This window comes from Electrona antarctica (assembly GCF_951216825.1).
Source record: "Electrona antarctica genome assembly, chromosome: 7".
NCBI lineage: Eukaryota > Metazoa > Chordata > Actinopteri > Myctophiformes > Myctophidae > Electrona > Electrona antarctica.
Window position 1 is genome coordinate 51,807,308 of NC_136812.1, and position 72,089 is coordinate 51,879,396.

The 72,089-nt window shown below is 40.5% G+C and overlaps 2 long non-coding RNA genes across 2 annotated transcripts; one reads left to right on the forward strand and one right to left on the reverse strand.

Moving 5' to 3' along the window:
• Positions 1-15,343: 15,343 nt before the first annotated feature.
• On the reverse strand, positions 15,344-54,227 carry LOC306925981. Its single transcript, XR_013790331.1, has 5 exons — positions 54,139-54,227; positions 18,248-18,282; positions 17,695-17,743; positions 17,202-17,280; positions 15,344-16,510 (listed from the first exon to the last, which is right to left on the reverse strand). It is a non-coding gene; the product is annotated as an uncharacterized lncRNA (long non-coding RNA).
• A 9,413-nt stretch (positions 54,228-63,640) lies between these two features.
• On the forward strand, positions 63,641-67,645 carry LOC306926596. The gene is made up of 3 exons (XR_013790408.1): positions 63,641-63,729; positions 65,522-65,576; positions 67,512-67,645. It is a non-coding gene; the product is annotated as an uncharacterized lncRNA (long non-coding RNA).
• Positions 67,646-72,089: the final 4,444 nt, after the last annotated feature.

Here is a 72,089-nt window from a genome sequence, read left to right on the forward strand (position 1 = left end):
TCACTGGAGGTGCTGGAACTGGCAAATCACACCTGATAAGGTGCGTCTACGGTGAGGGAACAAGAATTCTCCGTCGACTCCCCAGACTGTTTGAAGACACTGATCCATCTACGCCCACAGTGCTGCTGTCTGCGTTCACTGGAACTGCAGCATACAACATCTCAGGGAACACTCTGCACTCCCTGTTGAAGTTGCCAAGAAGCCTCAAACCCCCCTACACAGGCTTGGGAAATAGATTGGATGACATGCGAGCGAAGCTGGGGAATGCGCAGATCATCGTCATTGATGAGGTGTCGATGATTTCCAAAGACTTGTTTGCCTTCGTCCACTGGAGACTGCAAGAGATTAAAGGCAGCAAGATGCCATTCGGAGGCATGTCTGTGCTTGCAGTAGGTGACTTTCACCAGCTCCCTCCAACGTCACAAGGGAAACCGCTCTGCGTGCTCGAGGAATGCAAACCGGACCTTTTGCACGAACACTTTCAGATGATCACGTTGACGGAGATCATGCGACAGAAAGATGATGTGCCCTACGCAGAACTTCTCAATCGGCTGAGAGTCAAAGGGAAGAAGGATCCGCTGAGTGTTGCAGACAAAGATCTTCTTGCTCAGAGAGTGACTGAGCGTCACCTTTGTCCCAAGGATGTTGTGCACATCTTCGCAACCAACAAAGAAGTTGCGGCACACAACAACAAGTCCTTGTCTGAGCTCCACACCCACATCGTTGACATACCTGCAGAAGACTACAGGAGAGATGAGCGGAATCACCAGATGACTCGTCTTAACAGAGCCTGTACAGGACAGCAAAAGGACCTTCTTGACAATTTGCAAGTTGCGGAAGGCGCCCCTGTCATGATCATCAGGAACATAGATGTGGAAGATGGCCTTGTCAACGGGACATTTGGCAAGATCGATAGTGTCGAGTATCTGGTGAAGCAGGACGGCACTACGGTAGCCAAGCTTTGGCTTCTGCTAGACAAGCCTGATGCCGGGCTGAAATATCGCAGAACTACACCTGGCGCTAAGCAAGTGCACATCATAAGGGTGGAGGAATACCTGAGTGACCAGAAAGTGATTCGCAGGCAATTTCCCATCAAGTTGGCATATGCTTGCACAGCTCACAAAGTCCAAGGCATGACTACGCAATCCGCCGTGGTTTCCCTGAAACGGATCTTCCAACCAGGCATGGCCTACGTTGCCCTCAGTAGGACAACGTCATTGCAAGGATTGCACATCATCGACTTTGATGAGAAGAAAATCTACGCTGATCCGGATATCACAGCCGCCCTGGAATCCATGAAGACCGCCTCACTGGACAGTGTCATGCCACTGTTGCATTTTCGAGAGAGGATGGGCCAAGCGCAAACGCTGACGATTGTCCATCACAACACGCAAAGCTTACGGGCTCACATTCAGGACATCAGGCAACATCACGAATTTCCACTTGCAGATGTCCTGTGCTTGACAGAAACTCATCTCACTGGCTCTGTTGTGGATGACGGTCTGCAATTGGATGGGTACACCATGTTCAGCCGCAACAGACACGTGTCATACGCAAGCAACCCTGACCGTGCAGAACAGAACGGCGGAGGTGTGGCTGTGTATGTGAAGGACCATTTCCAGGCTAGTGAAAGGCGGAACATTTTCAATGTGACAAACATGGAGTTTGTGGTCGTCAAGATCGAGTCCCCTGTCAAGCTTCTGATCGCTGCGGTGTACAGACCACCAGGTTACGGTGACCCGTTCCTGGACAACCTGAAGGCCCTCCTGGACGGCTTAGAAATTATGGACCACCATCCCATCGTACTCTGTGGAGATTTTAATGAAGATCTACTTCAAGGGCCCACTTTTGGTGGGCCCATAAGCAGGCTGCTAGACTCCAGAGGATATGCACAACTCATCAAGGAGGCGACCACAGACAAGAACACGCTGTTGGATCACATGTACATCTCCAGACCACAGCAATGTCTACAGTCTGGAGTGCTGCGTACTTACTACAGCTACCACAATCCTGTGTATTGCGTATTATCCTCCGAACATGAGTAGTGAAGCCACACGATTCTCTGGTGTCCGATGAGAAAATATGATTGATTGATTGATTGGTGGGGGGGATTCAAGTTCAGCTCCATTCATTTGTTTGATTTCCCTGGAGGAGCTGCGTTGGGTCCCCAAGTCGGCTCCGTGGCCGTACCTTGAGTTGGCTGTGTGGCTGTGACCATTTCTTGTGTTGTCCTTGTGTTGGGTCCCCAAGTCGGCTCAGTGGCCGTACCTTGAGTTGGCTGTGTGGCCGTGACCGTCTCTTGTGTTGTCCTTGCGTTGGGTCCCCAAGTCGGCTCAGTGGCTGTACCTTGAGTTGGCTGTGTGGCCGTGACCATTTCTTGTGTTGTCCTTGTGTTGGGTCCCCAAGTCGGCTCAGTGGCCGTACCTTGAGTTGGCTGTGTGGCCGTGACCGTCTCTTGTGTTGTCCTTGCGTAGGGTCCCCAAGTCGGCTCAGTGGCCGTACCTTGAGTTGGCTGTGTGGCCGTGACCGTCTCTTGTGTTGTCCTTGCGTCCGTGTTTGAGGGATTCCGATTTTACAGGGGCCAGTTTCGAATTGCAGCCGTCCGTAGGTGCCCTTTGAGAGCGGTTTTGAAGGAGTCAAGGGATTCGCATGTCTTAATGACTGTTGGTAGGGCGTACCACATTTTGGTGGCATAGGAGCGAGAATAATAATAATAACCACCGCAACACGTTTCATCTGACACGCTCCACAGACATGTTTTCGCACCGGTTATGTTCTTCATAGCCAGACGGTGACCATGCTCTGGTGTCCGATGAGAAAATATAATAATGATAACCACCGCAACACGTTTCATCTGACACGCTCCACAGACATGTTTTCGCACCGGTTATGTTCTTCATAGCCAGACGGTGACCATGCTCTGGTGTCCGATGAGAAAATATAATGATAACCACCGCAACACGTTTCATCTGACACGCTCCACAGACATGTTTTCGCACCGGTTATGTTCTTCATAGCCAGACGGTGACCATGCTCTGGTGTCCGATGAGAAAATATAATAATGATAACCACCGCAACACGTTTCATCTGACACGCTCCACAGACATGTTTTCGCACCGGTTATGTTCTTCATAGCCAGACGGTGACCATGCTCTGGTGTCCGATGAGAAAATATAATAATAATAACCACCGCAACACGTTTCATCTGACACGCTCCACAGACATGTTTTCGCACCGGTTATGTTCTTCATAGCCAGACGGTGACCATGCTCTGGTGTCCGATGAGAAAATATAATGATAACCACCGCAACACGTTTCATCTGACACGCTCCACAGACATGTTTTTGCACCGGTTATGTTCTTCATAGCCAGACGGTGACCATGCTCTGGTGTCCGATGAGAAAATATAATGATAACCACCGCAACACGTTTCATCTGACACGCTCCACAGACATGTTTTCGCACCGGTTATGTTCTTCATAGCCAGACGGTGACCATGCTCTGGTGTCCGATGAGAAAATATAATAGTAATAATAATCTTTATTTATAGTAGTGGGATAATGTGGTCCTGGTGTTTGTTACAATTCTGGCTGCTGCATTTTTGATTAGTTGTAGATGGTCTATACAGGGTCCTCCAATGAGAGGAAAGGTCTGACTCTTGCAATGTTTCTTAGGTGGTAAAAAGATATTTTTGTGACATTACTAATGTGCTTTTCAAGGTTTAACGGTTTTTCACAGTTTAACCTGTGAGGACAAGTTTCCGAATGTATTATTATTATTATTATTGACCTTTTGATGGTAAATGTAAGATTTGAGAGTATAATTCTTATTACTGCCTTATTTTGTCGTTAACACTTTTCTGTTTTTCATCGGTAAATAGTAACTAAATAATTTGTTTCTTCATGCGAATACCATTGCATTCATGTTGATTGTGAACCATTTGTGTTTGGAAAAAACTAACACTTCTTTCTCTGTTTTTCAGAAGCTGCTGAGTGATGCTACAGCACTGACAGATGTTTGAATCTTTCTGCCTTTAACCTTTTCTACTTTTCAGGATTTTTTTTAGATGTCATAATGTTTTACTCACCATTTGTTTTTAGGGCTGTAACACTATTGGACTAAAGTAGTTTAGGAGATTAATAATCATAACATGGTTAAAATAATTCTAAACTTTAAATGTATTAATAAAATAAATTACCTTTAATAGGCTTAAGTGCTTAATTATACTAATACATTTTCTCAATATAGTTGCAACCCTATAGTTTTTACCTATCTTTCAGAAAGTTAGATTTATTAGCTTGTTTGTAGAATATATTTTCCAGGAGCGTGCTTGATCGCCTTTTTAACAAAGGGGTCGGTGCAAGAATTTTTCCCTGTGCACTCCTAAATTGGCTGAAATAGGAGGCAGGTTTTTTGCTTCACTCTGGAAAATGTTTAATTTAGTAAAAGGTTAGAATATAACTTTTGATAATAGTAGTAACATTAACCATTATAACGTCAATAACATAATATATCGATAATAAAACAAACGGTTTACTGGCATTATTATACTTACCATTATATATAACCTTTAAATACAACCATATATATATATATATATATATATATATATATATATATAAAATAGTGTTGCTTTCAATAAAGGTACAAATAATACATTTTTGTTAATAAACTGTTTAAACTATATCTGCTGTGCTTTGTCTCTACTTATTTTTACTATGTGTTTGAAATGTGAATCTATATTTTTACTATGTGTTTGAAATGTGAATCTATATGTTTGGTAATTATTTTGTCTAAATATTTACAATGAATACAGATGTGTTTTGGGTTCTTTTGAAATTACTATTCACAATCGGAAGGGTTCATCAAAACTGAAGCTGGACAAAAATGTTAACTTTGGAATAAATGCTATGTCATTATTGCATAAGCCCATACACATATATACACACAAAGTATAACCCTATACAAAATGAATTACAAGGTAATTCATATATTCTTAAGATGGAAAAATAAAGTACTTAATCTTTTAGTCATACATTACTACAGGTATTTTCTCACTGGTAATGGCTGACATGCTTTTATTGTGAGTATGTTACCAGATGTGTGCATATTTTGGTTCATGCTACGAACAGAAGACATGGTACAAGATAACTTCTGATATGTTAACCAATTACTATATAAACAGGGTACAGTCTTATTTACCCACAACACTAATTCACATGAGAACAATAAGGTTCGAAATTTGTATTTTGAGACCTACAAAAAACATCTGGTCATTTTTGAGTAAACATGTTCATTGATTGCTTTTTCAAACAACATTACTGCATTCAGTGCATTGGTCCATATAAGAATCACTATTTGACACTGAAACGGTCGAGGACAGTTGCTGAATGCTGGAACAAGACAAATCCTTTACTATGTGTGAAATGGTGGAGCTCTTCTTAATGTGGTCAATTTAGGCAGAACAATGAGCGACAATACCAGTAGATCTTGGACACTGTCTGTGTCTGTCCGTATGACAACCTTGTAAAGTCATTTTGTGTATTAAATACATTTCAATAAAAGAAGAAATCACACCGATTTGAAATAAACATCAATAGGAGAGCAATCCCCCTGCCCATGCATCTGACAGTGCAGATGAACTACCTCCAGCACTGAGGTGCGGCTGGAGATGGAGGAGGTGATTGGATGCTGACTGAAAGGACAATGACAAGATGACAGGCAAGAAGCAGGGATATTTGATACAATGGTGGAACCCAATCGCTGATTGGATGGCTACAGATTGGGTAGTAGAATTTGATTTGTTAGTATAGTGCTCACTTACATTTATAAATGACAGGATTTTGACAGCATGGGAAAACAGAAGTGGTGCAACATGAAAGCATGATTAAGAAATTACTGGGAGGGTCCTATATTGGGGATTGAGGCAACCACACTCTGCAATTTTTTAAAATTGCGACCTTTCTAGTTAGTGTGGTTGCCCTAACAGGGCAACCAGACTATTGTAATCGTAACACTTTATTAGTGTGGTTGCCCTAACAGGGCAACCAGACTATTGTAATCGTAACACTTTATTTCTTTTTACTGGAGTAACCTTTTTTTTGACGCACTACTCCACCCACTGTTTTGACTGTACGCACTTGAGCCATATCTCAAATTGACCGGCTTCATCGGGAAGGATGTGCTTGTATTTTTTTAAGAGAAATGTTGTATAGTTTAATTGATATGAATTTATTAGTGAATAGAATTTCCCCATTGACATGAATGGGAAAATGCGATTTTTCGCATTTTCTCACATTCAAGTATTTTTTCCTCAGAGACTGTAAGCACTATAGTTACAAAACTTGGAGGGTAGGTTCATAATAATTACTAAAATTAATCAACGTATAATGTTATCGGTCGGCCTCATGGTGGCGCTATAACAGCCCACTTTACGTTTTGGCTTATAACTCTTGAACCGTAGGTCGTAAAATCAAAATTATTTTTTCCCTGGCTTCCTTGGGTCATGACGCATCTCCCCATATAGGCCACGCCCATTTGCGTCATGATAGATTTTCCGCCATTTTGAATTTTCTCCAAAACACACTTTTGGCTCCTCCTCCTACAGATTTTGTCCAAATCTCACAAAAATCCCATCCGATTACAACACCAACTGCAGAATTTTGGTAGTGCGTGTCGTTCGGCCGTAATCGTCGTCCGAAGATAGTAGGAGGGGCCTATTTTACAAAAAATGCCATAAATCACGAACAGAATGTCCCATCCATCCCAAATTGTAATCACATGTCGCGGGTGGTTCAATCAACCAAGTTCCAAAAGCAATTCTATTTTCATCCATAGGGGGCGCCGCAAATGCCAAAAAGTGTCACCGTATGGTGCAAAAACATTATTTTTGGGGGATAAATCCCCTCCGAATTACTTACACATGATCGCAGGGGTGACGTGACATTGTAATTGGCTGGCAATATCAGTGGGAGGGGCATATGTAAGCCACTGCGGCAACCACACTTTGCAATTTTTTAAAATTGCGACCTTTCTAGTTTCATTTACTGGAGTAACCCTAAACTTTGTATCACTACTCCTCCCACAGTTTTGACTGTACGCACTTGAGCCATATGTCAAATTGACCGGCTTCATCGGGAATGGTGTGCTTGTATTTTTTTAAGAGAAATGTTATATAGTTTAATTGATATGAATTTATTAGTGATTTAAATTTCCCCATTGACATGAATGGGAAAGTGCGAAAAATAACATTCAAGTATTTTTTCCTCGGAGATTGTAAGGGCTATAGTTACAAAACTTGGAGGGGAGGTTCATAATAATTACTAAAATTAATTAACTTATAATGTTATCGGTCGGCCTCATGGTGGCGCTATAACAGCCCACTTTACGTTTTGGCTTATAACTCTTGAACCGTAGGTCGTAAAATCAAAATATTTTTTCCCTAGATTTCTTGGGTCATGTCGCATCTCCCCATATAGGCCACGCCCATTTGCGTCATGATAGATTTTCCGCCATTTTGAATTTGATCCAAAACACACTTTTTGCTTTTCTTCCTACAGATTTTGTCCAAATCTCACAAAAATCTGTACACATGATCTCCGGACCTTTCCGATGAAAACTCGAACGGCGGAATTTTGATAGTGCATATCGTTCGGCCGTAATCGTCGTCCGAAGTTAGCAGGAGGGGCCTACTTTACAAAAAACGCCACAAATCACGAACGGAATGTCCAATCCATCCCAAATTTGAATCACATGTCGCGGGTGGTTGAATCAACCAAGTACCAAAAGCAATTAGATTTTCATCCATAGGGGGCGCTGCAAATGCGAGAAATGTAACCGTTTGTCGCAAAAACATGATTTTTGGGGTATAATTCCCCTCCGAATTACTTATGCATGATCGCAGGGGTGACGTGACATTGTAATTGGCTGGCAATATCAGTGGGAGGGGCATATGTAAGCCACTGCGGCAACCACACTTTGCAATTTTTTAAAATTGCGACCTTTCTAGTTTCATTTACTGGAGTAACCCTAAACTTTGTATCACTACTCCTCCCACAGTTTTGACTGTACGCACTTGAGCCATATGTCAAATTGACCGGCTTCATCGGGAATGGTGTGCTTGTATTTTTTTAAGAGAAATGTTATATAGTTTAATTGATATGAATTTATTAGTGATTTAAATTTCCCCATTGACATGAATGGGAAAGTGCGAAAAATAACATTCAAGTATTTTTTCCTCGGAGACTGTAAGGGCTATAGTTACAAAAGGGTAGGTTCATAATAATTACTAAAATTAATTAACTTATAATGTTATCGGTCGGCCTCATGGTGGCGCTATAACAGCCCACTTTACGTTTTGGCTTATAACTCTTGAACCGTAGGTCGTAAAATCACAATTATTTTTCCCTGGCTTCCTTGGGTCATGACGCATCTCCCCATATAGGCCACGCCCATTTGCGTCATGATAGATTTTCCGCCATTTTGAATTTTGTCCAAAACACACTTTTTGCTTTTCCTCCTACAGATTTTGTCTAAATCTCACAAAAATCTGTACACGTGATCTCTGGACCTTTCCGATGAAAACTCGAACGGCGGAATTTTGATAGTGCGTATCGTTCGGCTGTAATCGGCTTCCGAAGTTAGTAGGAGGGGCCTATTTTACAAAAAATGCCATAAATCACGAACAGAATGTCCGATCCATCCCAAATTGTAATCACATGTCGCGGGTGGTTCAATCAACCAAAAGCCAAAAGCAATTACATTTTCATCCATAGGGGGCGCCGCAAATGCCAAAAATGTAACCGTATGGTGCAAAAAACGTTTTTGGGGGATAAATCCCCTACTTACACATGATCGCAGGGGTGACGTGACATTGTAATTGGCTGGCAATATCAGTGGGAGGGGCATATGTAAGCCACTGCGGCAACCACACTTTGCAATTTTTTAAAATTGCGACCTTTCTAGTTATTCTTTCTATAGTAACCCTAAATTTCAAACTACTACTCCTCCCACAGTTTTGACTGTACGCACTTGAGCCATATGTCAAATTGACCGGCTTCATCGGGAATCGATAGCTTGTATTTTGTTAAGAGAAATGTTGTATAGTTTAATTGATATGAATTTATTAGTGATTTAAATTTCCCCATTGACATGAATGGGAAAGTGCGAAAAATAACATTCAAGTATTTTTTCCTCAGAGACTGTAAGGGCTATAGTTACAAAACTTGGAGGGGAGGTTCATAATAATTACTAAAATTAATTAACTTATAATGTTATCGGTCGGCCTCATGGTGGCGCTATAACAGCCCACTTTACGTTTTGGCTTATAACTCTTGAACCGTAGGTCGTACAATCAAAATTATTTTTTCCCTGGATTCCTTGGGTCATGACGCATCTCCCCATATAGGCCACGCCCATTTGCGTCATGATAGATTTTCCGCCATTTTGAATTTTCTCCAAAACACACTTTTGGCTCCTCCTCCTACATATGTCGTCCAAATCTCACAAAAATCGGCACACATGATCTCGGGACCCATCCGATTAAAACACCAACTGCAGAATTTTGGTAGTGCGTATCGTTCGGCCGTAATCGTCGTCCGGAGTTAGTGGGAGGGGCCTATATCACAAAAAATGCCATAAATCACGAACGAAATGTCCGATCCATCCCAAATTTGAATCACATGTCGCGGGTGGTTCAATGAACCAAGTACCAAAAGCAATTCTATTTTCATTCATAGGGGGCGCCGCAAATGCGAGAAATGTAACCGTTTGTCGCAAAAACATGATTTTTGGGGGGATAAATCCCCTCCGAATTACTTACGCATGATCGCAGGGGTGACGCGACATTGCAATTGGCTGGCAATATCAGTGGGAGGGGCATATGTAAGCCACTGCGGCAACCACACTTTGCAATTTTTTAAAATTGCGACCTTTCTAGTTAGTGTGGTTGCCCTAAAGGGCAACCAGACTATTGTAATTGTAACACTTTATTATTATTATTCTTTCTATAGTAACCCTAAATTTCAAACTACTACTCCTCCCACAATTTTGACTGTACGCACTTGAGCCCTATGTCAAATTGACCGGAAAAATCGGGAATCGATAGCTTGTACTTTGTTAAGAGAAATGTTCTATAGTTTAATTGATATGAATTTATTAGTGATTTAAATTTCCCCATTGACATGAATGGGAAAGTGCGAAAAATCACATTCAAGTATTTTTTCCTCAGAGACTGTAAGGGCTATAGTTACAAAACTTGGAGGGATAATTCGTAATACTTACTAAAATTAATTAACTTATAATGTTATCGGTCGGCCTCATGGTGGCGCTATAACAGCCCACTTTACGTTTTGGCTTATAATTCTTGAACCGTAGGTCGTAAAATCAAAATTATTTTTTCCCTGGATTCCTTGGGTCATGACGCATCTCCCCATATAGGCCACGCCCATTTGCGTCATGATAGATTTTCCGCCATTTTGAATTTTCTCCAAAACACACTTTTTGCTCCTCCTCCTACAGATTTTGTCCAAATATCACAAAAATCGGCACACATGATCTCCGGACCCATCCGATTAAAACACCAACTGCAGAATTTTGGTAGTGCGTATCGTTCGGCCGTAATCGTCGTCCGAAGATAGTAGGAGGGGCCTATTTCACAAAAAATGCCATAAATCACGAACGGAATGTCCAATCCATCCCAAATTTGAATCACATGTCGCGGGTGGTTGAATCAACCAAGTACCAAAAGCAATTCCATTTTCATCCATAGGGGGCGCCGCAAATGCGAGAAATGTAACCGTTTGTCGCAAAAACATGATTTTTGGGGGACAATTCCCCTCCGAATTACTTACGCATGATCGCAGGGGTGACGTGACATTGTAATTGGCTGGCAATATCAGTGGGAGGGGCATATGTAAGCCACTGCGGCAACCACACTTTGCAATTTTTTAAAATTGCGACCTTTCTAGTTATTCTTTCTATAGTAACCCTAAATTTCAAACTACTACTCCTCCCACAGTTTTGACTCTACGCACTTGAGCCATATGTCAAATTGACCGGAAAAATCGGGAATCGATAGCTTGTACTTTGTTAAGAGAAATGTTCTATAGTTTAATTGATATGAATTTATTAGTGATTTAAATTTCCCCATTGACATGAATGGGAAAGTGCGAAAAATCACATTCAAGTATTTTTTCCTCAGAGACTGTAAGGGCTATAGTTACAAAACTTGGAGGGATAATTCGTAATACTTACTAAAATTAATTAACTTATAATGTTATCGGTCGGCCTCATGGTGGCGCTATAACAGCCCACTTTACGTTTTGGCTTATAACTCTTGAACCGTAGGTCGTACAATCAAAATTATTTTTTCCCTGGATTCCTTGGGTCATGACGCATCTCCCCATATAGGCCACGCCCATTTGCGTCATGATAGATTTTCCGCCATTTTGAATTTTCTCCAAAACACACTTTTGGCTCCTCCTCCTACATATGTCGTCCAAATCTCACAAAAATCGGCACACATGATCTCGGGACCCATCCGATTAAAACACCAACTGCAGAATTTTGGTAGTGCGTATCGTTCGGCCGTAATCGTCGTCCGGAGTTAGTGGGAGGGGCCTATATCACAAAAAATGCCATAAATCACGAACGAAATGTCCGATCCATCCCAAATTTGAATCACATGTCGCGGGTGGTTCAATGAACCAAGTACCAAAAGCAATTCTATTTTCATTCATAGGGGGCGCCGCAAATGCGAGAAATGTAACCGTTTGTCGCAAAAACATGATTTTTGGGGGGATAAATCCCCTCCGAATTACTTACGCATGATCGCAGGGGTGACGCGACATTGCAATTGGCTGGCAATATCAGTGGGAGGGGCATATGTAAGCCACTGCGGCAACCACACTTTGCAATTTTTTTAAATTGCGACCTTTCTAGTTATTCTTTCTATAGTAACCCTAAATTTCAAACTACTACTCCTCCCACAGTTTTGACTCTACGCACTTGAGCCATATGTCAAATTGACCGGAAAAATCGGGAATCGATAGCTTGTACTTTGTTAAGAGAAATGTTCTATAGTTTAATTGATATGAATTTATTAGTGATTTAAATTTCCCCATTGACATGAATGGGAAAGTGCGAAAAATCACATTCAAGTATTTTTTCCTCAGAGACTGTAAGGGCTATAGTTACAAAACTTGGAGGGATAATTCGTAATACTTACTAAAATTAATTAACTTATAATGTTATCGGTCGGCCTCATGGTGGCGCTATAACAGCCCACTTTACGTTTTGGCTTATAACTCTTGAACCGTAGGTCGTAAAATCAAAATTATTTTTCCCCTGGATTTCTTGGGTTATGACGCATCTCCCCATATAGGCCACTCCCATTTGCGTCATGATAGATTTTCCGCCATTTTGAATTTTCTCCAAAACACACTTTTGCCTCCTCCTCCTACAGATTTTGACCAAATCTCACAAAAATCGGCACACATGATCTCGGGACCCATCCGATTAAAACACCAACTGCAGAAATTTGGTAGTGCGTATCGTTCGGCCGTAATCGTCGTCCGAAGATAGTAGGAGGGGCTTATTTTACAAAAAATGCCATAAATCACGAACGGAATGTCCAATCCATCCCACATTTGAATCACATGTTGCGGGTGGTTGAATCAACCAAGTACCAAAAGCAATTCTATTTTCATCCATAGGGGGCGCCGCAAATGCGAGAAATGTAACCGTTTGTCGCAAAAACATGATTTTTGGGGGCATTAACCCCTTACAATACTTACACATGATCACATGTGTGACTTGAAATTGTAATTGGCTAGCAATATCAGTGGGAGGGGCATATGTAAGCCACTGCGGCAACCACACTTTGCAATTTTTTAAAATTGCGACCTTTCTAGTGTTTTATTGTACCTGAACAAAAAAACTTTGACACACTACTCCTCCCACAGTTTTTGCGGCACACACTCAAGCCATATGTCAAATTGACCGGCTTCATCGGGAATGGTGTGCTTGTATTTTGTTAAGAGATATGTTGTATAGTTTAATTGATATTAATTTATTAGTTAATTATGTATTTAACATTGATTTATAATAGGAAAATGCAACGACTCCCATTCAAGTATTTTTTTCTTGGAGATCGTAAGTGCTACAGTTACAACACTCTAAGGGGAGGTTCATAATAATTATTAAAATTAATTTAATGAATTATTACATCAGTCGGCCTCATGGTGGCGCTATAACATCCCACTTTGCGTTTTTCCCTATAACTCTTGAACCGTAAGTCGTAAAATCAAAAAAATGTTTTCCATGGATTCCTTGGGTCATGATGCATTTCCACATATAGGTCACGCCCATTTTCGTCAGGGAAAAAAATTCTGCAAATTTGAATTTTCTCCAAAACCCACTTTTGGCTCCTCCTCCTACAGATTCTGTCCAAATCTCACAAGAATCGGCACACATGATCTCCGGACCCATCCGATTAAAACACCAACTGCAGAATTTTGGTAGTGCGTATCGTTCGGCCGTAATCGTCGTCCGAAGATAGTAGGAGGGGCCTATTTTACAAAAAATGAGATAAATCACGAACGGAATGTCCGATCCATCCCAAATTTGAATCACATGTCGCGGGTGGCTCAATCAACCAAGTACAAAAAGCAATTCCATTTTCATCCATAGGGGGCGCCGCAAATGCGAGAAATGTAACCGTTTGTCGCAAAAACATGATTTTTGGGGGATAAATCCCCTCCGAATTACTTACGCATGATCGCAGGGGTGACGTGACATTGTAATTGGCTGGCAATATCAGTGGGAGGGGCATATGTAAGCCACTGCGGCAACCACACTTTGCAATTTTTTAAAATTGCGACCTTTCTAGTTATTAGTGTGGTTGCCCTAACAGGGCAACCAGACTATTGTAATTGATCAGTTGGATACTTTGACGCACTACTCCTCCCACAGTTTTTGCCGCACACACTTGAGCCATATGTCAAATCGACCGGCTTCATCGGGAATCGTGTGCTTGTATTTTGCTAAGAGATCCGTTGTATAGTTTAATTGATGATTAATTAATTAGTTCTCCATAGACTTATAATGGGGAAGCCCACTTTATGTTTTGGCTTATAACTCTTGAACCATAGGTTGTAAAATCAAAATTACTGTTGCCCAGGATTCCTTGGGTCATGACGCCTCTCCCCATATAGGCCACGCCCATTTGTGTTAGGATAGATTTTCCGCCATTTTGAATTTTCTTCAAAACACACTTTTATTTTCTGATTCTACAGATTTTGGCCGAATCTCACAGAAATCAGTACACATGATCTCTGGACCTATCGGACTGCGTTTAAATTTTTTTCAGATTTTTTGATTTTTTTTTGTCCGTATCGTTCGGCCTTAATCGTCGTCCGAAGTTAGTGGGAGGGGTCTATTTTACAAAAAATGCCTAAAATCAAGAAACGGAATGTCCAGACGTCGCGGGTGGTTTAATCAACCAAAAGCCAAAAGCGATTCCATTTTCATCCATAGGGGGCGCCGCAAATGCGAAAAATGTAACCGTTTCTTGCAGAAACATGATTTTGCGTTTTTCCCTATAACTCTTGAACCGTAAGTCGTAAAATCAAAATTAATTTTTCCATGGATTCCTTGGGTCATGATGCATTTCCACATATAGGCCACGCCCATTGTCAACCTAGAAAGAAATCCTGCAAAATTTGAATTTTCTCCAAAACACACTTTTGGCTCCTCCTCCTATAGATTTTGTCCAAATCTCACAAAAATCGGCACGCATGATCTCCGGACCCATCCGATTAAAACACCAACTGCAGAATTTTGGTACTGCGTATCGTTCAGCCGTAATCGTCGTCCGAAGATAGTAGGAGGGGCCTATTTTACAAAAAATGCCATAATTCACGAACGGAATGTCCAATCCATCCGCATGATCGCAGGGGTGACGTGACATTGTAATTGGCTGGAAATATCAGTGGGAGGGGCATATGTAAGCCACTGCGGCAACCACACTTTGCAATTTTTTAATTCATGCATATTATTCCACTGGAGTAGTCTTTTTATTTTATTTGCTACCCCTCCCACAGTTTTGACTGTACGCATTTGAGCCATATGTCAAATTGACCGGCTTCATCGGGAAGGATGTGCTTGTATTTTGTTAAGATAAATGTTGTATAGTTTAATTGATATGAATTTATTAGTGAATAAAATTTCCCCATTGACATGAATGGGAAAATGTGAAAAATCACATTCAAGTATTTTTTCCTCGGAGACTGTAAGCACTATAAGTTACAAAACTTGGAGGGTAGGTTCATAATAATTACTAAAATGAATCAACGTATAATGTTATCGGTCGGCCTCATGGTGGCGCAATAACAGCCCACTTTACGTTTTGGTTTATAACTCTTGAACCGTAGGTCATAAAATATTTTGTCCAAATCTCACAAAAATCGGTACACATGATCTCTGGACGTTTCCGATGAAAGCTCGAACGGCGGAATTTTGATAGTGCGTATCGTTCGGTCGTAATCGTCGTCCGAAGTTAGCAGGAGGGGCCTATATTACAAAAAATGCCACAAATCAGGAACGGAATGTCCAATCCATCCCAAATTTGAATCAAATGTCGCAGGTGGTTTAATCAACCAAAAGCCAAAAGCAATTCTATTTGCATCCATAGGGGGCGCCGCGAATGCGAAAAATGTAACCATTTGTCGCAAAAACATGATTTTTGGGGGATAAATACCCTCCGAATTACTTGCGCATGATCACAGGGGTGATTACTGGGAGGGCTTTTTTTTCGTCCATAGGGGGCGCCACGAATGCGAAAAATGTAACCATTTGTAGCCAAAACATGATTTTGGGGGGATAAATCCCCTCCGAAATACTTACACATGATCACAGGGGTAACTTGACCTTGTAATTGGCTGGCAATATCAGTGGGAGGGGCATATGTAAGCCACTGCGGCAACCACACTTTGCAATTTTTTTAAATTGCGACCTTTCTAGTGTATATTTGCTTTCAGAAGAAAAATCGGCTGAAAATATCAGCTGGAAGCTGATAAAGTGCATCCATATAGGCACTTATGCACCATCCCTTCTTTAAATCACAGCAAAAACACTTTTCGCTGTACTGTACTGTACCTGTACTGTACATTGACAATAAATTAAATCTCATCTCATCTCAAATGTATTCACTCTCTGTGTCCTCTTTGGCACCGACGAGGGACGACCGACTGAGAAGGCTCCAAGTCCCGAACATGGAGCCATACCTCAGTACAACCAACGGTCCATCACACTTGATCACACTCCTGAGGCCTGAGTGGAGTCGGCCTGCAGATTTTGAAGCATGACCGGCCAGCAGCGACTCCATTCTTAGGACTGGATCGTCCATTCATAAGTTGTCTCATGATGACGATCATAATGATGACGACGATGACGACGACGACGCCAATGATAACACCACCCCACCAGGGAAACGGTCCAGCTGGAGGAACCTCTAGAAAAGACAGAACGAAAGGCGAGAAGAAGGGAAGAGAGAAAAGTGAAAGATGAACAGAGGGTCCTCTTATACATGATTTATACAACTCAATAATCAATAGCTTTTATAGATCCGTGATTTCTACCACTCAATTATATGATGCACAATTACACACTGAATCACACACTCGAAGTTTAGTGTTGTCCATTGGTGGACAAAGTACTCCCAGTACTTCAGTCATAGATACTCAAATTTGAACTTGAGTTTAAGCACTGGAGTAGGCTTTAAAAAAAACCTAGGTATTCAAAAGTACATGCTTTCAAAACTTCTTCTAGAAACAAAATCAAGGGTCTTTCAGAATAAGAAAATAATAGTGAAAATAGACGATCTACCAACACAGTGAGAATCCAGATCGTCTTTTTTCCATTGCATTTGAAACGGAGCTTAAGTGGTTAATTAAAAATGTACTTTATTCCTTCCTAAAAATGTATTGGATTAAAAAGTAAAATGTGTTGTCTTTGAAATGCAGTGGAGTGAAGGTATAAAATACTAATGGTACTCATTACTCAAGTACAGTACACATTCTCAAAACAACTTATTTAAGTATACAGTGCTTTAGTATGTACTGTGTTACTGTCCACCACTGGTGTTGACTATAGCTAAGCACCCACAGTACAGCCAGAGAAGTGATCAGTGGAAGGCAGCACACCTGCTCCATTATGCAGATCAGGCAGAAAGGAAAGGCGAAGACGAGGGAAACATTACAGCTTTATCTCCTACTTTAATTCCTCCGATGTTGGGCAGCAAAAGGAAGGAAAGATCAGAGGTCAACGAAGCAACACACACACACACACACACACACACACACACACACACACACACACACACACACACACACAACTAGTAGTAATAGTGTAAGCACTAGGCAGAGTATTAGTAGTATTATTGGTAGTAGCAATAGTCAAAGTAATACTTTAGCATGTTTCCATATGCAGTAAGTTATAGGCATGTAATATTGTAAATCGACAATTTAAATGGCAATCCAATTTGAATCGTGACACAAAAACAAGAAAAATCGTATTGTGAACCTAGTATTGTGATTCGAATCGTGAGAGAGTTGAATGAATTGTTACATGCCTAGTAAGTTTAGTATAAAAGCTAATAGAAAGAGATTGTGCAATACGTTTAATCTATTCACTCACTTGTGACTTCAGCCTCTCTGACTTGAGGAGGAGGACCGTCACTGGGTGCCTGTGACGAAGCAGCAGAGAGACAAACAGACGGCAGAAATGAGAATTCATGGGGTCAGACACTGATGTTGGGGATTAGGCCTGGCTCACATTTAGCGTTCCAATTCATTCCAAGGTTCCTGGCATGGGATCAACCCGGGCCAGTTGGTTACCAAAGAGTATCTCCGCTCTCTTGATTCAACGTCTAGTAACCGTCACATGCTACAATACGTTTTTGAACTAAATTATGTGCGTAAAGTGGCAAACAATAATGATACATTTGCCCCCGTTTTTCAGTTATACTGAATGAGGTTGAATTTTCACTGTCACCACAGGACAACAGGTTTACACCAGGTACAAACGAGAGGGTGGAAATAGTTTGTGCAAGCTTCCTAAAGCTATACAGGACATCACGGAGGAGGTCCTTTCTCCGTTCCACCGCAAGTGGAAAGGAGAAACGGAATGTCCATTATTGGGGAGCAGCCTAACCATAAAACACACACTAATAAAAATGAAATTAACGCACCTCAGTAGTTGATTCATTTCCTGTGATGCCACGTCCTGTGGGAAGAGACAAGAAGAGTTTTCTTTTTCTTTTATTTTAGTTGTGTTGTTGAATATACAATTCACTTTGGGGGTCCTTGGACTTAAAAACGTTTGAGAACCACCGACTTAAAGGGTGTAGGATAGGCCTACTTGGAGACTTGTTGGTAAGTTAGTTTTATTTATCTCGGTCATGGTTTAGCACAGCATTTGTACATACAGAATAAAGGTTCACATTTGATACAGTTGACCCAAAAGGTATGGGCGGAGGCCGAAGCTAATTATGCCCAATTGAAAAGGTATGGGCGGAGGCCGAAGCTAATTATGCCCAATTGAAAAGGTATGGGCGGAGGCCGAAGCTTATTATGCCCAATTGAAAAGGTATGGGCGGAGGCCCAAGCTAATTATGCCCAATTGCCCACCTTGTTAATATTTAAATTAGTTAACCCATTTAGGCCTGAGGCCGAATATTTATATAGCAGCATCAACAAAAATTACATTTTTGAATACTGTACATACTGTACAGAACCCCAAAATGGGTTCCCGGCCTGAGGGGGTAAAACACCAAAAGGGGTTCCTGCCCAGAATGGTTAAAAAAGAGAAACAAAAGCAAAACTAGAAGAAGTGCCCCTCGGGCCACAGGTCTCCACCAGGATAATAGCGTTTGTGATGTTTGGACAAAATGTGTAGGAGTAAAAATACGTTTTTGTGCAATAATCTGATGTCTGGTGGTTGTATACGAGGGCAATACAAATAAATATATAACACGTAATAGTGTATTCGTAATGTGTAGTAGTGTGCATACAAAGTTGTAGACAGATTGGTGCAGTTATAGGTATAAACATTTAAGTTGCATTTCGTCATCTGCCTGGTGGGAATGTGTGCATAATTTCATGGAAATCACACGCTGTGTTAAGGATTTGAGGTATTTTGTTCAAAATGGACCAAATGTTTGGAAGGCAATCTTAGCCAATCGGGATAGAATATGGGAACCTCTACTCAGTATAGTACATGGCAGGGGTCAGACAGCCCTAATGCCCTGGTGGCTGAATGCAGCAGCAACGTTCAAACTACCATAAAGCCCTCAAATAATAGTGGAGGATGTTATGGTAGCAAAGGGAGGACCAACTCCATAGCAATGCCTGTGATTGCTTCCATTTCATCACTAGATCATTCATGAGGTCAGACACTGATGTTGGGAATTAGGTCTGGCTCACAGAATAATTCATTCCAAAGTTCCTGGCAAGGGATAAACCTGGACCAGTTGGGCTAACAAAGAGTATATCTGATCTCTTGATTCAATGTCTAGCTGCTGCCACATGCTACAATACGTACAATTTCAGAGAAACAGACATTTCAGAGAAACAGACATTTCAAAAAGTATTTATTTAAAGACCTTTTAAGCGTCGTACAAAGCCAACTCTTGTCGTGACAAATCATGACAACACACTTTGTTGTCATGATTTGTCACGACAAGAGTTGGCTTTGTCCGCGGCGTAAACGTCTTTGCAATCTCTTCTACTACCGGTAGCCACCAAACATGGCGAAGACGCTGTTACTTGCACCCCTGAAGGGTGTGTGGGTATTTGTCCGGGATTTGCTGATTGCACTCTGTACAGCACCGTGTAAACTTACCGTGTATACAATTGTACTTATTGTAAAATAAATAAATGATTAAAATGTGTGTGTGTGTGTGTGTGTGTGTGTGTGTGTGTGTGTGTCAACGCATAACTCGAGGACCATCTGACAATCCAATAATCTCTAGTCTGTCTGTCTGTCTGTCTGTCTGTCTGTCAGTCTGTCTGACTGTCTGACTGTCTGACTGTCTGTCTGTCTGACTGTCTGTCTGACTGTCTGTCTGTCTGCCTGCCTGCCTGACTGACTGACTGACTGACTGACTGTCTGTCTGTCTGTCTGTCTGTCTGTCTGTCTGTCTGTCTGTCTGTCTGTCTGTCTGTCTGACTGCCTGCCTGCCTGCCTGCCTGCCTGCCTGCCTGCCTGCCTGCCTGCCTGCCTGCCTGCCTGCCTGCCTGTCTGTCTGTCTGTCTGTCTGTCTGTCTGACTGACTGACTGACTGTGGGGATCTCTCTCTAGGGCAGTGGTTCCCAAGGTGGGGTCCCTTAAGGACCCCCACTGCCCCAGGGGTCCTTGAGGGAGTTCCAGGGGGTCCCTTAAGGACCCCCACTGCCCCAGGGGTCCTTGAGGGAGTTCCAGGGGGTCCCCAGGCCCCAGCTAAATTATAGTTTGGAACCAAATGGACCCTTATGGGTCTGTAACTCTCAGTGTACAAATGGAAGATGACGTACCACCGTACGTCATCTTCACGTCTAAAGAAAGAAAGAAAGAAAGAAAGAAAGAAAGGTCATTACCATGTACAAGTAAAAACAATATTTTGTGTATGTAGTGGAGTAGAAGTACTTCAAATGGGACATTTTTTAAACACTCAAGTACAGCAAAAATGGAGTCTCCACGTCCATATTGATAAACATGGTCAATTAAAATATCCCATTTTCTTTCAATTTCCCCTTAAAGCAGCACTATGTAACTTTCCTCTTCTACCCCGGATTTGAACCCGATCTCCTGCTGAAATGCTCACAACGGGATAAATTGAATCTTGACCATTAGGTCTAAAATTAGTTTCCTGTCTGACTGTGTCTAGGTGAGACATGACCTTTGATCAGGGAGACAAAATACAATACTATTGTATTAACATACTCTACCATACGGACTGGACAGAATTACATTTTATTCATTAAAAAGGTTAGAGCTGCTTTAGTTTGTCTGTGTACAAACAAAACAAGATACTGAAATCCCAACAAACAAAAACAAAAAAGCACCCCCTCGCTCACACAGTATTTCCACAACTCTCATTGTCCATTAACAGAGCAGAATAAACATAAAACACACTAATGAAACTAATGAAACGCACCATAACCACCAATATATTTGGTTGTATGACATGTGTGACACACTCCACTGCTTCACATGCTCTGCATTCACTTGAATGAAACGTACTCACCCAGTGCAACATTAGGACTCTATAGGGGACACAACCTCCTGTACGATCACGTTCCCACTGTCCAGTCCATTAATGGAGCACAATGAACACAAAAAACGCGCTAATAATTAATAAAAGTGAACTACAATGTGCCTAAATAGTTGACTTGCTTCTGTGGAACTGTGGAAGTTACTGAAGACACAGGGAAGCAAGCAGTTCAACCCATTTGTTAGAGGGGCGGGATTCTCTCTCTCTCTTGCTCTCACATGCTCTCTCTCTCTCTCTCTCTCACTCTCACTCTCACTCTCACTCTCTCACTCACTCACTCTCTCTCTCTCTCTAACCTCACTGACGTCACCAGGCTTTTCCACATGGCGCAGTCTGCTCCTACAGGTATTGTCATGATGTCTGTACATTAGTAATAATCTTGTTGTATATGATCGTATTTCTCTCATCTCTCACGATGAGATGTCATAACAAAAATGTACATATAGCACTGTGTCTGTCTACTAGTACAGCAACAGTATAATACAAATGATAAGAGCAGAATGCTGTATCATTTATTCCACAAATCTGGAGCTTCATAAGCTTATCCCTAGCAGCGCGTTTCAGGCTGGGGCCAGGGTTGCCATGTCTGCTTATTTTCCACGACTTTTGGCTTCTTTTTATCCCAGATTTGCAGGGCGACCCCCCCCCCCCCCCCCCCCCCCCGTAGATTTGGGGGAAGTGAACAACATTGAGCGACAGACAGCCCTCCTCCGTGCACACACACACACACACACAAAATATGAAACATGTTGTTAAATAGGGGTGGGGGGGGAATGACAAATGTGACTAGTAGACCTCTATGTGTGTAATAGGCTAATTAGTATAATAAATGACCAAAACATTAATTATCATAGACATGTAGTATTTATAATGATACATGCATCGAATATTTTTTATTCTGATTATTATGGCCATATTATTGGGTTGTTTTGGCTTGTTTTTCAAGGGGAAATTTGTTTTTATTTCTCTCACAAGAGTTGGCTTGTATTTGGCTTGTTTTTGGAGGTGGGTTGGCTTATTTCTCTCACGAGAGTTGGCAACACTGGCTGGGGCAGGCTCAACACAACCTTCTCGTTCTCAGTTGCACAACAGTTAAACGGATGAAGGACATACGTGTTTAGATTGGGCTGGAATATAGGTGAGTTATATTGACAGAAAATGTGTGTCAGCCATGCAGGTAGTTGTTTTCTTGTGTTCTTATAATTTGGCTTTAATAGTCTAGTCTGGTTTCTGTCTGGTGGCTATTTGTGTCGGGCTGCAGGGAGATAGGCTAATAATCTATGAGCGGAATAAACATAAAACACTGTCAGACAATAATGAATGTGAACTGAACTACTGCTTCCCCTAACAGCCAATCTGAGAACCCAACAGGACAGTCTCGACTAGAGACTATACCTAATATAGCTGACTTGCTACTTCGATGAAGTTCGATCTGCACCCAGTGTGGAATGAAGTCGCAGGGAAGAGTTGAATCTTTTTGTTAGAGGGCCGTGTCTATTCTAAAGGCTGGATGATTCTGTTGCTAAAGTCTGGTGATGCGAGGTTACGTCACATGCCTCTCGTCGAAGAATTTCGTTTATTATACTGAATGAACTTTGAACGGGCGTAGTCGTGTAGTGTCACTAGTGTGTAGACCAGTGGTTCCCAAACTTGTTCATGTCAAGGACCCATGCACACATTGACACTATTAGCCTGCGGACTAGCAGTGATTTTCAACCTGTTTAATTTCAAGGACCCCCACAGTTTTGACGTGCATTATTCCACCGCGGACCCCCGTTTAATGGCATTTCTATCTCTGGGACCTCCCATTTATATTGTAAAGTCAATGTTAATTTAACTCTCACTCTGAGCAGAGGCGGATTTACCGTTGGGCTAGGGTGGGCTGAAGCCCGGGGGCCCCCGACTAGGGGGCCCCCCCAAAAAAAAATATATATCTATATATATATATATATTTATTTTTTTTAATTATAAAATTGTAAAATTAAATCCAATTCAAGTGAAATGTGTGTATTGTTATTGTATTTAGTTGTATTATGGTTAAACCATTGAGAGCTTCTGCCTGCCTGCCTCTCTTTTTAGGGGCCTGGGTACCCCAAAATGAAAACAAAATAGCCCACATTTTTTTCGGCCTCGCGGCTGCGCCGCTCAGCCAAATCGCGGGACACACGGCTCCGCCGCGCGCCCCAAGGGGGGCCCTCAAATTTGCTCCAGCCCGGGGGCCCTCAGCAAGGTAAATCCGGCTCTGACTCTGAGAGTGTACAAATGGAACAAAATGGACCAAGTAACGTCGTTGCTATCAAGATCATGATGTTGAAGAAACACGTGACTTGTCGAAAATTAAAAATATGCTTCCTCCAGCCTCCTCCGTCATACGACGGTGTCGAGCGCCGACGATGACACTAAATAGTTGCTCACTACGCATTGCATGCGCTCCACTAGCCTCCAAGTTGTAGTAGGTCTGCTATTTCACTGCACGGACACCACGTCGCACCACGGCCGAAAGTATAAATGAAGAATCAGCTTTCAATGTAACCCCTGTTTAAATTATTCTAATAATTAAAGATCCCGGCTGTAATGAGTCCGCGCCGCGGGCTATTCCATTTCAAATCACTGTCATGCAGTGTATAAAGAACACTCTGACCAGCAGTTACTTTATCTGGGAATGGGCAAAAGTAACTTACCGAAGAATGAAGACGAGTATTTAGCTAATAATCCAACATCCCGGCTTTGATGTGTCCAAGTTGTAATACAAAATATTGGACTTGCTCCAAAAAACAGAAAGATGTTGTTTTATTTTAGCCAAATATTTTGTTTCTACTCCTAGTTGTTATGAGGCTAGAGTAGCAGCGGGGCTGCTAAAAAAAAGTCGCCTACTCTATTCTGTGGCCGTGCTGCGCCCATGCAGGTGGACTGTTGTGATCAGGGGAGAACAGGAGAATGATGTGAAACCGGCGCGTGTGTAATAGTGCAGGAAAAAACCCTCTAAAAGAGGCTTAGTTTTTGAGGTAACCCTCCCCGAGGTATAACAAAACGGGACAACGTTTTTTAATATCTTTAGGATGTCCCCTTCATGAAATGGATTGTCCCGAGATTTACTTTTACTGCAAAAGTCATGAAATTAATCCATGAAGTGACTCACCACATAGGCAAAAAAACGCCTATCCTAAAAGAGGGAGTTCCAAGTAAATCCTCTGTCATTTTCTACCTGCTGATTGTTTTTACATCATACTTGCACAGATGGTCTACAGGTAGTGTGCCTACATCCCAGCACAATCAGAATGCCAATATCTGGTTCTATTGTGAATCAGCAGCCTTTTATATAAGGTATTAAATAGGCGGAAATAGCAAAAAGTTAACTTTTCTGAGCAACATTCACTTGTCCTACTCTTTATCAGGGGTATAACTAAATGGGACATAGTTTTTTCATATCTTTAGGATGTCCCCTTCATGAAATGGATTGTCCCAAGTTTTACTTTTACTGCAAAAGTCATGAAATTAATCCATGAAGTGACTCACCACATAATGAAAAAACGCCTCAATAGGCCTATCTCACAGCCCGCTTTCCACGCCCACTTCCGGTAAATAGTGGTGTCTTTAACATGAGCATTTACACGTTTTTTTCTCTGGAGAATTTAAGTACATTTTCTAATGTAAAAATCACACCCATGTGAACTGAGTGGTGTAAGGTCTGTCTGACGTAATGAAATCATGTCTGACATAATGAAATCACACCCGGATGTGATTTCACAACTGGCTTTTTTTGTGCAGAAAAAATGAGCATGGTTGCTACGGTCATCCAGTTCACCCGGGTGTGATTTAATTACGTCAGAAGTTATTTTGAACATAGCAACCATGCTCATTTTTTCTGCACACAAAAGCCAGTTGTAGGAGTGGTTTACACCACTCAAAAAATGTGACAGACCAATATTATTATGAAGCAAACAAGATGGTAAATCAGGTCGAACAGATAGAACAAACCTTACCTTGAGAAAACAAAAGTTGTAGACTTCTTAAATTACCTCTGTTAACATGGAGCGTCTATGGAGTGACGTCACGCTATCACCACTAACCCCGAAAGGGGGCGTATTTAGGGGGGCGGGGAAATTCTGTGAGATAGGCTTATCATGAAAGAGGGAGATCCAAGTCATTTTCTACCTGCTGCATGGTTGGTTTTATGTCATGCTTGGACAGATGGTCTAGTCAGGTACATCCTAAAGCAACCTAAATGCCAATATTTGGTTCTATAGTGAATCAGCAGGCTTTAATATAAGGCCTTATTAGAGGCAGAAATAGCCAAAAGCATAGAAACTGCAGTATCAACCATCAATCTATTTACTTTGAATGCAAAAGTCATGCAATTCTTCACTTAACTTTTTGCACCAAAAAAAGTGCATACAGTGACCCCAGTGTCTACAGGTGTCTGTAGACAGTAGTGTCTACCCTACATGAGCAGGGTTTTATTAGCCTGGCTAATAAGCCAGAACGAATCAGCCTCTGGCAATTTGAGTCTGGCTTATTAGCCAGGCTAGGGTTGTATAGGCACTCTGGGTTAGAATCATAGGTGTTACACTTAAGAGTACAGGTCTCCGCCAGACCAATTACAGGTTATTGTGGGCTGGAAGTCAATCTTAGGATGGATGGAATATGAAAAATCTGAAAGAACTGTTTCTTTATTGAACAGATGACGGACACACGCGGACGGACAGACAGGGTGAAAAACATAGAAATGCCATGCCTTTCGGCCTGGTGGAGAGTGGAGACAATATGTTTTTACCCAGCCACTTCATATTCATATAGAATCTATTATTCTCAGATGGACCTAATATCTCTACACCTGAAAGCATCAAGAATGACACATTATTAATGTTGTATTCTATAGGTCCATATAGCCTAAATGCAGTATGGTTTAATGCTGTAGAATTCACAGCTTTGTGTGTGCCATTATTTTTTTTTTTTTAATAATTTTTATCCCACGATTTTGTAACCCATTTTTCACCCCTGTGTCAATTATCTAATGTGATCCTGGGCTCTACACACCCTCCGCCAACCTAGTCCCCATATATGGGGAGAGCAACAGACTTGAACTCATGCTTCCTTCATGCCTGAGTGTCCAAGTTGCTCCTTTACACCTGACAGTGGGAGTTTCCCTGGTTGGACGTAGCGCGTGGAAGTAACATGTTATTCCAAACAGTTCCTTTCCCCTCCATCAGGCACCCCGGCTGGCCAGGGGGAGGCAGTTTAGAGACCAGGATTACTGCATGTTTTTTGTGAGAGTACCTACCCTAGGGGACGCGGGGAGAACATGCAAACTCCACACAGAAAGCCCCTTTCGCCAACCCCGCCTCGGGTATGGGCACTGATGACGCGGAGGAGGAAACACGCCGCCAGCACCCACAGCGCCCCGAGCGGGAATCGAACCCAGGACCTTCTAGCTGTGAGGCGACAGCACTACCAACTGTGCCACCGTGCCCCTGTGTGTGCCATTATTAATGAATAATCAACAATCAGCAGTTTATGGAAACCAATTTGGCCCCAGTCAGTCAGTTCCCCCCACAATGCTCAAGATGACATTGAGAATAAGCTGCTGATTGATATGTAGTACCATAGAAGACGTTAGGCCTCACTCACACCTATACATCTAGCATACAACAATGTTGCCTTATATAACAATATTTTGTCATTCCAGCTGTTTTGAGGCATAGGCTCAAGACAGAAACATCCTTAGATTCCACATGAATGTGAGTAAACTAAAAACATGGCATCAAAATATATTTCCTGTTATTAAGTTTGTATAGGCATTTTACAGTATTAGATCAGGATTAGAACATTTAGAAGTAACTCTTGAAAAGAAAACTGTTAGATAGATAGATAGATAGATAGATAGATAGATAGATAGATAGATAGATAGATAGATAGATAGATAGATAGATAGATAGATAGATATAACATATGGAATGAATTCTGTACTGGCCATATATGGAGCATGTCTTGAGTGTACAGGGTTTGATGAGGTCAGATCAACATATGGAATGTCAGAACAGGCCAATATTGATACATCAGGGATCTCCATATACTGTATGGGCTTAATTGCGACATCAGGTTGTATTTACTATGACATCAAAATGTACGATTTCATAGTAAACGCGACCTGCGGTCACAATAAGGCCTTATATAAACGGTTGCTTATTCACAATAGAACCAAATATTGGCATCCTGGGGGCAGAGAGCACTGAGGGGGAAGGTGCCCAACCCCCAGAAAAGGGCACCATTTTGGGGTGGACTTTTTGTGGGGGTCCCTTGTGCCATTTCACATCAGAAATATCCAACTAGGATGTTCCACAATAACTTGGCCTGTGTCATTGGACAGTAAAATAATACATTCGAATTTCCATGTAAACATAAAAATGTGTGTGTGTGTGTGTGTGTGTGTGTGTGTGTGTGTGTGTGTGTGTGTGTGTGTGTGTGTGTGTGTGTGTGTGTGTGTGTGTGTGTGTGTGTGTGTGTGTGTGTGTGTTTCAGTGGGGATCACTTCATGGATGGATTTAATGACTTTTGCAGTAAAAGTAAAACTTCTGACCATCCATTTCATGAAGAGGACATCTTAAAGATATGAAAAAACAATGTCACATTTTGTTGATAAATAGTAGGACCAAAATTACAAGTGAATGTCAGAAAAGTAAACTTTTTGCTATTTCCGCCTATTTAAGGCCTTATATAAAAGGCTGCTGATTCACATTAGAACCAAATATTGGCATTCTGATTGTTCTGGGATGTAGGCACACTACCTGTAGACAATTTGTGCAAGTATGATGTAAAAACAAACAGCAGGTAAAAAATGACAGAGGATTTACTTGGAACTCTCTCTTTCAGATAGGCGTTTTTTATTGCCTATGTGGTGAGTCACTTCATGGATCAATTTTAAGACTTTTGCAGTAAAAGTAAATCTCGGGACAATCCATTTCATGAACGGGACATCCTAAAGATATGAAAAAACTATGTCCCATTTTGTTATACCTCGGGGAGGGGTATAGTCAACTTTTGGGGCTTTTGTTCCTGCACTATAACGTGTGCCCTTCTCTACACCGTCTCCACACCATAGCTCAAAACGTTTTTAAGCTGCGCACTTCTTAAGCTGCGCGCAGCTTAAATTCCGAGTTTTTAGACAGCTGGTGGATGGAAAAGAAGCTCCACCTCCGCCGAAGACTTGAGCGGAGGAGAGCGTTTCCGGGAATCTGGCCGTCGCGCAAGAATTCCGCGGAGGTGGAGCTTAATTTCCATCCACCAGCTGTCTAAAAACTCAAGCTTTAAGCTACGCGCAGCCGAGAACGTGCGCAGCTCTTTTGACCGTGTGGCAGCACCTCTACTCTGTCAACCTGCTGCCTCGAATAGATTCACCGTCTCCACACCATAGCGCAAAACTTTCTTAAGCTGCGCACTTCTTAAGCTGCGCGCAGCTTAAAGCTTGAGTTTTTAGACAGCTGGTGGATGGAAATTAAGCTCCACCTCCGCGGAAGACTTGAGCGGAGGAGAGCGTTTCCGGGAATCTGGCCGTCGCGCAAGTATTCGGCGGAGGTGGAGCTTAATTTCCATCCACCAGCTGTCTAAAAACTCAAGCTTTAAGCTGCGCGCAGCCGAGAACATGCGCAGCTCTTTCGACCGTCTGGCAGCACCTATTCTCTTAGCAGCTTTTCAGATCCGGCCTAGAGCGGATAAGGAAACGCCGGTACGTGAATGTGTGATTGTAAAAGTAAAAACCATGACCGAAAGAAGGCGGTCTCTAGGCCGGATCAGCATTCAGCGCAATGAGCCGCACATAGAAACCAGGCGTTTCATGGATGTTTTGTTTCAGGTGGAATTAAACTGTGTCCACTCACCAGACGTCACACACACGCACACACGATCCCATTGCAGACGCACTGAGCGTCTGTCACTGCTATTAAATGTACAGTTGTGCACGCACGCTTCGAGTAATTAAATGCATCTCTTAAATATGCATCCGATTCCAATTCAGCCGCCCCGAGGACTATTCTATTTGAAATCACGGGCTTTTAAAAGAACACTCTATCTGACCAGTGACCACCTAGGGCTAGGTCTACCACTATACTTTAGCTGGGAATTTAACGTCTCCAATAGAAAATAATCAATGACAACTTGGACAAAACACAAAAGTCACTTATCGACCGACGATTAAATAAATGTGTGTAGTAGTTGTTAATCGGAATCCACCATACGCCGGTTTCCATTAAATTATCCCGTTAGCGTGCAGACAGACCCAGCCAGGCAGAGCAGTAGTATGTATTAGCCTACAGTAGAGAAATGATACAGTAATGTGGTCTCCTCTTTATATAGGCTACTCGCTTTGCCGGGTGCATAAGTCGCCTCCCTGGCCACTCCCACATTCCATGAATCCATTCCTTCACAAGTGACACAAAAGTGAGATCACAGCAGGGTGAATTTTGGCACAGTATACCGGTGGTTAACCTATAACACAATACAAACACAACAGGTCTTATAAATCATATTAGTCCAAATGTCTCTTGCAATGTGCAAAGTCTTCTTCTGAAGATATCAGATATCTGGTAACTATTTTCCCCATCAAAGCAAATAAAATGTAATTGAAATAAGCACACATTAAACAGCTTTTACTGTTTGTGTTTAGGCCTACTTACAATAAATAACTGTTTTTGGAAACCAAAAGATGTTGAGAATGGAGCAGAACATAGGCCTCTTAACATTAAAGTTGATAGCTGTTTAAACTTTCTCCCTCTATAGCCTAGTTTATTGAAATAATGTCATCCACATTTGTCCAGTGCATAGGCTTTGTTGACTAGATTTAGAAGACAGTTGTCCAGTGCATTGCCTACTGCAGGCTTTGTTGACTAGATTTCAAGCTCTTGCTACTGAAATGATCGATTATTTATATGGAGAAATCATTTAACATGCATCTCAATGGGTGACACTAAGGCCGGCTTTACACTGCAGTCACTTCAAGTCAGATCCGATTCATCCAATTTTTTCTCAAATCCGATCTTTTGGCCCGGTCATTCACACTACCCTTTGCAAGTGACCAGATCCGATCTATGCATTCAGACTGATTTTAACAACTCAAAGCAAAGCCATCCTGCATCGACATATCTGCTTTGGTTACCGTGGTAACCGAGTTGTTTTTTTCCCGGTTTGCAATGCCGTCAGCCCGTTGATCAATATCACTCACACACACACACACACACACACACACACACACACACACACACACGAGTCATTACTGTATTTCTTTGGACCCACATTAATGAATGAAATAAAAAAAGAACACCCCCCCCCCCCGCCCCCCCCGCCCCGCAGTACAATTGCGCAAATGAACCTCAGGTTAAATTACAGTCTTTTTGGTGACCTTTCACATTTCTAAAGGTCGTAGACCTAGACCATTAGATTCAGCATCCTCAAAATATGGAGGAGGAGGGGTTAAAAAAAACAAAATAGTTTTTTGAAGCTTTTATCCCAAAGGCTTTTGACTAGGATGTTGCCAGATTGGGTGAGATAAGCAGCCAAGTCTATGAAAACAAGCCCAAAAGAAGCGACTAGGGCAGCTATTTAGCCGAACTACAAGCTCACAGTGAGCTTGTACATCTGCTATTATTATACAAATAACAATCTTGGGGGACAAATGTGGAATATGTTTGAATGAAACATTTTAACAACACAAATCTGATATGGGGTCCCAGTCCCTGGCACAAAGTACATTTTTTGATGTAGGGTTCTTGGACAATACATAATTCTGGGGGTCCTTGACATGGAAATGTGTGAAAATCACTGAGAACTTTAGAAACAAGCCCCCCCCCAAAAACGCAACCTGCAAGGCTGCAACTACCAATAGCCTTTACAGACAAATAAGCTCAAAGTCGCTTATAATAAGCGGACTTGGCAACCCTCGCTACAGGAAGTTAAGTCATTTGACACTACTCGCTGAATATAAATAATAATAAAAACATGTAGGACCAAGCAGGCTCAGAACATTACCCTCTTGCTCCAAATGTTAAAGAGGGCTGCGGGATGCTTCTGCGATGTATTAAGCCGTAGTTCTCAATACAAAAAAAAAGTGTTTTAATCCCGTCTGTGGCCGATTCTGGCGGAAGTTCCCAATAAGCCTATCTCACAGAATTTCCCCGCCCCCCTTAATACGCCCCCTTTCGGGGTTAGTGGTGATAGCGTGACGTCACTCCATAGACGCTTCATGTTAACAGAGGTAATTTAAGAAGTCTACAACTTTTGTTTTCTCAAGGTAAGGTTTGTTCTATCTGTTCGAGCTGATTTACCATATTGTTTGCTTCATAATAATATTGGTCTGTCACATTTTTACATTAGAAAATGTACTTAGATTCTCCAGAGAAAAAAACGTGTAAATGCTCATGTTAAAGTCACCACTATTTACCGGAAGTGGGCGTGAAAAACGGGCTGTGAGATAGGCCTATAGCGGTAGTGAGGGGAAAGCGGGAATTACGCTCAATGTAAACAGGAGGTAAACGAGGGGAAGGTGGCGTTCGGTCACAGACAGGATTTAAACACTTCTTTATTAAAAATTACGGACTAATACTTTGTACAAGCACCACGCCTCATGCCTCTAACATTGGGGGCAAGAGGGCATTGTATTATATTTTGCATTCGTAATGGAGCATTACGGGCGTCCCCTGGTGTCCCTGCAGTGACTGACCACAGGGCACTCTTGCAGATATGAACATGTCAAAATCGATTAAAAAAACACTACGGCGAGTCGGCGAGTGGCTTAATCTCAACGCAACCACGTTTAAATAAACGTCAGAGCGTGACCTTTTTACATTTAAGTCACACCATGACGTAATACTTATACCGTAATACCTCGCCGAGTGACGTTATGATGTTCTCGCCAGACCTCACAAGTTGAGGTAAATTTCATGCGACTGTGTTCACTTCATGTGGTCGTTGCATTCAGACTGAAACAGATCTCCTCAGATCGGATTTGAAACCACCTCTGGATGTGACTCAAGTCACATTTGAAAAAATCGGATTCCATGTGACCTGTCTGCATTTAGACTTATTTAAGCAAATCTTGAAGTGACACAGATCTGATTCAGGCTACATTCAGGCTAGATTTGGCTGCCAGTGTAAATCAGGCCTAAGGACAGCTTGCCCTCGCAGAGTGGAGTGGGTGGGGCTTAGTAAAAGGCTAATTATGATGTCTGTTTTGCAATGGCTCTCCCCATTCAAGGACCCCTAAATGAATATGTATTTACTGTGGACTCCCATCTGAAATATATGTTGTGTGAGCTTGCATGCACCCTGAGGGTGCGTGTATGTAAACACAAACATTGTCCTAACACACACATTGAATAACACACATTGAATTGATAATGAATGGCCAGTTTTACGTCATTAATTGTCCCAACACAATGTCTGTTGAAATAATGCCACTTTTGACAGGATGAACATTTTTTTACTTAATTTATTTGTAGGCATTTTGAAAAGCATTTTGAAGGCATTTTGAAACTTTCTTGTAGCCTACGGTACTTTGTACTTGTACTTTGTACTTTTAGTACTTAAGTAGCCTACATTTTAAAACCAGATATACTTAAGTGGAATTCAGCTCTAGTGAACCAGCTTAATAGCTCTGTACTGTTTAAAACGATGCATAGGCCTATGCCTTTCTAAAAAGAGTACCAATTGGGGGGCAGGAGTTCTTCTGGCCATGCACTACTGTAAAATTGCTGTATCTCAGCTTGGTGTGAGTCATATTCGATTTGCTGTTGCAATGCACAAGCAATTGTGATTTAATTTAATAAATGAGCAACTTTCTGCTTCCAATATGCCTCGTTTATTAAACCACCCTCATTGAAGCAGCAGGCATTTGTGTTGCCTAAAGGCCTACTCTAATTTAAGATAACAAAGGATTTTCATCCACCCTTTCTGAAATCAACGTGATGGAGAATTCTTCACGTATATATGTTGTGCCAAACTGCCAAACATGACTGAGAGGAATCTGAGGATCCCTGAGGCGAACATTTCAACAATCATTCTGAAACTCACGAGAGAGAGAGAGAGAGAGAGAGATGCCACAGAACTGCGAGATACATCGATAAACGATCAACTTGTTTTACGCCATTTAAAAAAAGCAAAAAGATAAACCATAAAATGAGACCCAAGAATAGTCTGTGTTGTTTATTTTTCAGATTACAGAATGTGTACGAACTCGGAGTAGGGAGTAGGCTAGCCGATTCAGCTCCAACAGATCGAGTCTCTATCTGCTCTGCCACTAAAATCCGCCCCTCTTATCTTCTTTAAAGTTTAACCCATAGACAACAAGTAAGCCTGGGACCGAGGCTAATAGACAATAGAGTTACGACATTGAGGGGGAAGAAAACAGCCTGGTCACGTGGTTCATGTACTCCAATGCATGCCGTGTCCGCTGTGTCACTATTCGCCAATAGAAGTCTATATGTAGAAGAGCCTGCAGGCCCCATGAAGTGAACGGAGTTGTCGTAACTCTCTCTGCTTGAACTGAAACTGAAAGCCTGCCTCTTTAGTGTTCATTTCCCGGAGTCCATGGACACAGATCAAGTTCAACACTGTTGCTTGCTGTTATTAAGTACATTTAATGTGAGCTACTTTTATACTTTTACTTAAGTAATTTTCTTATTGGTTACTTTTACCTTTTACTTAAGTAACTTTCAAGTAGACTTTCAAGTCCCCATATGTCTCTAGTCTGGGCGTCCATATGTCTCCCTCCCTCTCCCTGCTGAAATCTGAAATTATCTTGTATACAGATTTACTTGATTGTATAGTAGTCGATCTCTGCTCTGTAAAATCAATAAATAATAACATGAGATAGAGTATAGGTGACTGCTTTCTCTCAGTGCTGTGTAAACAATCCACTTAGTTTCATGAAACACATTTCTACCATGTAGCCCATGTTTTGTAATTGCAAACGTGCACACTGCTTCTGCTGGTTGTTGCATCGGCTCTGTTTTCATCATCATAGCTGTTATTTTGCATGGCTGTGTTGTGGAACATTAACGTCAGGAATGTTACAACTCATCATGCTATTATTATGCCCATGGATATACAGAGTGAACTCAATAATTATAAATTAATATAATACCTTTTATATAATCGCCAACATGAATGATGTTTGTTATTTACAGCTATGTAGAGTAGCGGGGCGAGATGGAAAAGGGGCGACCATACAGGATATGTAACAGGAAAGTTAAGAATAAACAGTAAAAAGGCCAAAATCGTCAGGCTTGGTATCAACATCGCAGTCCGGTATATTCTCGGCATGTAGATTTATATTGCATGATGAAAGTCCTCACACAAAACCCAAAAACCCACATCAACCACGGTATACCTGCATGGCATGCACCAATATACAACTTTGACAGTCACACACCTCAACGCAAAACTGCAGCAAGTCCTCAAAAATGCCTTTAGAGCTAATATTCCTAGGTCTAAAGAATAGCCAAAAATAAACACATTTTGTCCCCAAATAAAATGTCAAAACAATCAATGTATTAAAGTTGGACGAGGCTACCTTACGCCACTGTGGGAGCCTTTGATATCTTTTTCTTCTCCTTTTATATTAAACACTAAAAAAAAAGATCCATAAAGAAAATGGATTTTCATTATGGACACTTTCACACATCCCTAAATGCAATACAACTTTCTTCACAGATTATTCTGCTATAGTGTTTGTACAATGTTTTAAATTGTAGTAGACCTTTGATCTAGCCCCCCGAACCCACCTCACCCCTGCCCACTTCGACAGGCTGGAATGGCTTAGGGTCGACGACAGAGTACAGCATCTTGCAATGGGTCTGGTCCACAAGATTCGATACACCACCAAGATACCCATGTACCTGTCTAGATACTTCCTTAATGTTAACGAAGTCCACACCCACAACACCAGAGGGAGTGCAACGAACCATGTACAACCCAGATTCGGCACAAACAAGGGACTAAATTCTTTTCGCTCCTATGCCACCAAAATGTGGAACGCCCTACCAACTGTCATTAAGACATGCGAATCCCTTGACTCCTTCAAAACCGCTCTCAAAGGGCACCTACGGTTGGCTGCAATTCGAAACTGGCCCCCGTAAAATCTGAATCCCCCCCCGCCCCCCCCCCCTTTTTTCCCCCTCACTGTATATATTTCTTTTCCCTTTTTACCTCCTTTATGATGAATTCCTGTTCTGTCTATAGAAGTGTCTATTTGTACGTCTCTAAATGTTTTGATGATTTGAACATGGTGGACCCTATTGGAAACAAGTGTAATGCTTAATTGGGTCGTCCACTCACAGTTAACAGCCTTTGTATTGAGTTTGTGCTTGAAATGTACTGTAATTCTGCAAACTGTTAATAAATTCTTCAATCAATCAATCAATCAAACAATAACAAGGCTTTAATATCAACAATATTTCGACGTTGGTTAGCACATTTGGTACAATGAATATGAAATTTAGCAAGACTTAAGAGAAGAAGAAGCAACAATTTGATTGATTGATTGATTGAATACTTTACAGTTGTATTAATTAATAGCCAAATGCTCTTCTATTCAATCTAATAGAAGAGTCATTATTGATGAACAAAGAGACATTTATATTCACATGGCAATAGTGACTTTTAACGTCAAGGACAGCATGAACTTTTACCAGCTCAGTGGCCTTGTGGTTAGAGTGTCAGCCCTGTGACTGGGAGGTCGGGGTTCAATCCCCGGCCGGGTCATACCAAAGACTCTAAAAAATGGGACCCAGTGCCTCCCTGCTTGACACTCAGCATCAAGGGTTGGATTGGGGGTAAGTCCCTGCGACATACTAGCGTCATGTCCAGGGGGTGTACTTGTACATCAAGCTGCCTCACGCTACAGAAACATGTTGAATTGTTTAAAGGAAGGGAGAAGATTGGAATTGGGCCAAAGTATCACATTACCAACTCCTGCTGCAGAAGTCATGTTAATCCAGTAAACTGCCTAGACTGGGCAGGGGAAAAACTAGTGCTGAAGTGCAGTGACAAATCTGGCACGGCTGGCACCCAGACAATTTACAATGTGTGTTTATAGTATAGTATGTTGGGCCTCGGCTGCTAAAACAAAAACACAAAATAAGTCACAGTCACTAAACTAACAACCAGGGGTCTTCAACGGGGGGATCCTCAGAGTCACTAAAGTGTGGCCCGCCAAATGTTTGTGTGATAGCAACTTTGTATTATTCTTTTGTATTAACCACTAATACTAACATCCCATTGTAGGCTATATATTATTGTATGTCTTTAAATGTCTTGATGAATTGAATACCCAGGACCACAAAACAAGCCCCTATAGATAGGCATAGGCTGATTGTAAAATCATACCACTGTACTGTTAATTAGGGGAGAATGGGATGAGCCAACGGATAAGTTGAACCACCCCCTTTATCTAGAAAACTAAAAATCACACCTGTGTGAAGTAAGTGGTGCAACTCCGTGCCCAGGGTGCCGGCCCGGTTCCGGCGAGCCGCCCCGTGTCCAAAACGGTTGAGAATGACAGAGTTATCGTGTGGGGGTCCCTCTATCTACAGTACTGTACTGTCACACCCGAAATCATCAGTTAATGTGTGTGTGTGTGTGTGTGTGTGTGTGTGTGTGTGTGTGTGTGTGTGTGTGTGTGTGTGTGTGTGTGTGTGTGTGTGTGTGTGTGTGTGTGTGAGGCTGTGCAACAGTGACACTTGGTTGTGAAGACAAACCAAACGCTATTTTCGTGCTGTGTTGTCATGTGACCTTAAATCTAGTAAGTAAGTACAGTAAGTAAGTAAGCATCCAGCATTTATACCTAAAACTGTTTTTACTTGTTGTCGGGTAAAATGTTATAAACGCAAAATGTACCCAGGTCTAAAATGTAATATGTTGGTGGTAAAATGGATAGAATCATGTGAATAATTTAGCAAAGAAATTGTCTAAAGTATTATTCTAGTAATGTTTTTCTAATTGTGGCTGTAGGTAAAATGAACCAAATGTCTGGGGGTAAATTGAGCCAATTTCCCTAATGTAAATCACTACTCAAAACGGCATAATTTTTACTAAAACAAAAGGGGTCTCTGCCCTTTTGGCGTGACCCCTAATAATAATAATAATTGTAGAAGCGCTAAGGGGACTGTATCCTTTGTGTGGGGGATATTAGGAACTTGCCCCTGATTGTCAATCAGAACAATGAGTTAAGACCACCTTGGTGTAGTAGTAGACACTACTAGACAGTAGTCTGAACAATGAGTTAAGACCACCTTGGTGTAGTAGACACTACTAGACAGTAGTCAATCAGAACAATGAGTTAAGACCACCTTGGTGTAGTAGACACTACTAGACAGTAGTCAATCAGAACAATGAGTTAAGACCACCTTGGTGTAGTAGACACTACTAGACAGTAGTCTGAAATGGAAACGCAAAACACACAAATGGCAACGAACACTGTACAAAAATCAAAACGATAACAAATTAACACATAGTCCAAACAATGACACAAAACTGAATAAACTAAAAACAAAACCATAAAACCCACAACACGAGGCAGGAGTCACATACACTTCACAGAGGTAAGAGCAGGCCTGGAATGTTATCCTTTTATGCACCTTAGGTATTCTTTGAGGGTCCACGGAAATAATGTATTTAATGATAATTATAAATGTTTCAATACATAATCAACTATCAATGAAATAAGTGAATAAATAAGCTGTTTATTTCATACAATAAGTTAAAAGTTCATACACACTCAGCCATGGACCAAGTCACTGTACTGGACTCATTTGAAGATGGAGATGTTGAGGTAGGAGTTGAGTAACAAAAGACAATGCTATATTGACAGTATTGGCCGTACAATCTCTGAAGAAAACCTTTCCAGGTCAGACGTTGGTACTCAATGAATAAATTAGACACACATACTACTATGTCGCAGTCGTTTATTTAATATTTTAAAGATATTTTGGGGGGCTTTTCTGGGGCTTTTCTGCCTTTAATTATTTAATTGATAGCAAACAGTAAGAAGAGAGAGAGAGAGAGAGAGAGAGAGGGGGAGAGAGAGAGAGAGAGAGATAGATGGGATTAAGCAAAGTTCGTCAGGAGGACTCGAACCTGTGACATGATGTCAGGCTACCCAGAGCCTTATGTGCCCGGACTGCGCCCACTTTGAGAATCAGTGGATTGTAATAATATTATTAATATTAATATATTCATATATTAATGATAATAAAACTTTATATAGCACCTTTCATGACATGAAATGAAGCTCAAAGTGCTTTACAGATCAATAAAGAAAAAGAAAAGAAAAGCAAAGGCATATAACAACATTAAAATAATAGCAGTGAATAAGGCAATACAGTGAGGACATGAATAATACCAAGGATTCTAAAAGCTCAACTAAAAGCAAGAGTGTAGAAGTAGGTCTTGAGCTGTGCTTTAAAAATGTCTACAGAGGCTGCTTGTTGAAGGTATAGTGGGAGTTTGTTCCACGACCTTTGGCCCGCAGAAGCAGAAAGCTGCTTCACCGTGTTTTTTCGTTGCCATTTTGTTAGGCACATTGAGCACGAGCAGGCCAGCAGTGGAGGACATGCGGTTTGGGACATATCTAGGCAGGCAGTCATATAGGAAGGTGCGAGACCACTGAGAGCTTTAAATAAACAAACAAATCATTTAAAAAACAATTCTAAAAACAACCGGGAGCCAATTTAGTGAAGCTAAAACTGGAGTAATATGTTCTCTCATAATAGTTTTAGTTAAAACTCTGGCTGCATTTGGAATAAGTTGTAGGCTATTCTGTCAGTTGTTTTCTCTGGCAGGCCAGAAAAAAAAGTGAATTGCATTAATCAAGCAGAGAGAAAACAAAGGCATGGATCAGTGTTTCCGCATCGTTTTGATGAATTGAACAAGGTGGACCCTCTTGTAAACAAGTGTAATGCTTTATTGGGTCGTCCACCCACAGTTAACAGTCTTTGTATTGAGTTGTGCTTGAAATGTACTGTAATTCTACATACTGTTAATAAATATTTCAATCAATCAATCAAAGTCCAACGACAGATGATATACAAAAAGGAAAGACGCATTAAGCAACCGTATAGACTGGCCCCAAAACAAGCTCAAGCCCATTTTGTTGTTGACCACTCACCCTCAGCGGTTCTTGTATTCTGGTATTTATTTTACTGGGGATAAGGTTAGAAATAAGTTTAGGGTTATACTGTATAGGCATAGCGTTACTGAGGTTATGTACTTACTTTTAGGTTAGGTTTAGTTATGGATATACCGCTTCGAGGTAGTTGGCGACTGTGTTTTGGGGCGAGTATTTTGGTGTTCATTCTTGTGGGTTGCCATTTAAGATAGCAACCAAATAGCATGAACTGAAATGTACATAAAACGGGCACTAAAACAAACAGGGCGCATGCAGGTACTCACTGAATACACTGACTAGTCACTAAAAGCTGAGTGGGTACTTGACTGGGCATACCTTGCTTAATAAAACAACAAGCATATAATGCAAGACTTATATGTGCCCCTTTCTCGATGTGCCCAAATGCTCACTTCCTCTATTGACCAGTTTGCAATGGCCCACTGGGCAATAAAAGAAAGTGAGCATTTTGGGCACATGTGCTAGTCTTGCATTATATGCTTGTTTTATTAAGCAAGGTATAATTGTCTGTAACTGTATATTCTTTGGAACTGTTTGTGTCATAGAAACATCACCATAGAAAACAAATATTTCAAGGCGACATTTCAGACATTTCAACTACACCAAGGTGTAGTTGAATCATTTGACTGACGTTTTGTGCAGTGAGTAGTGACAGTAGTCTGAAATGGAAACACAAAACAAACACTTGTTCAATAAATCGCAACGAACACTGTACGAAAAGCAATGCGATAATAAATTAACACAGTCCAAACAATGACACAAAACTAAATTAACTCAAAACAAAAGCATAAAACGAGGCATATCAGGAATCACATACACTTCACAGAAGTAAGCAGGCCTGGAATGTTATCCTTTTATGGCCTTTGAAGTTTGAAGGCACAAAGGCCAGATTGTCAGGGCAGGAAGGACATCACATAAAACAGTGATTTCAAGTCCACGGAAATATGTATTTATTTAATGATAATTATAAATGTTTCAATACATCAATCAACTATCAATGAAATAAGTGAATAAATAAGCTGTTTATTTTATAAAATAACTAAGTTAAAAGTTCATACACACTCAGCCACGGACCAAGCAGAGTCACTGTACTGGACTCATTTGAAGATGGGGATGTTGAGGTAGGAGTTGAGTAACAAAAGACAATGCTATATTGACAGTATTGGCCGTCCAATCTCTGAACAAAACCTTAAAAATTTGACGCACATTCTACTATGTCGCAGTAGTTTATTACATTTTTTAAAGATATTTTGAGGGGCTTTTCTGGCTTTTAATTGATAGCGAACAGGAGAGATGAACAGGAAAAAGGGAGAGAGAGATGGGGTGAGACCGTGAGACATTCAGTGAAGGTTGTAAGGAACGGGAATCGAGCCTGTGACGTGACGTCAGGCTACTCAGAGCCTACTGTATGTGTCCGGACCGCGGTCCAGGCCAATGTCGCAGTAGTTAATCGATAATATACATATAGTATAGCAGCAATTACGCAACTGGTTGTCACAATCAAGGCTGTACACACTCTTTTATGAATGAATCCCACACACTAATAGAAATAGCTTTGTGAGCTTTGTGAATCCTCCCTTGGCCAGAGGAGATATGAAACTGTTGGACTCCAGAGGACTGACTCTGCCACACAAACACACACGCACGCACGCATGCACGCACGCACGCACACATGCACGCACGGTGCACACACACACAGCACACACACACGCACGCACGCACAGTGCACACACACACACACACACACACGCCCGCACACAGAAACGGAGAGGGAGGGAAAAAGAGAGACATGTGGTTAATGTGACGTAAGAACATCAACAGAGTGAGCTCTTCATTGTTGGCTCATTGTGTACACAATGAGCCTTAAGTGACATTGTCAACAATGTTGCAGATCAAAATGTAGTATGTTGAGTTAATTCCCCATTACCTTTCTTGTTAACTAAGATATATGTTGCCATGGTGTTGATATAATGATGTTAGTTACAGTGAGTTTTATAGCAGATAAATTGTAATTCAGATGTGGGTTAATTCGTTCCACACAGCCAATATTTCACCATGTGATGTCCAGCAGAGGGATGTCTTTGCAATTTAGGCATTTAGCCTGTGTTATCCATGATTATATACAGTACATTCAGACCATACTGTCAAAGGTCTTACGGTCTCACACTGTCTTGTCAAGAGCAGGTCAATTCAAATCTATATAATATATGAAGGTGGTGGTCGTGGTCCATTGTATGGTGGACCCTATTGGAAACAAGTGTAATGCTTAATTGGGTCGTCCACTCACAGTTAACAGCCTTTGTATTGAGTTTGTGCTTGAAATGTACTGTAATTCTGCAAACTGATAATAATGTTATCTGTTAATAAATTCTTCAATCAATCAATCAAAACCGACATTCAGGGGCGAGTGCCAATTCTTCCCATACAGTCCTCTCAGTAACCCTCAGCCACACTGAGGTTACGTTTAGGAATAAGGTTAGGTTTAGGCATAGTTGTTGTACTGAGGTTACGTTTAGGAATAAGGTTAGGTTTAGGCATAGTTGTTGTACTGAGGTTACGTTTAGGAATAAGGTTAGGTTAGGCATAGTTGTTGTACTGAGGTTACGTTTAGGAATAAGGTTAGGTTTAGGCATAGTTGTTGTACTGAGGTTACGTTTAGGAATAAGGTTAGGTTTAGGCATAGTTGTTGTACAGAGGTTACGTTTAGGAATAAGGTTAGATTTAGGCATAGTTGTTGTACAGAGGTTACGTTTAGGAATAAGGTTAGATTTAGGCAATAGGCATAGTTGTTGTACAGAGGTTACGTTTAGTAATACCGGGTTTCGACCGTTCTTGTTCCTCTTCATGATTCAATGACTCTCAGTCAGTATAGGCTACTCTATGGGTAGGACTAAGTAACTCCACCATATACTGTATGCATGTTGCCAATTAGAAGAGACAGCACAATCATTTACCAGCTGCCTTTTGCCTCCTGTTTGGGCATCCCAAGTTGTTGAAACCCAATAACAACCATTCTGTGGGTAATATTTCCAGGCCAGAGGTTCTTAACCACTGGTACTAGTACCACTGGTGGTACTTGAGCCCCCTCTGGTGGTACTCAGAGGAGTCGCCCGAAAAAAGACAAAAGTGGAATGAAATATGTTACAGGTAGTTCTTCTGACTGGTTGAAATACATACAGAAATAGGCTATCCAGCCGTACTGAAATGGGCATGACAGCACACCTAGCAGTTAGTAGAAGATTTGAGAACGGATTAATCACATTAGAAATAGCATCAGGTGTGCTGATTAGTGATTAGACAGAGTTTTGTCAGAGCAGCAGCATTATTGGCTTAGGAATGGAACAAAAAGTACAGGTATTGCTCCTGTATCTTAACATCAGTTATTATGGTGGTACTTGGAGAGCCAGATATGATCTGAGGTGATGCTTCAGTATAAAAAGGTTGGGGAACCAATGCTCTATAGGCTGCCAGATATAAAAACAGCTGTGAGAAGGTGTAGGAGTGGTTTGGTATGTCATGAACTTGGTCATAAAGCCTTCCTCTAGGACACTTGGTAACCAAACTGTGCGTCGGGACCCATTTGTGGGTCACAGAACAATTTTTGTGAGTCCCGACATTAAAAAATAAGGAAACATATATATATATATATTTCTTTTACATAAAATAAATGTAACATTATAATTTTAACAAACAAACAACACACAGTCAACAACCAGTCCTTTATGTCTGACATTCTCTTGAAATTATATATATAATATAATATATCAATTATATTGAAATAAATGTTGTTTTTAAGGATAGCTTAGTTCGATTAGATAATTGTTCAAAAGTATTTATGCGTTTTAATTTAGAAGAGTGCACAATGCACACCTTCTTGCCAATCTGAATCAAGTCCGTGATCATGGTATAATAACACATACTGATATTATTATTATTATGGAACTAAGCATTTGCTTTTCGCATTGTTTTCAGATATGAAGATGGCGTGCCCACATGTGATCCACGGCAGTGACGTCACACACTTACCCTCCGCGTCGTTCGGCCGCTATCTCCTCATATCGCGCCGAACGCCGACCCTCAACACCACCCGCGGAACATTACTCATTGCACTGACACCAACGTTGCCTCCCTTCCACACCCACGCCGTGAACTAAGCATTTGCTTTTCGCATTGTTTTCAGATATGAAGATGGCCCACATGTGATCTACGATCAGAGACATTCCTTAAGGCTCCTTCTAATATCCGTTCTGCTCTGCCACACTGGAGGTAAAATTACACTGCAATTAAACCTACAGTATTTCTTCTTTTCTTTTTTTTTAGAACTGGTGTAAAATTGACATTGAAAAGGACAACAAATATGGAAACATGACAATCACATAGATATACATATCTTATAAGTAAAAGCAAGAAGAAGTTCCTATAAAATAAATGCATGAAAGATCCTGAATAGTGAATATTGTAAACACGCCGTAGTAAATGGGAAATGACTGTAACAAACTATCAGTTATTTTTTTGTAAATCACAACAAAATCTGACATTTGGAAAATATATGTTTTCAGCCAATCATACTCAAAGACCGACACTATTTAGGGTTTATAATATTGTATTCTCATGAACAACCGTTTTGGTAACTCTTGCGATGCATTCCATGTATATAATGAGTTATAAACATACTGTACATACTATAATGCATTATAATTTGCTTATAACACTGTATAATTATATAGTTAATAATTAATAATCATAATGATTGATACAAAATAATCATATGTCAAGCGTAAATAAATGCATTGTATAACACTGTATATAATTACAGTTCTAAGCACCGATATGAGGACTATTATAATAATATTATAATGCATTATAATCACTGTAATAATGCAATGTAGTGTGAGTATAAGTCATTATAAGAGGTAATGCACCAAATGACGACTTATAGACTCTAATCTGCATATGAGTGATTACAACATTCTAAATGTATTAGTAGTCTATGTGTTATAGCCCTGATGACGTTTTATAATGTGTTATAATGTGATTTTTGTTAAAAATATTTAGTTCAGTTTATAATACTTTATAGACATGGGATGCATATAGCAAGTGTTATCGGTGAGGTATTATTTTGTATTGAAGTCATTGTATGTGCTTATGAGTCATTGTATGGGTTTGTATTGTATGGGTTTATTGCTCAGTGAGTGTGAAAAATGAAGCCAAACAGTATGTTTGGGTGTCTGAGAGAATCCATAATAATTAATCACTTTGATCATGTCTTCAAACGTTCATATACAGTAGTGAACATGCATGGTTTGGGCTTAACCAAGAAATCACAGTTTAATGTGATCCCCCAAATTGAATCATCTGTTGTTGAACTGAGAAAACTATATATATTTCATACGGCTTGATGATCACACAAGTTTAAATTCAACAGATGTTGCGCCAGCCTTCTGGAATACAGCCCTGACATGTGTCTAAATCAGTGGTTCCCAAAGTGGGGTCCGGGGACCCCCAGGGGTCCTTGAGGGAGTTCCAGGGGGTCCCCAGCTAAATGGGTTTGTAACAAAACGGACCCTTATGGGTCTGTAACTCTGAGAGTGTACAAATGGAACCAAATGGACACGTTATAGGGTCCGTTTGTACACTCTCAGAGTTCAATTAACATTTATTTGACAATATAAATTGGGGTCTCAGAGATAGAAATGCCATTAAATGCATGGGGTTATGTGGACAAATATGCATGTCAAACTGGGGGTCCTTGAAATTAAACGGGTTGAAAATCACTGCTAGAGCCGTAAAAACTCTTATGGGAGTCCCTGGCATATCTTTTCAAATGGGGGTCTGTGGGCTAATTAGTGTCAATTTGGGGGTCCTTGACATGAAAAAGTTTGGGGTCTAACTAACATACCTTGTATGGAAGACTGTACAACTCCTCATCTAGCTGCAAGGCAATAAGACGTACTGCTGCAGGCAGAAAACGATCTCATATAGCGCTCCAGTTCAATAAAATCTCTAATTCTCCTCTCTCTGCCCACCCCCCCCCCTCCCCTCCCCTCCCATCTTCTGTCCAGGCCTATGGAAGGTGTCTCTGAGGTCAGTCAGATGAACGGAGTGTCAATAAACCAGGTCTGAAGGTGTAACGTTGATGGAACATCTATTACTCCACATGCTGCACTTCCTTCTCTGTCTCTCTCTGCTCCGACGACACTTTTAAATGACTCCCTCTCACTTCTATCCAAAACAATCTCAGTTACAAAACTCAATACAAAAACTGTTACTGTGGACACCACAGTGATTGCACTTGTTTACAACAAGCAACAGGGTCCACCCGTCCATTTTCAATTCATCAGAACAATTTAGAGACGTACAATACACTTCTATATAAAAAAACAGCCACTTCCCAGTGGCTGATAGAGCAGACGGATGGGAACCGCAGAGGATGGAAGGTTCCCAGTTCGATTCCGGGCTCCCCCAGAGTTAGTGTCCAAGTGTCCTTGAGCAAGACACTGAACCCCTAATGGCTCCTGATGTGCAACAGTGCAGGTTGGTGCCTCACCCTGCCTTGTGTGGTTTCCTCCACCCGAATGTGTGGGTGAATGTAATGCCATTTTTATTATTATTATTTTTTTGATGAAAACGTTGTACTCGATGCTGGCATTGTAAACCGTCAACTAAGTACTATGACAAATATGTCACTTATGTCTATGTCACACAAGTCACATTTAATTTCAAGTTATGATTTTAAAACGATTAGCTTGGCTAACATTGTAACTCTCACAATGCACAGATAGATGAACTGAAAATGGACGACCCTGATGTAAACAAGTCTTAGTGCTTTTAGCAGTTTTTGTATTGACCTGTACTTTCCATTCTACAGACAGATTACAGAGCTGTTGTGTGGCTCTCAACTCACTTTATGCCCAACTGCTCCCCCATGTGGTCACTTGGAGCAGCACACTGCTGGGTCAATACAAAGAAGTAATGTCACCTCAGGGATTATTGAAATGTACTGTACTGTACTGTACTGTACTGTACTGTACTGTACTGTACTGTGCTGTGCTGTGCTGTACTGTTCAGATATATATGCACTGCGGTTAAGATGAGTTGAGGGCAGGAAGACTTGTTCTGGAAACTGAATGTAAGAAGTCCTAGAAGCTCCCTTTAATTAAACGTGTAAGTATCAAAAGCATCTGGTGTTAATTGGGTTTAAACCTTTGACTGCCACCAGTACTGTTAGTAATCGTGTTGCAGTATTCAATCAATCAATCAATCAAGCAATCAATCAATCAGTGGTTAGGGCATCAAAAGTAAAAGTAGGAAGTACTTTTCATAGCACAAAGACTATAACAAAACAGACATAAATTGCGGTAACTACTCCAGTATGCATCCCATGTCTATAATGCACATTATACATACTTAATCTGCTTATAAGCAGAACTCATATTGAAAATGCTTCAGAAAAATTATAAAAAAACATTATAAAGCATTTTATGATGACTTATATGGCTAAGTATTATGTATAATACTTCATAATTACTGGAATTATGTAGGACTATTATGATCAGTGTTGTAATGCATTATAGTGTGATCATAACTCACATTTCTAACTATTATAACTCACTATAAATGGCCATCGGGTGTTTTAAGTTTATTTGAAAAATATTAACCTTAATAACAACCGTATAATACAATATCATCACAAAATACTGTACATTTATATTTAAGTGACTCTCAAAAGAACAGGTGCAAAATATAAAATGTAGCATAATAGCGTTTAATAAATGCTACGTCTCTTTCTCACAGAAAGAGACGACGGCAGAGACAGAGAGACTATGAGCGACTCAGAGCAGAGATGGAGAGAAAGATGAAAGTAAAGTGAAAATAGCCGATCTACAAGCTCACAACGCCTCGACTCCTACAATACCAAGTGCTGGAGGGGTCCCCATTTCAAATATGATTATTTTGGGGGGGTCCCGACTCCCCAGCTTAAATATGATTATTTTGGGGGAGTCCCGACTCCCCAGCTTAAATATGATTATTTTGGGGGGGTCCCGACTCCCCAGCTTAAATATGATTATTTTGGGGGAGTCCCGACTCCCCAGCTTAAATATGATTATTTTGGGGGGGTCCCGACTCCCCAGCTTAAATATGATTATTTTGGGGGTGTCCAGACTCCTCTGATCTAGGCCAGTACATTTCCTAATCCCTATACCAATGTTTTGTTACAGAATATCTATTTTCATTTTGTAACAGGTTACACACAGAATTTATTTTCTATACCATTTCATTCATCCTATTTTGACTTTTGTTTTTTGTGTGTTATTATATACAGGTAGAGCGGAGCCCCTTATAGACAAATCCACAGAGCTCTCCACTGGCGCAGTCATAACTCTGGTGTCAGGGGGTGCCTCCTGGCCTAGCGGTCCAGGTGCATACCACACATGTATAGGCACATGCCTGACAGTGTGTCGCAGGTTCGAGTCCCGATCCTGACAACCTTTTCTGCATGCGTGTCATTCCGTCTCCATCTCCCTGTCTCTATCTCCTATCAATAAAGGCAGAAAAGCCTACAAATAATAAATAAATGTGTCAAGCGGCAATAATGAGAGCGTATAACTACACGGCAGCACTGTGGATTTGTCTATATTAGGCAATATAGGCAAATGTGGGTTTCCTTCCTTTTATTAATTATGTTACATAAATAAAACAATAATAAAAACAATTGGTTGTTGTGAGAGTCAACTTTATTTTTTTGTGGCCATAGAGCCACAAACTATTCTATTACTTTGTTACTTTGCACCACTGTATTTCTTAACATGCAGTTACTGTAGCAAGCAAAGCAATGATAAAGCATGTGTTATCGTCCCAATGGTTTCTAGGCTTTATGCTTTATGAATCCCTTTAAATTATGTTTTCAGGATATTGAATGTTTAATCCCACACAGGTATTGGGACCAGGGGTCATCATCATGTTGGCTTGTGGTCAACATCATTTTTGTGCCACGGACATATTCATTCATAGTTTTAGAAATATAGTGCTTTCAAATTTGAGAAATGTATAATGGGGCTCAATGGCAGATATTGGCACGTCAAAAAATCACTTTCACCTAGAAACTCCATTCACACTTTGTATAATTCAGCTTACTGTGGCCACACATGCTGGAACATTTTACTTTGAAATGTTTTGTAGTTTCTGAGTTATTTAACTTAAACGCCCAATGCATTCTCAATGGCAATATCACAAACGTTGGCATGCTACTAGTCCTACATACTTACACCTAGAAACCCCATTCAAACCTATTTAGGTTCATCTTACTGGTTCAGTCTCAATATGCCATTCAAATTAATAATGCTAATTATCCTATAGCCAGACACTTTAGTCAATGTCATGACAATAATGACACTTTGTTGAGAATCACAGGAATTTAATATATCAAACCTCTCACTAGGGGGCGTGATAGCATCAGGAGACTGAAACATTCTGGAGTCACACTGGATGCAATTTGATCATTTAAAAATAAATACAAAAAAGGGAATATTATGCATCTGTGGACCACAACAAAACAAAAAAGGAAGCAAGTAAAACAAATAAATCTTAAATAGGAGAGGAAAGGCAAGTTCATTGGTATACAGCTTGTACATGGGCTATTTGCACTACTTATTAAACATTTGTTTTCTAATGTATGTAATTTCTTAGATTTGTCATTGATTTCTTCATGAAATCACCACATTTTGTTTTTAATTCATGATTTTCTTTTAAAAGCCTAAAATCGCCTATGTCTACAGTATGTATGTAGTACAGTATGTCTATATTGTTACCTGAGCAGAGTACCTTTGAGTTGTCTCTCAAAAATGGATCAGAATACTTACAGTAGTTGACTGTTTAACCCAGGGGTGCCCACACTTTTTGACTTGAGAGCTACTTTCAAAATGACCAGCTCGGCAAGATCTACCCACCAAATCAATGATTATACCATTGCTGAAAATAGTTTAAATATGTACCTGAGGGGGCTTCGGAATAGTAGAGTTCATGTTACATTCTGTTCAGGAGTATACAACAAATGCACTTGGAATGGGATTTAAAATATATCTATATTCAATATATCTACCTGCACAGCCTTTGTGATCTACTGGTAGATCGCGATCTACCTTTTGGGCACCCCTGGTTTAACCCCTTAAACCCTCCATAATTAGTAAAGTGGACGTGAGATTTGGCTCTGTATTTGGTCAGCCACCACCCTTCTACACTAGATTTACAGCATTGGCGTTGTACTGAATTCACATAATGTGGGACATCATAGCAAAACACAGTAGAGATGAACAAACACTGTGCAGCAGCTGGGCATCACAGCACACAGTTCAAAAGTACAGGATGTGCACATCCAGTTGGTCGCTTGTGCTCGACAAAGAGTTAAGGTGGTTGCACACTGGACACGTTTTTCGGAAAAACCGACGGAGAAACGCTGCTAAAAATCCAAAAAAAACGCGCTCGGTGCGTGGGGGTCCTTTAACGGTTTAAAATAATACAAATCTGCATAACAGCATTGCTCTGAAAAGAGCACTCACCTAACGAAGGCCATAATGTTTGTGTATGTAAGTAAATAAAAACACTAGCTTTTCTTTTCTAACACAGGAAACAAACTACAAAGTAGTGCTGGAAACTGACGCAGACATCCTATTGTTTCACCAACCTATGAGCCGGTCAATTTTGCGTCAACTGATGAGAAATATCTATTGTCCATACCTAGAATGATTAAAAACAATTGGCACAGTTGTCAGTTCTGTTCAAGTTGGCTACTCGACATTTATCGTCATTTACAATTGCAATCATGGTCAATGTACTCTATACACAGTATAGGAATATACATTGCCCCATGAGTTTGTTGGAGAATGAGCACTCTGGCTTAATTGCAGCGCTGAAAATGAATGTGAAATGTACAGAATCTAGACTGATATCACCATCCCTTCTTTAAATCACAGCGAAAATACTTTGCTATACTGTACTGTACGTGTACTGTACATTGACAATAAATTGAATCTCATCTAATCTCAAATGTCTCCTGGTGTTTGCGGCCGGTTTCACACGGCTTTGAGTACACTTCAGTTCAGTTCTGTGAACTGTGAGGCTTTGAGAGATAATGTGACAGAAGAACTTAAGAATCACTTGTCAGAGTTAGGAGAGAATAATAAAGTTGCTCGGCCCAACACCAGATCTTAATCTATTTAAGCATTTCCACACTGCGTAAATAGATTTTAAGATCTGGTGTTGGGCGAGCAAAAGCCACTCTCGCAAAATGGGGATTTTCAAATGACGAGGACATTGTGTGTGACTGTGGCACTGAGCCACACAGACCATGCAGCACCTCCTCATATGACCCCTGAAGTTTTCACTGTCAGTGGATCAACACCATAGCAGATAACATGGCCTAAATCATCGTGTTTTGTCTCACACAGTATTTCCACAACTCCCATTAAACATTTACAGAGCAGAATAAACATAAAACACTAATGAAACTGAACACACCATAACCACCAATATATTTGGTTGTATGACAGTGACACACTTCCACTTCTTCACATGCTCTGCATTCACTTGAATGAAACGTACTCACCCAGTGCAACATTAGGACTCTATAGGGGACACAACCTCCTGTACGATCATGTTCCCACTGTCCAGTCCATTAATGGAGCACAATGAGCACAAAACACACACTAAAGAAAGTGAACTACTCTGTGGAAGTTACTGAAGTCACAGGGAAGCAAGCAGTTCAACCCATTTGTTAGAGGGGAGGGATTCTATGTCTCTCTCTTTCCCCACCAGGCTTTTCCACAGACAGTCTGCTCCTAGCCTCCTACAGGTTGCATTCACATGTCTGTACATCAGTAATAATCTTGTTGTATATGTTCATATTTCAACAACTCTCGCAATGAGACGTCATAACAAAAATATACACATGTACGTCGTCATGTAGCACTAGTACAGCAACAGTATAATAATACAAAGGGCATAATGTTGTACAATGGATACATTATTCCACTGACACATCTGGAGCTTCATAAACCCGTCTGCTAGAATATGTGAAGTTTATGAAGGAGCCAGGGGGTCCCCTAGAAGCGTGAGCAGGTTTCATTGAAATGAACGGCGGCCATGTTTAGGTGTCATCTGCAGTTCTTATTATACCTCTACCTCTATACCTACCTATAATAGCGCAGAACGTGGAGTACAGAGTTAAAATGTGACAGTCATATAACAAAGTAGAGGTCTTAATAGCAGAATGGCCACTGTGTGAATATGAATGGCCAACAGGCCAAGAGGGGCAGGCTAAGCAACAGAATCCTGAGAGAGAGAGAGAGAGAGAGAGAGAGAGAGCGAGAGAGGCGGGCTAAATGATAGAACCCGCCCCTCTAACAAAAAGGTTGAACTCGTTCCCTGACTGTTCAGTTCCACAGAACAGATTTTGGAGCGAGTCACCTAAGCAGAGCTATTCCTTTGTGTGCGTTAGAGAACTGCGGATGAGCTTTTTTGTCACCCTAATCCGCCCGTACATATTAATGATCCGCCCGTTATCCGACCGCATTAATTAATTAATCCAATTTATATATCCGCAACCACCCGAAATCCGCTGCAGGGATAGCCAATCTACAAGCTCACAACGCGTCGCTGGCTCGCTGCGACGCGTTGTGAGCTTGTAGATCGGCTATTTATAAGTTGTGTCACTCACCACTGCCGACAGTTCACCAAAGTTACGGTTGTATATTCCCATTTCCATGGCAACAAGGCTGCCGTCCGTTCAGTCAGTCACGTTCGCACATCGCAACGAACGTCTTTTCATGTGGCATATATCCAGCCCTCGCTCCCATGCAGTCCCATGTCACCGAGTCCCACGCCAAACTTATATTCTTCCCTTCTGTTTCAGTTAGTTGTAAGTTTCTTTCATACTCTCAGCTGCCTGTTAGCCTAGCAGCTAGCAGCCCACTCGTTGTTGTGGTCCTTCTTAGCCAATATAGGCGTCTAATTTGTGCCTAATGGAAAATATTAAAATACTACTAACGCACGCATGCTGAGATTTTGTGCCTTTTAAAAAATATATTATAAGACTATAGATAGATATCATTAATTTATTTCCGTTTTAAAAGTTATAAAGCCTATAGATAGATGGCTGCCATTCATTTATTATTTCCAGCATTATTTCACCCGCGGTTTATCCGATATTAATTTATAATATATTGAATTGACCCTAATCCACCCTAAACTGCGGTTCACCCGCGGCAACCGCGGCTAAATCCGCCACCCGCTGGTCTCTAGTGTGCGTGTTCAGATCTGTTAACTTAACAGACAGAGAGAGTTACTAATGTACCTGTAACATGTTCTTGGACACGGACACGGACACACACACACACGGACACGGACACACAGACACGGACACGGACACGGACACACACACACAGAGAGCGAGTGGTAGAGAGAGCGAGTGGTAGAGAGAGCGAGTGGTAGAGAGAGGTGGGGTTAACGATAGAAGCCCGCCCATGTAACAAAAAGCTTCAACAGGCTTCCCTGCAGTCTTCAGTCACACTGGACTCACTCAGTGGACTGACAGTCTGCAGAGGACTACATGAAGCAAGTCACTATGGTGAGTAATAGCTCATTTATTATAGTGAATCATTTAATCTTCTGCATCACTAGACTTGATTGGATAATTGACTACTTGATTGCTTTAATACTGCCTGGGAAAAAAATGGCAGATACAAAAACTTTTTAAAATAACAAATATATAATACCGGTACATCATGTCATGTGTAGATAAAATACGCGGGCTGAGCAACATAAATCCCGCCCCGAGGGGGAGGGAGAGAGGCAGGATAAAAAAAATAGAATGAATCCACCCCTTTCCAAGAGGTTGGACATATCTTCCCCATGTGACTTTGAAGACTGGCCCATCCTGCCCCCTTTTAGGAGAGCCGGGTGCAGAGGATTCCTCCAGGGCGGGGCGGGGGAGAGTAGCCCATAGTTAGTATAAAGAAGGAGGAGTAGCCTAGCTCGCTAAAAAGTCTGAGAAACAAAACTCTTGTACAGTAGGTGGCGGTATGCACCTTTATGTTGGTGCGATCCGCCATAAAACTCAGAGAAGAAGAAGAAGCAGCTCGCTAAAAACATTGAACATTTAGCTAAGCTAAAAACATTTAGCTTAGTAGTAGCAATCCGAGAATCCATCGGCGGAAACATCGTCCTCCTCTTCTCCTTTGATTTAGTCTTTTACTTTTACTCAAGTATTTTTTTTATTACCGGACTTTTACTTGTAACAGAGTATGCTTATTGTAAAAAATAAAATAAAAATAACTTTTTCCACCACTGACTGACTGCTGGCAAGCTATGAATGAAGACAGTGTAGCACCGGCTAACGCGTCTATTTGTATACACGGCTACACGCACTGTACACTTCGAATAATGACATCTCCTGGCTATAATATTTTTTATTATGAATCCGATTCCAATTCAGTCACCCGCGGCCCCGCGTTAATAATGTTCTTTCACTGGCTTTTAATAAAGAACACACTGACCAACTAGTTGGTATTGGTAGTAGTTGGTAACCTAGCTGTATTCAACATAAATATCTGAATCAATCATGACAACTTTTAGACAAGACAAGGAAGGACAATCGTTCACTTACCCAAAATGAATATGTGGAATAAATGTGTGGTGTGTAGACAGACAGACCCACCCAGTCACAGCAGTGAAATGTGTGTCAGCCTGGACAGAGTACCCGGCGTGTGAACTGTGAACATAGAGTATATAGAGAGTCGCTTGCACCAACTTCCGTGCTTTGGAAATGGACTGTACCAATTATTAGTCTAAAGGAGGGGCGTCGAGTCTCAGAATGGCCAAAATTTTGGGCACTTTTCCCCCTTTTTCGATCTGAGGTATCAGTTAACAATTTCTCATACGCGTCTGTCCTCGCCTAGCTCTTCTCTGCCCACTTTTCTGCCCATTTTTGTTTTTCTGTACCCTGACTGCACTGGACTGGTCTTTAGTACCCCCCTCACCTCACCTTTGGATGGTCCCGACTCTCGGGAAGAGACGGCCCCTCCGCGACGTCACGGACCATGGTGTATTACACCATGAGACCACTGAGACCACTACAGGTTGAGTGGAGCCACACTGTCTGGTCAGAATAGTGTGAAATTCACACTATTCTGACCAGACAGTGTGGCTCCACTCAACCTGTAGTACCAAAATGTATAGTGTAGTTATTGACAGAATATTGCATATATTGGCTATGGACTATATTTTACGAGACCACAAGGGCAAAGGAAAAGCAGGCATGGTAGGCCTGCTGTCATAGGAACATTCATTTTTGTAGTGGGTACATTTTTGTAGTCAATACAAAAACTGCTACTTTGTTTGTGGACAAAACCATGAAAAGCAAGAATTGTTTCCATCAGGCCATCAGGGTCCTCCATTTTCAATTCAGCAGTGGAGGGGTGGGGATGGGGGGCTATTCATGCCTATATTTTGGTAAACATTCAGCAAATATAGGCCTATCTACAAGCTCACAACACCTCACGTTGTGAAATTGTGAATCAGCTATTTTCAGTGAAGAGATTTGGTGTAGAATAGGCCAGATAGGACCAGACGAAATAACAACTACTTTAGATTCAATGGAACACAAGTTATTGTTTTCTATTTTCTGAAAAATAATGGTTTGTGTTAGGGATGTAGCGATCAGACAATTTGGCCGATATCCGATATACCGGTAATTAATTGCTATTATGGCCGATAACCGCTATAACCGATGTCGATATGATCTCATTCTATATATTAAAAAATATATAATTATTTTGGCCATTCTGAAAAAAGCCTTTTTATTCCAAAACTAGGGACGCACCGTTATTGAAATGTTGGCTCATATCCCAACATAAACAGCTTGAATGTAGTAGTTTTCTTTTAAATGTTCCAACTATTGACTCTTTCGAAAGCTTCCCCAGAAAACACTGATATGATTTGCAGCCTTCATCATCACAAAAGGCTTTTTCAGGCTTTTTCTTAATTTATTTTTCAACATAATTATAATAAAATTAAATATCTGCTAAATCCAATATATTATTTTGCCGATACCGATTACCGATTAATTGGTTTAAGGCCAATATCGGCCGATACCGATGTGTTTGCCGATTAATCTCCCATCACTATTTTGTGTAGGCCTATAAGACCAGGACAAATACTACCTATGTACAGTTAATTTAGTATCTCCATCCTTCTCCCTGCTGAAATCTGAAATTATCTTGTATACATATTTATTTGATTGTATAGTAGTCGATCTCTTTTCTCTGTAAAATCAATAAATAATAACATGAGACGATAGGTGACCCGCATCAACCACGGTATACCTGCATGGCATGCACCAATACAACTTTGACAGTCACCCACCTCAACGCAAAACTGCAGCAAGTCCTCAAAAATGCCTTTAGAGCTAATATTCCTAGGTTTAAAGAATAGCCAAAAATAAACACAAATAAAATTTCAAAACAATCAATTTATTAAAGTTGGACGAGGCTACCTTAAGCCACTGTGGGAGCCTTTGATACATTTTTTATTTTGTTCTCCTGTTATATTAAACACTACAGATAAAAAAAAAAAAAATCAGGAAAAGTTACAATAATGGAAAAATATAAAACATTAAATAAATAAAGAAAGAAAACATTAAATAAATAGACCTAGGGCAATTAGGGAAGGGCCCGAATCGCGTTAATAGGATCAAAATCGATTACTTTTTTTAAATATATATATTTAATTAAAAAAATATATCTGCTGTATAATGCTATATTGTCATCCAAACAGGACAGGGCTTCAGGCCTATACCAAAATGTGTCTGCAATGCATTATTGCAGTGGTTTTCAACCCGTGGTCCAGGCCAGGGACCACCAGTGGTCCTTGAGGGGGTTCCAGGTGGTCCTCATCTAAATGATGGAGTTATAGTAACCAAATAAAACGCCTGTGGTTTCCGAGGATAATAGTAACCAAATGGAACCCTTATTACATTGTTGATGAATTGAAACTGGCGGACCCTATTGTAAACAAGTGTAATGCTTTATGGTGTCGTCCACTCACAGTTAACAGTTTTTGTATTGAGTTGTACTTGAAATGTACTGTAATTCTGCAAACTGTTAATAAATCAATCAATCAATCAATCAAATCTTTAACTCTCAAGAGTTAAATTATTGTTAAACATCTTTTAAATTATTGTTAAACATCTACATTACATAACTCCCTGTGATATGATATGATTATTAGTGTTGATTGGTATATCTGTTATTATTAACCTGAGGTTGAGGCAACGTGGATGGGGATGGATAGCAGGAAAACGATTAATCGATTAATCATTAATATTGAATTATACTAATTGATTTTCATTTTGGACACTTTCACACATCCCTAAATGCAATACAACTTTCTTCACAGATTATTCTGCTATAGTGTTTGTACAATGTTTTAAATTGTAGTAGGCCTTTGACAATAACAAGGCTTTAATATCAACAATATTTTGACGTTGGTTAGCAAATTTGGTACAATGAATATGAAATTTAGCAAGACTTAAAAGAAGAAAAAGATACATTTTGATTGATTGATTGATTGATTGAATACTTTACAGTTGTATTAATTAATAGCCAAATGCTCTTCTATTCAATCTAATAGAAGAGTCATTATTGATGAACAAAGAGACATTTATATTCACATGGCAATAGTGACTTTTAACGTCAGGGACAGCATGAACTTGACCCAAGTAATAACAATATATACCCATCAAACTAGCTCTGTCAGAAACTGTAGTGAATTGTTTAAAGGAAGGGAGAAGATTGGAATTGGGCCAAAGTATCACATTACCAACTCCTGCTGCAGAAGTCATGTTAATCCAGTAAACTGCCTAGACTGGGCAGGGGAAAAACTAGTGCTGAAGTGCAGTGACAAATCTGGCACGGCTGGCACCCAGACAATTTACAATGTGTGTTTATAGTATAGTATGTTGGGCCTCGGCTGCTAAAACAAAAACACAAAATAAGTCACAGTCACTAAACTAACAACCAGGGGTCTTCAACGGGGGGATCCTCAGAGTCACTAAAGTGGGGCCCGCCAAATGTTTGTGTGATAGCAACTTTGTATTTTTCTTTTGTATTAACCACTAATACTAACATCCCATTGTAGGCTATATATTATTGTATGTCTTTAAATGTCTTGATGAATTGAATACCCAGGACCACAAAACAAGCCCCTATAGATAGGCATAGGCTGATTGTAAAATCATACCACTGTACTGTTAATTAGTGGAGAATGGGATGAGCCAACGGATAAGTTGAACCACCCCCTTTATCTAGAAAACAAAAAATCACACCTGTGTGAAGTAAGTGGTGCAACTCCGTGCCCAGGGTGCCGGCCCGGTTCCGGCGAGCCGCCCCGTGTCCAAAACGGTTGAGAATGACAGAGTTATCGTGTGGGGGTCCCTCTATCTACTGTACTGTACTGTCACACCCGAAATCATCAGTTAATGTGTGTGTGTGTGTGTGTGTGTGTGTGTGTGTGTGTGTGTGTGTGTGTGTGTGTGTGTGTGTGTGTGTGTGTGTGTGTGTGTGTGTGTGTGTGAGGCTGTGCAACAGTGACACTTGGTTGTGAAGACAAACCAAACGCTATTTTCGTGCTGTGTTGTCATGTGACCTTAAATCTAGTAAGTAAGTACAGTAAGTAAGTAAGCATCCAGCATTTATACCTAAAACTGTTTTTACTTGTTGTCGGGTAAAATGTTATAAACGCAAAATGTACCCAGGTCTAAAATGTAATATGTTGGTGGTAAAATGGATAGAAGCATGTGAATAATTTAGCAAAGAAATTGTCTAAAGTATTATTCTAGTAATGTTTTTCTAATTGTGGCTGTAGGTAAAATGAACCAAATGTCTGGGGGTAAATTGAGCCAATTTCCCTAATGTAAATCACTACTCAAAACGGCATAATTTTTACTAAAACAAAAGGGGTCTCTGCCCTTTTGGCGTGACCCCTAATAATAATAATAATTGTAGAAGCGCTAAGGGGACTGTATCCTTTGTGTGGGGGATATTAGGAACTTGCCCCTGATTGTCAATCAGAACAATGAGTTAAGACCACCTTGGTGTAGTAGACACTACTAGACAGTAGTCAATCAGAACAATGAGTTAAGACCACCTTGGTGTAGTAGACACTACTAGACAGTAGTCAATCAGAACAATGAGTTAAGACCACCTTGGTGTAGTAGACACTACTAGACAGTAGTCTGAAATGGAAACGCAAAACACACAAATGGCAACGAACACTGTACAAAAATCAAAACGATAACAAATTAACACATAGTCCAAACAATGACACAAAACTGAATAAACTAAAAACAAAACCATAAAACCCACAACACGAGGCAGGAGTCACATACACTTCACAGAGGTAAGAGCAGGCCTGGAATGTTATCCTTTTATGCACCTTAGGTATTCTTTGAGGGTCCACGGAAATAATGTATTTAATGATAATTATAAATGTTTCAATACATAATCAACTATCAATGAAATAAGTGAATAAATAAGCTGTTTATTTCATACAATAAGTTAAAAGTTCATACACACTCAGCCATGGACCAAGTCACTGTACTGGACTCATTTGAAGATGGAGATGTTGAGGTAGGAGTTGAGTAACAAAAGACAATGCTATATTGACAGTATTGGCCGTACAATCTCTGAAGAAAACCTTTCCAGGTCAGACGTTGGTACTCAATGAATAAATTAGACACACATACTACTATGTCGCAGTCGTTTATTTAATATTTTTGGGGGCTTTTCTGGGGCTTTTCTGCCTTTAATTATTTAATTGATAGCAAACAGTAAGAAGAGAGAGAGAGGGGAAGAGAGAGAGAGAGAGATAGATGGGATTAAGCAAAGTTCGTCAGGAGGACTCGAACCTGTGACATGATGTCAGGCTACCCAGAGCCTTATGTGCCCGGACTGCACCCACTTTGAGAATCAGTGGATTGTAATAATATTATTAATATTAATATATTCATATATTAATGATAATAAAACTTTATATAGCACCTTTCATGACGTGAAATGAAGCTCAAAGTGCTTTACAGATCAATAAAGAAAAAGAAAAGAAAAGCAAAGGCATATAACAACATTAAAATAATAGCAGTGAATAAGGCAATACAGCGAGGACATGAATAATACCAAGGATTCTAAAAGCTCAACTAAAAGCAAGAGTGTAGAAGTAGGTCTTGAGCTGTGCTTTAAAAATGTCTACAGAGGCTGCTTGTTGAAGGTATAGTGGGAGTTTGTTCCACGACCTTTGGCCCGCAGAAGCAGAAAGCTGCTTCACCGTGTTTTTTCGTTGCCATTTTGTTAGGCACATTGAGCACGAGCAGGCCAGCAGTGGAGGACATGCGGTTTGGGACATATCTAGGCAGGCAGTCATATAGGAAGGTGCGAGACCACTGAGAGCTTTAAATAAACAAGTGAAATCATTTAAAAAACAATTCTAAAAACAACCGGGAGCCAATTTAGTGAAGCTAAAACTGGAGTAATATGTTCTCTCATAATAGTTTTAGTTAAAACTCTGGCTGCATTTGGAATAAGTTGTAGGCTATTCTACAAGGTGTAGTTGAATCATTTGACTGACGTTTTGTGCAGTGAGTAGTGACAGTAGTCTGAAATGGAAACACAAAACAAACACTTGTTCAATAAATCGCAACGAACACTGTACGAAAAGCAATGCGATAATAAATTAACACAGTCCAAACAATGACACAAAACTAAATTAACTCAAAACAAAAGCATAAAACGAGGCATATCAGGAATCACATACACTTCACAGAAGTAAGCAGGCCTGGAATGTTATCCTTTTATGGCCTTTGAAGTTTGAAGGCACAAAGGCCAGATTGTCAGGGCAGGAAGGACATCACATAAAACAGTGATTTCAAGTCCACGGAAATATGTATTTATTTAATGATAATTATAAATGTTTCAATACATCAATCAACTATCAATGAAATAAGTGAATAAATAAGCTGTTTATTTTATAAAATAACTAAGTTAAAAGTTCATACACACTCAGCCATGGACCAAGCAGAGTCACTGTACTGGACTCATTTGAAGATGGGGATGTTGAGGTAGGAGTTGAGTAACAAAAGACAATGCTATATTGACAGTATTGGCCGTCCAATCTCTGAACAAAACCTTAAAAATTTGACGCACATTCTACTATGTCGCAGTAGTTTATTACATTTTTTAAAGATATTTTGAGGGGCTTTTCTGGCTTTTAATTGATAGCGAACAGGAGAGATGAACAGGAAAAAGGGAGAGAGAGATGGGGTGAGACCGTGAGACATTCAGTGAAGGTTGTAAGGAACGGGAATCGAGCCTGTGACGTGACGTCAGGCTACTCAGAGCCTACTGTATGTGTCCGGACCGCGGTCCAGGCCAATGTCGCAGTAGTTAATCGATAATATACATATAGTATAGCAGCAATTACGCAACTGGTTGTCACAATCAAGGCTGTACACACTCTTTTATGAATGAATCCCACACACTAATAGAAATAGCTTTGTGAGCTTTGTGAATCCTCCCTTGGCCAGAGGAGATATGAAACTGTTGGACTCCAGAGGACTGACTCTGCCACACAAACACACACGCACGCACGCATGCACGCACGCACGCACACATGCACGCACGGTGCACACACACACAGCACACACACGCACGCACGCACAGTGCACACACACACACACACGCCCGCACACAGAAACGGAGAGGGAGGGAAAAAGAGAGACATGTGGTTAATGTGACGTAAGAACATCAACAGAGTGAGCTCTTCATTGTTGGCTCATTGTGTACACAATGAGCCTTAAGTGACATTGTCAACAATGTTGCAGATCAAAATGTAGTATGTTGAGTTAATTCCCCATTACCTTTCTTGTTAACTAAGATATATGTTGCCATGGTGTTGATATAATGATGTTAGTTACAGTGAGTTTTATAGCAGATTGTAATTCAGATGTGGGTTAATTCGTTCCACACAGCCAATATTTCACCATGTGATGTCCAGCAGAGGGATGTCTTTGCAATTTAGGCATTTAGCCTGTGTTATCCATGATTATATACAGTACATTCAGACCATACTGTCAAAGGTCTTACGGTCTCACACTGTCTTGTCAAGAGCAGGTCAATTCAAGTCTATATAATATATGAAGGTGGTGGTCGTGGTCCATTGTATGGTGGACCCTATTGGAAACAAGTGTAATGCTTAATTGGGTCGTCCACTCACAGTTAACAGCCTTTGTATTGAGTTTGTGCTTGAAATGTACTGTAATTCTGCAAACTGATAATAATGTTATCTGTTAATAAATTCTTCAATCAATCAATCAAAACCGACATTCAGGGGCGAGTGCCAATTCTTCCCATACAGTCCTCTCAGTAACCCTCAGCCACACTGAGGTTACGTTTAGGAATAAGGTTAGGTTTAGGCATAGTTGTTGTTGTACTGAGGTTACGTTTAGGAATAAGGTTAGGTTTAGGCATAGTTGTTGTACTGAGGTTACGTTTAGGAATAAGGTTAGGTTTAGGCATAGTTGTTGTACTGAGGTTACGTTTAGGAATAAGGTTAGGTTTAGGCATAGTTGTTGTACTGAGGTTACGTTTAGGAATAAGGTTAGGTTTAGGCATAGTTGTTGTACAGAGGTTACGTTTAGGAATAAGGTTAGATTTAGGCATAGTTGTTGTACAGAGGTTACGTTTAGGAATAAGGTTAGATTTAGGCATAGTTGTTGTACAGAGGTTACGTTTAGGAATACCGGGTTTCGACCGTTCTTGTTCCTCTTCATGATTCAATGACTCTCAGTCAGTATAGGCTACTCTATGGGTAGGACTAAGTAACTCCACCATATACTGTATGCATGTTGCCAATTAGAAGAGACAGCACAATCATTTACCAGCTGCCTTTTGCCTCCTGTTTGGGCATCCCAAGTTGTTGAAACCCAATAACAACCATTCTGTGGGTAATATTTCCAGGCCAGAGGTTCTTAACCACTGGTACTAGTACCACTGGTGGTACTTGAGCCCCCTCTGGTGGTACTCAGAGGAGTCGCCCGAAAAAAGACAAAAGTGGAATGAAATATGTTACAGGTAGTTCTTCTGACTGGTTGAAATACATACAGAAATAGGCTATCCAGCCGTACTGAAATGGGCATGACAGCACACCTAGCAGTTAGTAGAAGATTTGAGAACGGATTAATCACATTAGAAATAGCATCAGGTGTGCTGATTAGTGATTAGACAGAGTTTTGTCAAAGCAACAGCATTATTGGCTTAGGAATGGAACAAAAAGTACAGGTATTGCTCCTATATCTTAACATCAGTTATTATGGTGGTACTTGGAGAGCCAGATATGATCTGAGGTGATGCTTCAGTATAAAAAGGTTGGGGAACCAATGCTCTATAGGCTGCCAGATATAAAAACTAAAAGTCTGCGCCCAGCTGTGAGAAGGTGTAGGAGTGGTTTGGTTTGTAATGAACTTGGTCATAAAGCCTTCCTCTAGGACACTTGGTAACCAAACTGTGTGTAAGGAAACATATATATATATATTTATTTTACATAAAATAAATGTAACATTATAATTTTAACAAACAAACAACACACAGTCAACAACCAGTCCTTTATGTCTGACATTCTCTTGAAATTACATATATAATATAATATATCAATTATATTGAAATAAATGTTGTTTTTAAGGATAGCTTATAGTTCGATTAGATAATTGTTCAAAAGTATTTATGTGTTTTAATTTAGAAGAGTGCACAATGCACACCTTCTTGCCAATCTGAATCAAGTCCGTGATCATGGTATAATAACACATACTGATATTATTATTATTATGGAACTAAGCATTTGCTTTTCGCATTGTTTTCAGATATGAAGATGGCGTGCCCACATGTGATCCACGGCAGTGACGTCACACACTTACCCTCCGCGTCGTTCGGCCGCTATCTCCTCATATCGCGCCGAACGCCGACCCTCAACACCACCCGCGGAACATTACTCATTGCACTGACACCAACGTTGCCTCCCTTCCACACCCACGCCGTGAACTAAGCATTTGCTTTTCGCATTGTTTTCAGATATGAAGATGGCCCACATGTGATCTACGATCAGAGACATTCCTTAAGGCTCCTTCTAATATCCGTTCTGCTCTGCCACACTGGAGGTAAAATTACACTGCAATTAAACCTACAGTATTTCTTCTTTTCTTTTTTTTTTAGAACTGGTGTAAAATTGACATTGAAAAGGACAACAAATATGGAAACATGACAATCACATAGATATACATATCTTATAAGTAAAAGCAAGAAGAAGTTCCTATAAAATAAATGCATGAAAGATCCTGAATAGTGAATATTGTAAACACGCCGTAGTAAATGGGAAATGACTGTAACAAACTATCAGTTATTTTTTTGTAAATCACAACAAAATCTGACATTTGGAAAATATATGTTTTCAGCCAATCATACTCAAAGACCGACACTATTTAGGGTTTATAATATTGTATTCTCATGAACAACCGTTTTGGTAACTCTTGCGATGCATTCCATGTATATAATGAGTTATAAACATACTGTACATACTATAATGCATTATAATTTGCTTATAACACTGTATAATTATATAGTTAATAATTAATAATCATAATGATTGATACAAAATAATCATATGTCAAGCGTAAATAAATGCATTGTATAACACTGTATATAATTACAGTTCTAAGCACCGATATGAGGACTATTATAATAATATTATAATGCATTATAATCACTGTAATAATGCAATGTAGTGTGAGTATAAGTCATTGTAAGAGGTAATGCACCAAATGATGACTTATAGACTCTAATCTGCATATGAGTGATTACAACATTCTAAATGTATTAGTAGTCTATGTGTTATAGCCCTGATGACGTTTTATAATGTGTTGTGATTTTTGTTAAAAATATTTAGTTCAGTTTATAATACTTTATAGACATGGGATGCATATAGCAAGTGTTATCGGTGAGGTATTATTTTGTATTGAAGTCATTGTATGTGCTTATGAGTCATTGTATGGGTTTGTATTGTATGGGTTTATTGCTCAGTGAGTGTGAAAAATGAAGCCAAACAGTATGTTTGGGTGTCTGAGAGAATCCATAATAATTAATCACTTTGATCATGTCTTCAAACGTTCATATACAGTAGTGAACATGCATGGTTTGGGCTTAACCAAGAAATCACAGTTTAATGTGATCCCCCAAATTGAATCATCTGTTGTTGAACTGAGAAAACTATAAATATTTCATACGGCTTGATGATCACACAAGTTTAAATTCAACAGATGTTGCGCCAGCCTTCTGGAATACAGCCCTGACATGTGTCTAAATCAGTGGTTCCCAAAGTGGGGTCCGGGGACCCCCAGGGGTCCTTGAGGGAGTTCCAGGGGGTCCCCAGCTAAATGGGTTTGTAACAAAACGGACCCTTATGGGTCTGTAACTCTGAGAGTGTACAAATGGAACCAAATGGACACGTTATAGGGTCCGTTTGTACACTCTCAGAGTTCAATTAACATTTATTTGACAATATAAATTGGGGTCTCAGAGATAGAAATGCCATTAAATGCATGGGGTTATGTGGACAAATATGCATGTCAAACTGGGGGTCCTTGAAATTAAACGGGTTGAAAATCACTGCTAGAGCCGTAAAAACTCTTATGGGAGTCCCTGGCATATCTTTTCAAATGGGGGTCTGTGGGCTAATTAGTGTCAATTTGGGGGTCCTTGACATGAAAAAGTTTGGGGTCTAACTAACATACCTTGTATGGAAGACTGTACAACTCCTCATCTAGCTGCAAGGCAATAAGACGTACTGCTGCAGGCAGAAAACGATCTCATATAGCGCTCCAGTTCAATAAAATCTCTAATTCTCCTCTCTCTGCCCACCCCCCCCCCTCCCCTCCCCTCCCATCTTCTGTCCAGGCCTATGGATGGTGTCTCTGAGGTCAGTCAGATGAACGGAGTGTCAACAAACCAGGTCTGAAGGTGTAACGTTGATGGAACATCTATTACTCCACATGCTGCACTTCCTTCTCTGTCTCTCTCTGCTCCGACGACACTTTTAAATGACTCCCTCTCACTTCTATCCAAAACAATCTCAGTTACAAAACTCAATACAAAAACTGTTACTGTGGACACCACAGTGATTGCACTTGTTTACAACAAGCAACAGGGTCCACCCGTCCATTTTCAATTCATCAGAACAATTTAGAGACGTACAATACACTTCTATATAAAAAAAACAGCCACTTCCCAGTGGCTGATAGAGCAGACGGATGGGAACCGCAGAGGATGGAAGGTTCCCAGTTCGATTCCGGGCTCCCCCAGAGTTAGTGTCCAAGTGTCCTTGAGCAAGACACTGAACCCCTAATGGCTCCTGATGTGCAACAGTGCAGGTTGGTGCCTCACCCTGCCTTGTGTGGTTTCCTCCACCCGAATGTGTGGGTGAATGTAATGCCATTTTTATTATTATTATTTTTTTGATGAAAACGTTGTACTCGATGCTGGCATTGTAAACCGTCAACTAAGTACTATGACAAATATGTCACTTATGTCTATGTCACACAAGTCACATTTAATTTCAAGTTATGATTTTAAAACGATTAGCTTGGCTAACATTGTAACTCTCACAATGCACAGATAGATGAACTGAAAATGGACGACCCTGATGTAAACAAGTCTTAGTGCTTTTAGCAGTTTTTGTATTGACCTGTACTTTCCATTCTACAGACAGATTACAGAGCTGTTGTGTGGCTCTCAACTCACTTTATGCCCAACTGCTCCCCCATGTGGTCACTTGGAGCAGCACACTGCTGGGTCAATACAAAGAAGTAATGTCACCTCAGGGATTATTGTACTGTACTGTACTGTACTGTACTGTACTGTACTGTACTGTACTGTACTGTACTGTACTGTACTGTACTGTACTGTACTGTACTGTACTGTGCTGTGCTGTGCTGTACTGTTCAGATATATATGCACTGCGGTTAAGATGAGTTGAGGGCAGGAAGACTTGTTCTGGAAATTGAATGTAAGAAGTCCTAGAAGCTCCCTTTAATTAAACGTGTAAGTATCAAAAGCATCTGGTGTTAATTGGGTTTAAACCTTTGACTGCCACCAGTACTGTTAGTAATCGTGTTGCAGTATTCAATCAATCAATCAATCAAGCAATCAATCAATCAGTGGTTAGGGCATCAAAAGTAAAAGTAGGAAGTACTTTTCATAGCACAAAGACTATAACAAAACAGACATAAATTGCGGTAACTACTCCAGTATGCATCCCATGTCTATAATGCACATTATACATACTTAATCTGCTTATAAGCAGAACTCATATTGAAAATGCTTCAGAAAAATTATAAAAAAACATTATAAAGCATTTTATGATGACTTATACGGCTAAGTATTATGTATAATACTTCATAATTACTGGAATTATGTAGGACTATTATGATCAGTGTTGTAATGCATTATAGTGTGATCATAACTCACATTTCTAACTATTATAACTCACTATAAATGGCCATCGGGTGTTTTAAGTTTATTTGAAAAATATTAACCTTAATAACAACCGTATAATACAATATCATCACAAAATACTGTACATTTATATTTAAGTGACTCTCAAAAGAACAGGTGCAAAATATAAAATGTAGCATAATGGCGTTTAATAAATGCTACGTCTCTTTCTCACAGAAAGAGACGACGGCAGAGACAGAGAGACTATGAGCGACTCAGAGCAGAGATAGAGAGAAAGATGAAAGTAAAGTGAAATATTTCCTAATCCCTATACCAATGTTTTGTTACAGAATATCTATTTTCATTTTGTAACAGGTTACACACAGAATTTATTTTCTATACCGTTTCATTCATCCTATTTTGACTTTTGTTTTTTGTGTGTTATTATATACAGGTAGAGCGGAGCCCCTTATAGACAAATCCACAGAGCTCTCCCCTGGCGCAATCATATCTCCGGTGTCAAGGGGTGCCTCCTGGCCTAGCGGTCCAGGTGCATACCACACATGTAGGCACATGCCTGACAGTGTGTCGCAGGTTCGAGTCCCGATCCTGACAACCTTTGCTGCATGCGTGTCATTCCGTCTCCATCTCCCTGTCTCTATCTTCTATCAATAAAGGCAGAAAAGCCTAAAAAAAGATCTAAAAATAATAAATACATGTGTCAAGCGGCAATAATGAGAGCGTATAACTACACGGCAGCACTGTGGATTTGTCTATATTAGGCAATATAGGCAAATGTGGGTTTCCTTGCACTTTTATTAATTATGTTACATAAATAAAACAATAATAAAAACAATTGGTTGAGTTGTGAGAGTCAACTTAATTTTTTTGTGGCCATAGAGCCACAAACTATTCTATTACTTTGTTACTTTGCACCACTGTATTTCTTAACATGCAGTTACTGTAGCAAGCAAAGCAATGATAAAGCATGTGTTATCGTCCCAATGGTTTCTAGGCTTTATGCTTTATGAATCCCTTTCAATTATGTTTTCAGGATATTGAATGTTTAATCCCACACAGGTATTGGGACCAGGGGTCATCATCATGTTGGCTTGTGGTCAACATAATTTTTGTGCCACGGACATATTCATTCATAGTTTTAGAAATATAGTGCTTTCAAATTTGAGAAATGTATAATGGGGCTCAATGGCAGATATTGGCACGTCAAAAAATCACTTTCACCTAGAAACTCCATTCACACTTTGTATAATTCAGCTTACTGTGGCCACACATGTTGGAACATTTTACTTTGAAATGTTTTGTATAGTTTAGTTATTTAACTTAAACGCCCAATGCATTCTCAATGGCAATAACACAAACTTTGGCATGCTACTAGTCCTACATACTTACAACTAGAAACCCCATTCAAACCTATTTAGGTTCATCTTACTGGTTCAGTCTCAATATGCCATTCAAATTAATAATGCTAATTATCCTATAGCCAGACACTTTAGTCAATGTCATGACAATAATGACACTTTGTTGAGAATCACAGGAATTTAATATATCAAACCTCTCACTAGGGGGCGTGATAGCATCAGGAGACTGAAACATTCTGGAGTCACACTGGATGCAATTTGATCATTTAAAAATAAATACAAAAAAGGGAATATTATGCATCTGTGGACCACAAAAAAACAAAAAAGGAAGCAAGTAAACAAATCTTAAATAGGCAAGGAAAGGCAAGGTCATTGGTATACAGCATTATCTGAACGCGACAATTTGATGTGCATTACACACAGAATGAAGTGCATTATAGCAGGGGTTCTCAACCCGTGGGTCGCGACCCCTCGGGGGGTCGCCAAATTATTTTGGGGGGTCCCCAAATTATTTTTTAAAAATATATATATTATTATTTTTTTGCAACTGCATGGCTGGAAAGTGGAAATGAAGAGTTTACATATAGTACACATAGTACATGCATACACCTTCCCTAATGATTATATCTGGTTTCAGTATTTATTTATGGTGTATTGTCTCTATTATTAAAGGAGCATTCAGTGATCTGGGTGATTTGGAAAAAACCCTGGTCCGCCCCGATAACAAGATGTGCACATGCACGCTCTACAGTGGGGGAAGTACAACAGACCAACAGCACGTGCACCAAGGCCCGCCCCACTCGATCATGATTAGAGGAAGGCCCCTCTCATCCTGATTGGATGACGGCTTTGCCACCCAAAGCCAAAACCGAAACTAGGGTTTTTTTGACCGCAGGGGCAGGGGACAGGGAGGAAATCCTTGTATGGTCAGAACACTTTATAGTAGGGAGGATTGTCCAAAAAAATAAGAAAAAATAAGAATTAAGTGAAATCACTGAATATACCTTTAAGGTTATTTTAGCAGTCAATTTATATTGGGGGTCGGGAGGGGGCGGGGCGGGGGTCCCGAGACATTTCCAAAGCATTTCCGGGGGTCCCCGGCCAAAAACGTTGAGAACCCCTGCATTATAGGACAAAGTGCAAAAGGCTTGACTTTCCTTTCTGCATACCATAGTAACAGTAGTAAGGAAGTAAGGAAAATGGTCCCAAGCTGCCTTCAACTCTTCAACTGCAGTGTCTAAACCAGGTGTTCTGAAACATTTTAGCCTGTGGCCCAAAAGTTTATGCCCAAACTAGTGAAAATAGCAGATCTACAAGCCCACAACGCGCCGCGGTGTGTGAGCTTGTACATGGGCTATTTGCACTACTTATTAAACATTTGTTCTCTAATGTATGGAATTTCTTAGATTTGTCATTGATTTCTTCATGAAATCACCAAATAAAAGCCTAAAATTGCCTATGTCTACAGTATGTATGTAGTACAGTATGTCTATATTGTTACCTGAGTACCTTTGAGTTGTCTCTCAAAAATGGATCAGAATACTTACAGTAGTTGACTGTCCCTTAAACCCTCTATAATTAGTAAAGTGGACGTGAGATTTGGCTCTGTATTTGGTCAGCCACCGCCCTTCTACACTAGATTTACAGCATTGGCGTTGTACTGTGGCTTCACATGAATTCACATAATGTGGGAGGTAACAAGACAACTCACCCCTTTTGCCACTTTTGGTGAGTTGTCCTGACAACTCACCCCTAAACGTGAAGACATCTCACCCCTGCTTTTCCAGGGGTGAGATGTCTTCACTTTCCGGGGTGAGATGTCTTCACTTTTGGCCACTTTCGGGGTGAGATGTCTTCACGTTTAGGGGTGAGTTGTCAGGACAACTCACCAAAAGTCTGACTGAATATGTAGCCTTTGAGCTATACTTTACTGAATATTTCACAAGAATATAACACAAGAGTCAAATGTACGGTCAAATGTAATGTAGTTTATTTAAATATAGAAACATTGTAAACAAAGTTCAAACAGCAGTTTGTACAAAAAATATAGAAAAAAGGTAAACATCAAAAGTTTAGAAAAACATCAGTTTGTACAAAAAAATATAGAAAAAAGTTAAGTATAGAAAAAATTTAAACTAAAAAATATAGTAAAAAGTTGTCATATCTAAAAACATCAGTTTGCTACAAAAACACTAAAAAGTTGTCATATCTACAAAAACACTGTTTCAGTGATAAAAGAAAAAAGTTGTGCTATGTGCAGTGCAGTGTGCAGTGTGCTGTCCCATTTTGGTCAAAAGTTGTGCTAAAGTTGTGCTGTGTGCAGTGCAGTGTGCAGTCGAATTCGCCTTTAAGTATGTCAAGGTCAAATGCATAATAAACCTTACAAATACAAACATTATTGTTTGTATGTAGGCTACCCAGTAGCCTACCCATATGATTAGATGAATGTGCAACATTGTTTCCATCTTCCAAGCATATTCCTGCCAAAATGGAGATCTTAAATTGTTGAAAATGTCTTTAAACAAAAGATCACCATGAATTCAAGGCTTGTGTGTGTGTGTGTGTGTGTGTGTGTGTGTGTGTGTGTGTGTGTGTGTGTGTGTGTGTGTGCAAACTTCTGAAGAAATGTGAACTGAACCCCTCTCAATTTGGTTACTCCAGATGGCTGAATGTAAGGTCACTTTTCTCACATGCTAATGTAACTAGCAGTAGCCAGATCATCATCGATATTGCTTTGCTATTCAGATGTAATTCAGTCAGTATAGGCCTATTAGAACTGTGATTGATTGATCATGCGTCCGTTGTGCGTCTAATTAGCAACTTTGTACAGCCGTGAGACTCTGCCTTTGAAGCGCAAACATTATAATAAATAAATAATTAGCCGTGACTGCGCACGTCTGTAGGAACCGATAGTTAGATCCGAAATTGAATTATGCCTACTGTAATGGGTGCCACGGAAAGTACAGACAACTCACCCCGCAATGTCAGAAAGTGAAGACAGCTCACCCCGGAAAGTGAAGACATCTCACCGGGGTGAGATGTCTTCACTTTCCGGGGTGAGCTGTCCGTACTTTCTCGCCCAACTCGGCCCAGCGGAAAGTACAGACAACTCACCCCGACATGTCAAAAAGTGAAGACAACTCACCGGGGTGAGATGTCCGGTATTCATGTGGGACATCATAGCAAAACACAGTAGAGATGAACAAACACTGTGCAGCAGCTGGGCATCACAGCACACAGTTCAAAAGTGCAGGATGTGCACATCCAGTTGGTCGCTTGTGCTCGACAAAGAGTTGAGGTGGTTGCACACTGGACACGTTTTTCGGAAAAAACGACGGAGAAACGCTGCAAATTTTTTAAGAAAAACGCGCTCGGTGAGTCCTTTAACGCAACGGTTTAAAATAATACAAATCTGCATAACAGCATTGCTCTGAAAAGAGCACTCACCTAATGAAGGCCATAATGTTTGTGTATGTAAGTAAATAAAAACACTAGCTTTTCTGGGAACACAGGAAACAAACTACAAAGTAGTGCTGGAAACTGACGCAGACATCCTATTGTTTCACCAACCTATGAGCCGGTCAATTTTGCGTCAACTGATGAGAAATATCTATTGTCCATACCTAGAATGATTAAAAACAATTGGCACAGTT